At 41.6% G+C, this 72,089-nt stretch overlaps 1 protein-coding gene across 1 annotated transcript; it reads left to right on the top strand.

Moving 5' to 3' along the window:
- The first annotated feature begins 25,912 nt into the window (after positions 1–25,912).
- Positions 25,913–59,366, top strand: PTH2R (parathyroid hormone 2 receptor). Its single transcript, XM_026088043.1, has 13 exons — positions 25,913–25,981; positions 32,906–33,008; positions 36,544–36,654; positions 36,740–36,861; positions 37,569–37,666; positions 41,370–41,556; positions 42,454–42,607; positions 46,493–46,553; positions 53,235–53,301; positions 54,645–54,739; positions 56,412–56,550; positions 58,126–58,167; positions 58,989–59,366. Exons 1-13 carry the CDS (start codon positions 25,913–25,915, stop codon positions 59,364–59,366), a joined length of 1,626 nt encoding a protein of 541 aa, XP_025943828.1.
- Positions 59,367–72,089: the final 12,723 nt, after the last annotated feature.

The following is a 72,089-nucleotide window of genomic DNA, read 5'->3' as shown; positions in this document are numbered from 1 at the left end:
CAAAGCTGCTGCTCTTCCTATCCCCCTCGTCCCCTCTGCCTTCTCCCCCCTCTTCTCTCCTCCCCACTTTGGAAAGAGAGCCCTTCTCAGACAAGCTCTCTCACTTTTTGGAACAGGACCCCAGGCAGCCCCATGAGTCTTCTTTGAAACAACATCAGTGGGGAGACAGGACCCTCCTTTGCTCTACTGTCTCCCAAGCAGCTGAGCTGACAGTAGAGGGCCAGGGCCTTCTGGCAGCACATGGTGTGTCACAGTGGGGATGCTATGCCAGCTGAGATCTCTCAGGTGATCAAAGTAGGTGATAGTGAACAGGCCAAAGCAGTAATTTTGGAGTAATTTTTGGAGAAAGGCTGTTCTTAGTAGGTTCTTGAAAGCATGGAGGAGTTCTTGTCCAGGCAAAAAGTGTCTCAGCAAAGCAGTCAGATCAATGAAAACCTTCAAAGATGTTCTGCAGTGAGGTACACCAGCATGGTGACTATTCAAAGAGAAAATTCATAACGTTTTAATCCTGTGAGGGGAAAATCAGTTCTCTCATTGTAAGCTGCATTGCTGCCTCTAATTACCTGCCGCAAACTCTTTTTCTTGTTCAAAGTTTCAACGGAAAGATCATTTATACTTGTGGCTGACAGTCTGGTGGGAACAAAGGCAGCCATATCCCTCTCTCCTCATTCAAATGCTTATTTTGCCTGAGCTGTACAAAAACAGGCTGATGTCCAGTAGAAGGGTAGTTTTCTGCAGAGTATTTACTAATAGCTGTGCTCCTATTCACTGACAAATAACGTACAATGCTTGGTATGAAACAATGTTATCATGATTTACAGCACTTACAGTTCAAAATATATATACCTGAAAAAAGGTAAACATTGTCTGAACATTTTTTATTCAAAGTAATAATAACATTTTGACAAGCCAGAGCAGGCATGTTGTTTGTTTTACTTGTTTTCTATCTGTGTGCAAGCATACTGCACCCGGCTGATTTCTGTGAGACTCTTGCTCACAGATCCTACTTCCTCTGTACTTCAAGGCATGCAGGAGAAGCTTTTCACAGCACCCAACTGTAGGTACCTACCTAACAGGCTGAGATGGTCCTACATCCCGTCTATGGCCTGTGGGGGGAGAGAGGTTTCTGGAGAAGGCAGTTCTGGGTAGGGACATAATTTAGCTCCTCTGAACTGCCTTTTCTAGCAGTAGCTCCCCATTGACATTAGAGAGGGTGTCAGTAGAGAGGCTGGCTAGCTTAGCAAGTGAGGTGGGCACCTGAAGGTCATGTGAGTGAGTATTCCTTTTTTCCTCCCTTTTTTTGCTCTTTGTAAAGTAATGTGTACTGCATCAACCTCTCACTGCTCCAAAGAACTTAAGACTTATAAGCCTCTGATTTTTTTCATACCTTGTTTTATCTGTTCTTGAATGCTGTCCCAGGATGCATGTGGTGTCTATTCTTTCTGACTACATTGTCTGCAGGTAGACCACCATGATTAAGGTTGTGGACACCATGATGATTTGCTCCTCGTAAGCTGTGACTAACTTTTCTCTCCATCCTTCTTTCTGTAACTTTCCTGTTTCTCTGCTTTTCAGAGAGCTCCTTGTGTTGTCAAGTACAGACAGTAGCATTAATATGTATGCCAATATGTCATTTGAAAATTGACAGGAGAAACAACTGACTATATTATAAGCAGGATATTATACGAACATCGGTACTGGTCTCTGAGTAGTGGGAGAGAACAGAATCTCCAGGGAAGTTAACCATTGGAAGCCGTAGCACAGAAACATAAACCACGGTTGTCTACTAACCTGTGTACCATGTTGGATCATGGTCTCTTATGCCTCTTTTATTCCTGAGTTGCAGTCAGATTTTGTTTTTGTCCATCCCGGTTGTAGGAGAGGAAAATAAATTTCATTTTTATCCTGGTCAGTCTGGCATATCTTTAGCATAATGGAAAATACTGCTGTAGCTCATTCTCCCCGACACGAGAGCCTGTGCTGTTCTGGCCTCACCATACGTGTGTGAAATGCATGGAAGAGATGCTTGGATGCTGGGAATCTTTAAAACCTGCAGAAACAAAATTGTTTGAAATTGTTCTGTCAACAGTTACAAATCCATTAATGCTGCCTTAATTCTGAGGTGCAAAGACAAATTTTTGTGGTATCTCTGTTTTTATTTTTACCGGCTGTAAGTGCACATCTGAAAAGCTTTGGATGGAGGCGGAAGTGTGTGGGTGTGCAGAGGGAGCAGAAATGTAACATTGATTGAATACCCTCATCTGTGAGGAACAAAAACCTGATTCTTATCTCCCCAGTACCCTGTGGCTAGTGAGCTACTGCCTCTCCTTCAGTGATGCTCTGCTACATCCACTTCTGGAAGGATCGATACTTTTGTATAGCACAACTAGTAACACAAGCCTGTCAGGAGTAGCTGACACTATTGACCCCAGTGAAACAAGTGCCTTGCAACAAATTTCTCCATTCAGTCAGCTGGTCAGCCCGGCTGAGTGTTGTCCACGCTGACCCAGGCAAATGGAAATTGCATGTGCTTTCAGCCTCGCAGGAGTGCTCAGCAATTTGCAGGATTATTCTCTAGGATGGGGTAAACAAACTTCTTACAGCTTTCTCCTGTCAAGATGACTTGATTTTTTCCCTCTTTCTCTTTGTGTCCAAGCTGGTTTCAGCATCTCCTTCTTCAGAATGAATGTCTGGCATTTCAAATGTATGCTTAAAGTAATCAATACATTACCAATGGCTGGAGAATCCCCAGGGAAAATTGGCTGCAGGAGTCAGAACTTAACTTCAACCCTGTTCTCAGAATCAGAGTTGAAAAGACAGTGATGGGAAAGAGCAGGGTTAGGGTTTGGGGTGGTGGTGGTGTTCCCTTCCCCGCCATCCAAGATACGTAGTTGTATTGCAGTGTGCCAGTTTGGGTGAAATTGCTACAGGAAAAAGCCAAGCATTCTGGTTCAACTGTCTTAATTCAATTCAGTAATATCAATATAAAACATCCACAGTGCAAAATGTAACCTTGGTCTTCAGTCTGAAATACAGTGCACATTTTATATCTGAACAGCATTATCTGTTGGAAATATCTGAATGGTTAAGCAGCACTGTAATGAAAGAGTTTCACCCAATGACAAAATATACTGTTGAATGGAAATGAATTGAATTGGAACATCACCCAAATGGTAATGTCAACATTGGTGATTTCATGAGGAACAAACACGTAGAAAACTGCTGTTGTCTTACCTGTATGTTTCTCTGATGTGCATTGAGATGGGCAGCAAATCATGGTCTGATGGTCAATTTTGTACAAAATCAAGTGGCTGTGGGATTCTGCCAGCCTGTGCCTCCGGGCCCGCAGCAGCTCGCCAGGTCTAGGGATTGCTGTCATCTTGCCTGTATGGGAGAAGTGTCTCTGCATGGGCTTTCCAGACGCAGTCCATTCGCAGGCAGGAGTGGTACATTGCACTAGATGTCTGATCCAAGGCAATGGGAACTCTCCTACTGCACCCCAACCTCTTATGGCTGCAGTTTTGCCTTCTCTGGATTACCTTTGATTTGGTTTTGGGATGGATCTTTTTGACTGTTCAACAGCTTCTTTCCTAAAGAAGAAAAAAATGTCATGTCCATTTTCCTACACCTAATTAGCTCTTGCATCTCACTTTCTCTTCCCTCTTCTTAAATCAGCTTTACCTAGCCTGTTTTCTCTTGGGCTTCCTGGAATGACATAAGCCTCTCCAGAACCAAACAAATAACTCCTCCAAAGCTCCAGTTTGAAACTGTCCTCCTTGTATTATTATCCCAGTGCCGTATTCTTTTGTTTTGAAACTGGTTTCTAGGATGTGTATATGGCATCATTGTTTTCTTCTGGACAAATACCAGCACTGAAAGCAAAGCATTAGAAGTCTCGCTCATACCTCTAGTCCTAGAAAATCTAAGTAATGTTTCAGGTACTGCAGGGCTGAGCTATTTATTCATTTATAGATATTCCCATGGGACTATTTAAGGCAAACTTTGCAATGCAGACAAATTGATTCTTAATAACATTTCTCATTAATTCCTTTATGGAATACTTCTTTTTTCATTGTAAAATAATATTCATGAATATATTTTTTTCCTTCTCCTCTGGTTCAGCCTATGAAGTCCAACAACTTTGTAATGTATTAAGGGAGCAGGTTCTATTTTTAGTAATGTAAATATCTTATTACCCATTGACACTGCATTCTCCACTCTCTTACTTGCTAATTATTTGGCATGAAGCTTTTGGTGATGACAAAGTGTGTTAAAGGTCAGTTTGATGACTCATCCACTGAAGAGCCAATTCATCACTGAGATTTAACAAGACAGATTATTGCATGTTAATGAAATACTATTTTCTTTTTAAAACTTATACCAACATTTAGGCACATATAACAAAAAAAGCATGCAGTTGCATATGTTTAAAAGAAAAAAAAACTTGTGGTAAAAACCTTTGTGGTATCAGCAGTTGCTTTCTTATTATTAAATAAGAAAAGAAAGAAGTGGCTTTCCTTTTAACTAACATGCTTGTTTCAAATTCTTACTAGAATAACACAAAAGCCTAGTGTAGAAGCCTTCAAATTAAACATTTTGTTTTCCAAGAAACAAGAGAGGGCTTGGGGAACTGCAGAAAGACACAGCCTGGGTCTCTTTGTTGATTCTGCCCCTTACGTTTCTAAACCTGTATAATCTCAGGGCTGTCTGTCTTCCATCTCCAAACAGCCTCTGACCAAAGTGGCCAAGAGCTCTGGAAGACATGCTGACCACCACCATACTTGGTGGCGGAGGAGACATTTCTCTAGTTAAGAGCTTGGTTCCTCTTGATGCCACAGTTCAGCCCCAGTAGGCCATCTTAAGGACTATTTAAGAGCTTGCTCCTAGCCCCTGTTTTCTAACTAACCTTCCTAAGCATCTTTGGTTGTTTTGAAATGGGAGAGTGAAAAGATAGAGATCTACAGTGCCAAAAGAGCCTGGTGGGAAGAGGAGCCGTTGTGCTGAAGTGTCCTTTCTCACTGAAGCTGATTGAACATGCCGAGAGAGTCCACTTTCAAAATAGTGATATCCAGCACCAATTTGAGTAGTTGCAGTGTTTTCCTAAGAGGACAGTTCTTCAAAGTCTGATGCTGAGTGAGCTGTTAACCCCCTCCTGCAAGGCAGGGTTCCCAGAATTGCACTATGCCTCTGGGGTAGTGTAATCAAAGAAGCAGTGCTTCCTCCCCAGGCTGCGTGAGTCAACTCCTTCCCAGGGCTCAAAGCTTGGCCCTAGACCTTTTATTTATTTGCAGCGCTGAAGCTGTGTGAGTCATGCACCTTCTTAAAGAGATTTTTGAGCCTGTATTGTTTCTCTGCTCCATTTGCTAATACACATAGTGAGCTATTTCTAAATACATCTGAAATCAAACCATCAGTGTTACACTCAGTTCTAGTAAAGCTAATATTGTTTAAAGCAGTCACTAAGAGAATAATTACACCTCCAGCTGAGAGTAAACCTTTATTTCTTTATGCAACCTCTCAAGTATGGGCTTGGCTAAAATCCAGGAAAGAATATAACATATACATCTAGCTTGAAGAATTCACTTAACTTTCCTTGTCTTTGAGGCTGATAAACTCAATCACATGCTTAGTATTAAGGAGGCGTTAAAGAGTTCTGCTCAGCTGGGGTTAGTATTACCTAGGTAAGCATAGCCTCCTTGCCTGAAGGGCAGGCAGCAGGATTTTGACTTGAAACAGCAGGTTTAATGGTAACTAAGCAACATAGATAAAATTAGGTTGATAGGAACTAGCCTGACTTCCATTTACTGGATCTTGACTAACTTTGTGATGTTTGAAGAGCGAAGTATTTGTTTGATCTCTGAACGCAACACAGTCCTGGGGTCTTAAGCCCCTTCCCATCCTCTGCATTAGAGAGAAGTTTTTCCTTACCTCTAGCTAGTGATGTGTGGTTGCAGTGATCAATGCCTTTGATTTCTGAGGCTTGGTTCAGTGCAAGTTGCTGTATTAAATAGTGGCTGTGTTCACCTTAAAGATGGCGTCATCCCATCCTTTTAACAAAGCTGCCCCTGTATTCTCTGTTCATTATAGTGGTTGCAAGTACCATGCTGGGTACAGCTGGCAAAGACTATGACCCTTCTCTGCTGAAGGGGACAAATTGGAGACTTCATAATATATGTCTGGAACATCCTTATTTTCCTCCCATTTGGGTGACAGTGTTACAATAACAGCTCCAGCTAAGTACAGCCTCATGCAGTTATTCACTATCTCTAGTATTATTCTGCCGTTTTTTCTGATGGTGCATGGCTCAACAACATGTTTATACATATAAATAAACCTAGATCTCATTACTTATGAGCTTAAATACTTTGTTGAGGACAACTTATTTCAGTTTTTTGAAGTTAGCTTAACTTATCGTGAAATTCTGTTTCCATTAATTCATAACTTTTGTGTTCCTACTTTTACTTCTTTATGTATTCTTTAAAATGCTGGTAGTATACTTGTGAGCTAAGTGTTCACATTTCTATGACTAGGTTTAAAGTTAAAAAAAAAAAAAACCAACAAAGTAACATAACAGCTGGTTTGCTAGGTTCTGATTATTGAGAAGAAAAAAGTGTCTGCATCGCAGCCTGAAACCACTTTGTGGCAGGATCACTGAAACTGCCTCCATGCAAATGAAGCGGTACAGAAACACATTTTGAATCACTTTGCTTGCAATTCCAGCAGAGGTGTTACATACACCTTTATGCATGGAACTAAAATGACTATAATTACTATAATTCAACCTGATCCCCCAATGAAAAATAATGATGGGATTTGAACAACATTTGAGCCAGCTGATCTATGGCAGCACATAACTCAAGGCCACAGCTGGTATAAGTAAATGGGTTGGATGACATCCTAAAAGATAAACTGGCTTCTCCAGTTTCAGAGGAAACATAAAATTATAGGCAAAGATGAAGATAACAAGAACACCTAAATTAGAGTCTAGTCAGTTTGGATTCAATGGCTACGCTGCAAGCTGTTTTTATTTTCTGTGCACTATCATGTTTAGGAAACATCACAAGTGAAAACAGTTGTCTCAGCCTACAAACTTCATCCCATTTTTATAATTTCCATTTGATGTTCACCTGTTCTGTGCCATGTATGTTTCTCTGTAGCTTATATCTTGGGTTCCTTTATCATTTATTTTGTATTTCTGTCATTTGTCACTTGGCAGAGGACTGTAGGACTATCAAGAGTCCTCAGCCTTGATAATCTTCCTTTCAAATAGAGCCAGCTGGCTAGCGGCTATCTGAGGGGATTAGGTGAGGCTTTTTGTTTTGTTTTTTGTCATTTCAAACACAACAGAACCAGAGCTGGAGTTGCACAGATCCATGTACTGATGCAGTGTCCTCCGGAGGTTCCATCTTCTGAGTGCCACTATCATAAGAAGTCACTAAAAAAAGCCAGTTGTTGTAAATTTGCTAGTTAAGGAACTGTATTGTATACAATACAGAAATCTGTGCAAGGGAATGGCTTTGTCCTTGCAACCCACAGAGTTTGAGAGGTGAATTGCTGGATCAGAATTTTACTTGCCTTTACACCAATAAGACATGTAAGAGGTAATAAATTCTCACTGTATTTGATCCAATTCCCTATTCTGTTACATTATAAAATATCTTACGTTGTTCAAATGTTCATATTCTTCTTTAGCCAAACACAGCTAAATATGAACTAAACTTTCCTGATGCTTATGAAAATGTACTTTATGATTCTACATTGCTGATAGAGCGTCCCAGGTCAGAAGGGCAGCACTACGCTTTTCTTCAACCTTACATGCATAGTTGTACTACGGAGATTTGAGAAAAATCTGAACCACTATATACCCTAAAACAGGTATTTAGAGACTATGTAAGGAGAGCAGAATGAGATGGCAATACACAATACCTGGGCATCCATAGCATAGGCCTTCTGCACCCCAGTTCTTCCTGGTATGTGCATATTTCAAAGCTTGATAAAGAGAGAAATAGGTTCAAATCAAGGCTCAAGAGTAGAAAAATAAAGATGAAAAAATTAACAAAACTATTAAGTAAAATGAAAATGGAAGTATCCCACATATACATTGAACTGATATTTTTATGGTAATACTGATTCCACATTAAACACATTTTAATGTATTGCTTTGTATATGTTATTTAAATGTGTGTATGTTGTATGTATGGTTTTAAATTATTATTGGACATTTATTAACTGATTAACTAATAGATGATCATGTTCTGTGGATGCATTTGCTGAGAATTGCAGCAATTCTTTGGGTATTAATGTGAACTAACAGAAACACCACATCTTGTTAAGCAACTAAAAATGCCATCCTTTTATAGGTGAGAAGTTTAGATATGTTATTAAACCATTGTGCTGATCTTTTGGAAATACTGTAGGTATTACTGCTTGCTAATACAGAGATCTGAATGCAGGTGCACACGTTGGTTTGAATATTTTGTGCTTCCTCCTGACTTAGAACCAAAGACAGTAAGCTGATAAATCACACCGCTGCTAACTTGCAGTACCGTGTGCTAACCATTCCTCGTGAGATTAAAGTGAGGCAGATGCTTTGCTAAATTGGCGGCAGAGTTCTTACCACCTTTTAGGACTATGCTTTTCTTTGAAACTCTGGCTATAATTTTGTAGGTGCTTTAATTGTTGATTTCATGGTGGCCACACCACAATTTTTCCAGTATTCATTATCTATTTGTGCTGTCTTTTTCACTTGGAGAGAGCTGCCTTCTGTCATTCCTGGTTTATCTTTGGAATTACCAAATGAACCCTCATTTCCTGACTTCAGGATACTCTACGTGTCCCTTAGCCAGGTGTTCAACTAAACAGTGAAAATTCATACCTGACTGAGCTCTGCCTGTTTCCGTGGGATGAAAATCATTGCTGAATTTGGTCCACTTCCTGTCTGAAGGATATACAGCCTAATTTACAACAGCACAGTAGTACCAGTATTGACTGCAAGTTTCTTAGAGACACTGCCTTTTGCCGACTATTTGTTTTTTAAATTCATTGCTATAGATTTAGGCTTCTGTTCAACACAACATGTTCCAAAGCCCAAATGAGTGCATTCCATATCAACAGCATTAGAGATATAAACTGTTGGTGCCATCTCAAGTTCATGCAAAGAGTTAAAGGAGGAGATTCTTTAAGAGGCTAAATTCTTTAAAATGCCCTTCATCAAAGGAAGCTTGGACACATCAGATATTTTAAATTTTTTTTTTTTGTGTTCTTTTTCTGTATGTATATGGAACTCTGAGAGGCATCTTAAAATACATGTATTTAAAAAGAGATGTTGCTGAACTGGACATCCCATTTTCACACAGGATGTACCAATGTGGGCTGTTCTTATTTATCAAGTAGTCTGGCAAGTGTTAGGCTGCACTTATGATATAATGTAAAAATAAATAAATACAAAATCATCAGGTGTTTTTTCCCAGGATCCTGGCAGCCACTAGGTTATAAACATCTGCATTGGAAACACATTAATCATAGTGCGGGTTTTTTTTATCACAAGTGGCTTTGCACATGAAGATACAAAGGGGACATAACTCAAGCATTCAAAACAGCTTTTCAGATTTCAGGAACATGAAATAATCAAAAGCTTAAGCCAATTTAGGTACTTACATCTAATAAGTGATTAAACTCTCTCTGGGAAATTGTTCCACTGACACTGATGGCAAAATTCCTGCTTCATCTTTATGCAGAAGCCAGACTCTTTTCACATGAGCATCATCTGCAAAATGTGCTAAAACCAAAACAACTTTACAGACTACAGGTAGAAATGGATTTAACATTAGAAAACTTCTGTTCTCAGTGAAGTTTCCAATAAAATTATTAATACATTTTGAAAGGCAAACAAACATTTACGTCCTTTGCTGGTTAAGTCCTGCTGTGAGCAAGCAGGGCTCAGAGGCGGTGTTTATGCAGATACAGACTCAGGCTCTTGTTCTGTTCCTGTTCTCCTCTTGAGCTAAGAAATCCCAGCATGCACTTACTTGAACGATCATTTCTCTGATTTGTACTTTTCATTTCAGAAATATTCCTACAAAACTAATTAAATTCCAGCACATGCTTCTAAAACAGACCTATTTAGTATGAGTAAGACCTTCTTAGAGGCTTTTATAAATATTTTTCTAGATGATTAATCTAAAAGTTTGCTCTGGGATAATTCACATACCCAACAATGAGTTTAATATGATTTTATTTTCTGTAAAATTGTGGCAATTTTCATGGCATGTCAAGGCATTTTCTGCTGCTCAGCTTACTGGTTCTTTCCTGTTTCTATTAACTTGTGCTTAATAGCCAGTTTAGAAAAGAATATTTTGTCAAGAGAAAATATTTATTGATTAACACAAAATCTGAAGTTCTTATGAAAAAGAAGTGTAAATGGTGTTTGCTTTTTTGTTTTGTAATAATATTTATTTACAATACTCTGCAGAATTCCTTAGCGAGCTACAGTTACTAAACAATGACAGACTGCTAAAGCATATGAATATTAGCATCAAAATTTTATAACCTATATTAAGACAAAGGATTGGAATTTGATTTTTCTCTCTTCATAAATCTCCAGCTCTGACAATCATGATTATTTGAAAATCTCATTTTTCAAGGGTCTTTCTCTGCTTTAGTACGTTTCTAGTCCCTAGAGTTATGGAAAGAAGTTACTGCTTATGTTTCAGCCCTGTCGTGGTAATTGGAATTATTTGTCAAACAATCTGCCAGTGTTTTGTTTTTATGGATTTTAAGTAGCCAGCTGTAGTGACTGAATGCAGAAATTTTAATAGACTGTATTTAAAAACATACACACACACAAATCCCAGTGAAATCACAAGGAAATATTTGTTTGTATTTGCTAGTGCTGAGAGTTCAATTTATTCCATAATTGACATGCATGTTTTAATCAGATAGTCCGGTGTTTGTAGCTACACGGAAGTAATTAAGCTTCAGGGGGAATTAGCAACCAGTTAGGAGGCTATAGTGGCCCAAGGGGTTGCAAAAGGTCATTAACTGTAAGTGAAACTTCGGGCAACTCCTTGTTTCTCCAATCATGTCTGCTAAACCTATGGCTATTTTTACTGTAGATGTTGCTCAGATTGGTAGGTGAGGTAAGACAAGGCAGTCAGATTGTGTCCCTCTGTCCCTCTCTCTTCTTCAGCTTTAGTATTACAGTCTGGAAATTAGTGTCTGTTCTTTGAAAGGTTTCAGGTCTGATCCTTACTGGAGCAGTACAAAGCAAATGGAAATTCTTCTTTGCATACAGATTTTTTTGTTATATTTCCTTGTCAACTGTGCTGGAAAAAACGCAGAAAGCGCACAATAAAAGATGCTCTCAGCCACAGACTTACATTATCAACAATCCAGACATTTAAAGAAATAGAGGGCAAAAACTGTGTCAGGAGGCTTAGGTTAGAGTCATAACGCCACTTACTTCTAGATTCCTCGTCCCCTGAGATGAATACATAGACGTGTAGGGTAGGATTCTCGTAGACACGTAGGGTGAAAGGCCAGAGGCCTACTGTGACCCTACAAGAAAGCATGAAGGCAGGAACCAGTCTCAGCATCTCAGAAGTCTAACACCACACTCCAGAGGCTGTGGGGCAAATATACTTCCCCTTCCTTACCCTCAGTTTAAGCTGTTCAGGAAAACAGCTTGAGAGGGGACATGCAGGGAAATGGAAGGTGGGAAGGCCTTGGGCAACAGCATCCTGGTGCGGGCAGCCTCTGTCTGGGTTGTGATGAGGCAGCAACTGACTGACTCCAGCCTGAGAAGCTGTTTGAGAAGCAAATTGGGGGAAGAGACCTTCAAAGAAGTTAGGTGTTATTAGGGAGTGGTCTGTGAAGCAATGGAACAAGCCATTTGGGAACACTGTTGAATCCCTGGTACTGGATGTTTTTTAAAACAGGTTAGACCAGCCATCCTTGGATGGGAGTGTCTGTGGATAGCTGGTCCTGATCTGAGGAAAAGTATGGACTAGATGGATCTCCTGATAGTCCTGTCAGCCTGTTCTCCATGATCCTACAAACACGAGTTGTATGTTTAGGAAGCCCCTATAAACCATGGTCGAAGCCAACAGAAGAGAGGATTGAGTGGTCATAAGGACTGCAATTTGCAGGAAAGCCTTCAGCCTGAAAATAGCAAAGCAATGGTTGAGTTAAGAAGAAATTATATATTAAAAAAAAAAATACAAAGCCAAAGCTATCATTACAAATCCTATTTTATATTTGCTCCCTGCTTTTTGTTGGGAGAAGGTTTTGCTGTTCAGAAATATTATCAGTCTATGACTGCCTCCAGTACTGTCTTGGGTATTCCTAAGGTCTCTCACAATACTTAACTACAATGCTTTTGTTCATTAATTCGGAGGAGTAAAATGTTGTTTTATGGAAGTCTGCAACATTTTTCCCCACTTGTACCTTCTGCTCCACAGGGGACATCTGTTAAATAAAGCCAAGCTCAGGGACCAAAGCTGTGTCGGGCTCTGTACAAATGTACTAGCCATTCCACTGAAGTGCTGCCTGGCTCCAGCCAGATCTGCCTGCACCTCTTGTAGAGTGTGGCACAGCTCCTCCATGCCTGCCACTTAAGGGAACAGGAATTAAGGGACTCAGCACTTTTTTAAAATGCCACCCCTCATTTAAAGAATAATGTCAACAGACAACCATCTTTAAACTCACCCTGAGAACCTGCAAGACTTTTTTGGGTGTCCTCGTCCTGCAAACTGTTCTGGGTTGATGAACACATGCAAAGCCCCAGTGTGAGGCAAAGCTGAGTGCCTTCAAAGAGGCTTTGAGGGCATTTAGGGCTCTTCTTACAAATGAAATCTCAATCCATATTTGGGGTCCAACCCAGCAAGGTAGGAAGTATTAGACACCTTTGTAGAGCAGGGGAATGGAAACCTTTTTTTCTGCCCGTGCAAAGAAAACATTGGAGGTGTGATGGGAGGAGATACACAGTTAAACAGCACCCAGGTCAAATTTAGGAGTACTGATTAGCCATTAATTTTAATAATCAAACTTGTAGTAATAAAGAGTTTTGGAACGATGAGCTAAAGGATAGGGGCAAGATGAGCATCAGTGGATGAAATGTAACTTTACCTCTAGCGGTATCATTCAACTTTCCAGTATTATTTTGTGCTGTGAACATACAGTGATGTTCATAATAGCCTCAGACTGTGTAAGTTCCTAGAAAAACATTAATATGGCAACAACAGAACTCTGAGGACTAATGAAACTGATGGAATTCAGTGGGTCCTGGGCTGGACTCATATGGAGTATTTGGGATATAAATTAGCAGGCATCATAAAAAAATACTTCTTTTCCTCATCTGCATTCATATTAGCTCTAAAAATGGTAATGCCATTGAGAAGATGATAAAGGCTGTGTGAGAATATCCTATTTTGCTATGGCAGTAAGGCATTCAGGTCTGAATACATCTGCGGGAGGTTTATCCAGGTTACCTGTACAGGCATCGGAGCTAGCTCCATCCAGAACCATCTCAGCTCCATGCACAGCTCTGCATGGATATGGCTCAGTTGCTCCCAAGCCCTGCTCAGGTGTACCCAAAATTAGTTTGAAGGGGTGCAGCTCCTAGGTGAATAAATCCTGTCAGACCCAAGCAAGGTACAGACAGAATAACCCTAGCAGGTCTGCACTGTGCACTCAGAAATGAGAGTACGTAAGTCTGACTTTGAGCCAGAGCTAAAAAGTCTGGTGGGACCTTTAGGCACAAATGCAGAGAGTCAGCTCAGGTTCTGCGCTAATAAACCCTTACAGAGCCCACAGCAGGGAGAGTGGGTCGCTACAGAGACATTTGTCTGGCTTTAATGGAGATAGCTCTGGTTTGACTAGCCTCATTAGTGACTGAGCACTGGCCTTCTAGATTTGGGCTGGTCATATGCATAATCACTTGAGTAACATTCCATCATATTTTCAAATTTCTATGTTTATGTCTGAGAGTTTGCCCTTTGTCGGAGATATCCCAGCCTACCATTATCTCAGAAAATAGAAAGATGACTGATAAAGCCATTGTGCCATATGCTTGGTTCTTCTTTGGCCATAAGGGCATACTGCTGAAAATTCAGCAAACAGATCTCTAGTAAAAAGGAGAAACTTTAAAAAATTAATTACCAACATTGGCAGACTTAGTTTAATTCTGTTATTTTCCTGTAATCCATAATGACACAGGCATTATTTTTTGTGGTTTCTTCTCTTTCTAAATTTAAATTGGAGACTATAGGTTGAACTGTTAAAATTTCTCCCATTGAAAGACATTTCTGCAGGTTACTGAGTGAAAAGAGCCTTTCTTGCAGAGCCAGTGGATGCCACCAATACATTACCACAAGCTTCTGACTTTCAGCCCAATCCAGCTTTCACTACAGTGTCATTATATATCCTTGCAAAATTTCTCCTCAGAAGGGCGCTGTGACCCATGCAGTCAAGAGAACTGCAAAAGCCCTGCAACACCATCAACACTGCTGTTCCCAGGAGAGAAAACACAAATGTGAGGGGTTAGTTAACACATTAGGCTCTGCCCAGAGCTGAGCTGGGGAGAGCCATCCCAGGGACCATGCACTGGGGATGGCTGAGTTACCGTCACCTTTCCACAACTGAAGCAAGCTGCAGTACATCTGTTTAACTCCTTTCCAGTGACAGTACCTTGTTTGTGACTTACCTAAGTCCTCAGAGTTGTACTGGACTGTGATCTAACTCGTGCACAGGGGAAAATGTGCTCCACCAGGGTGTAAGGACATTCTGTATCTTCACTGTTGACACTTCACTGCTAAAACACCTGGTAAACAAACCTTTTAAAGGTCATTTTACTGTGGAAAATTCAGTGAGCAGCCATTTTAAGAACAGAAGAAACTAAAAAATTAACGTTGGCAGAATTGGTTTATTTTAATTCTTGACTGTTATTTTCCTATAAAACATAATAGCACTGGATTTATTTTTAATGGTTCCTTTTCTTTCCCTATTGTACTTATCCCTGCACTTTGTACTGCTTTGGGGCTCGCTCAACTGAAAGGCATTCACTACAGTGGCATTTTTAACAGAATTACAATGTACATTAAGGATTTATTTTTCAACCAGCACTGTAACTTATATCAAGCATAACACTTGCATCTACCTCTCTGACCAATTACATTCATTTACCATGTGACAGTATTTGCAATATTTTATTTGCGCTCCACCAAAAAATTTAAAAGACTGCCCACAGTTCAGAAAAGCACATAATCAATGCAGACTATAATTTTGAGTCATTTACTCCTTTTTAGGGTGTTTTTAATACAGTACATACCATTATCTGCAGTCTTCACTGTTTACTTGAAGATATTTCCATAAAAAAACTATCTTTCCTCCCAGCTTTTTCCAAAATGCCCTTTATGTTGCATTTTATAGCACTGTATTTACTGCATTCTAATATAGTTAATTTCTATTCAACAAGCTGAATAGCAAACACTGTTAAAGTGGGAAAATCAGTGGTAGATTTGGGAAGTGGCACAAACACCAAAACACCAGCATTGTAGGAGCTGTGAACCAAGTCTTCAGTATGTGTCAATCATCATAGTACATGTTCATGGCATTAAAAAGGCAATCAGTGTTTCTACATGTAAATATGAAAAAATCCAAAAATTCATGAATAAGTAAAGTAAGTGGGTGACAGCTAATAAACTTGTGACACTTTATCCTGCTGTTTCAGTTTGTGCTTTTGACCACCAAAGCAATGCTATTCCTCAGACAAAACTGGGATACTGTAAAAAGGAAGATTATCTGAAAGAGGAAGACCTCACTGCTGGTAGCTCTGGAGAGCCTTTTCAGTGAACAGTCTGAAAGCCTGGGATCGAGCCAAGTGCTCTCCTATCACCAACTGATACTTTCTGTTCAGTTCCAGAGCTTCACCAGTTTACATCTGGATCTTCCAAGCTTCACACTCTCATTTTTCTCACCTGGAAATGAAATAATCTCTTGGCAAGACTGTTCCAGACATTTTAAATAATATGGCAGCACTATACAACAAGCTGGGAAAGACAGAAAAACATTGTAGTCAGCTGAAATGGAGAGAGTATCTTTAGGAGGAAGAGAATATGATTTAGTAGAAAAGGAATATAATTGCAGTAGTTAAAACTTGGCTAGAACAGATGTCATCCTTACTCTTCGCAAACTCTCCATGGATTTGTATTGGTCCCTGAAAGTCACTGGGACCTCAGTTTTATGTCTCATCTGACATATGGCACTTCTGCCAACTCAGTATCTCATAATTACAGTACACGTCTCAATATATTAAATCCAGTGGCAGTTTGTTCTCAACATGTCTGTGATCTACAACCTGTGACAGCACATTAGCTAATGCTAACTTAGAGTGATTTTTTTTTCATATCGATGGGGGGAGCACAGCTTTACCCACATGCAAGACAATGGCAGAGATTTTCAGGGTTGCTGTAGGTAAAATATTTTAAGTGTTTTACCAATACCCACAAATAAACTTTTTATTTTAATAAGTATACTTAGTTTTAATGTGAACAGCAGTTATATTTGATATAATTTTGGGAAAGAATTGTCTCAAATAAATTTGTTGCAAAAATATAGAGAAAAAAGCAGTGAGTACCAAAAGCCAATAGCGCTATACTTTTTCACAAGGTCTGATTTAAATTTTAGAAGTTTGTAAGGAAAAAGAAAAAGAAGTCAAGGATAACAGAGATTTCATTTACAAAAGAAACAAAAATTTTAGCTAGTTCCAGCCACATGGAATGATTTGTATATGCCAGGTCTCCTCTGCAGGATGAGATCTCTGGATTTGACTGAACTGATGTCTCATAACCACCTGGACCACAACACAGGAAACTTTCATATCTTTTGCCTTGGTGAGCAGAAGTTAAAGGAACCAATTACTCTGTCTTCTAACTGTGATTTCAAGATTTTTTAGCTATCAGTGAATTTTGCATGTTGAAATGTGTTTTATTTACAAATGAAACTGTGTATCCCACTCCTCAGGGAAACTGGAACAGTGCGTCTTACCATTACCCTGATTGGAATTCAAGGTCAGGTACAACATAACAATTCCTTTTGAACTCTGTCACCCAGAGTTCAGACACTTACAGAAGACAGATCGTTAACTCATTTGCAGCAGGACCATGGGGAGATAGCTGTCTGAGATATCTTACACTTGTTTTTTGTAGGAGCTCAGCTGTGATGACCTCTCAGGACTGTGGCTTTCATTTGGGTTTTGCAAGCAGGAAAAAGCCAGAAATGACGATCTGAGCAGAAAGTTTAGATTCTGCTCTGAATTACAATGGTGCAAAGCAAGATTAGCTTTACAGAGCACATCTGGGCAGAAAGCCTTGAAATACAAAGGAGCTTGCTGGGCTGAGGGCCCGGCCCTAGGTCTCCCCAGCACTGGATCAGCTCCTTGCTCACAAAGCTGGATAAAGGAGGTTGTATTATGTTGCCATGTAATTCTGCTGCTCCTTGCAGCAATGTCCCTTATGGACACTGTCCAGTCTAGATGTGTTTGGAGTAGCCTTGGCCAGTGAACCCTGAGAGAGAGGACTCAGCCTCTGGGAAAGAGATCTCAATTTTTCCTTTGGGTTGTGCCATCACCAAACCACCTCCTGCGCCTGGGTTGTAGAGAGATACGAGAGGAAGGGGAGCCTCAGGCTCTGGGAAGACCTGTTCCCTCTGCCTGGCCCTAGAAGTTTCCAAGGATTAACAGCAATCCTATCTAGCCCAGCAGGAGCAGAGAAAGTTTTAAGTATGAAACTGAGTTTGAAGAAAATTGGTTTGCTTGTTTTCAATATGTGTGAAGGATTTTTCTTGCCCTCACCATTTCTGAGGCTCTGTTAAAGTATGGATGATAAGGAGATGGATTGTGGTGGTCCAGCTCAGAGGCAGGCCCAAGCTAAAGAGGGCACCGTGACATTCTTGTGCAAAATGGGGATATTGTGTGATTATTACTGTCCTTTCAGATCTCCATCAGGGCCAAAGCCTTGCCTGCCCCTCAGGTCATGTTAGTATATATAAAGAGCCTTACCAAACACAAATACACACAAATACAGTGGGGATGGTAAGCACTGCTGCTCTGGCTCAGATTGTCCTATCTAGGCTAGTTTGCGATCTTATTTTCAGTGCTGGGCTGAAGATAATCTTCAGTTCCCAGGCTGAGGGCAGTGCTCTATCCCTGTCCCTGCACTGGGGCAGCCCTGCCCCAACTGCTTAGAGTCCAGATTTGCACGCTGGATGGACAGCAGGAGAGGAAAGCACAAGTGCAAAAGGGTCATATAGCCATACGGTGGCACAGAGCTGAGCTGAGCAGTCTGGCTGGTTTTTGCACTGTCTGGCAAATACCAGCAACTTCAGATGGAGTGAGAGCCCCCCTTCTCACCTGCCAGATAAGGGGTATTTCATTATCGACCTCTGTTCCTCCATCTAACACAGATCTAATCTGTTTAGAAAGCCCATTAAACCCTTGGCTTTTCTGATACCCCATGGTAACAAGTGCTCAGGCTTGCTATTCATGCGTGTTGCTCTGTTTCTTGAGGATACATGCACAGACATTGCACTCCCATGTGTATCTGATCTCCTATCAGGCCATCTTGCTTCCTCAGTGTAAATGAAGTTAAGCTGTGAATTATGATTTTAATTAATTTTTACACTGACATATCCCAGATTCAGATCCATATTCCACGCATAGCTAGAGCAATAGGTTTATCTGAGGTTAATTATGTTTTAAAAATACTATAGCTGCACCTAACAAAAGTTGAATTTTCTCTACATTCAAAGGAGACAAGCGTTTTTGGCAGGAATTCTGCATAATTTGGTCTTTAGGCAAGAGTAAATCAATGCATCATTCATTTGCTGGAGGAAGCTCTGTATCAGTAGCAAACAATAATATGATATTCTGCTGCACTGTGTATTGTTACTGGCATTTATGAGCTTGTTGGCTATTACCTCTAGAAGTCAGCATTGTTCACTCAGATTTGTATATAGCATATTAGAAAAATCAGTTAATTTTTTGTGCACATCTGCAGGGGATCAGCATATGTGAATCAAGTATTCTAGCCCTGCTGTAAATGTAGCTAAGTAATCAGTCTAAGGGAAATCAATAATCCAGATCCCATCTGTTAGTCTATATAAAAACATACATATACACTTGAAATGGTTAGCGTGTTGGTGACAAAAAAAAATCTTTTTTTGTTTCTTTAAATTTAAAGAAAGCTTAAAACTACTGGTGCACATCATGTGAATTCCATTCCCTGAACTGCACAGTGCTTTCAATTCCACCAGCATAAAAGAAGAAGGCACTCAGCATCATGCAGAATATGGTTCCAAATGCTGCATGGGCAAACAGAAAGGAATGAACCCTAGTTTATATCATTCAAACTCAGGTGAAGTGTGTTCCAGAAATAAGATTTCAAAGTTAAGGCAAGAAAGAGAAAAATAGATTTTGGCTATATGACCTTCTTTCTTGTCCTTTCCAAGCTTTATGCAGACACTATCTACTAAGAATCCCTTTTGATGCCGAATACATTTGCAGAGCTCCTAGATCAAGCCTCGGCAAGCAAACTGCATGCTTTAAGATAATGTACTAGAATAATTATCTAAGGAGACTGTGTACTGTTAGGTTAATTCAGAAAACTGACAGTGTAATTTTAGCTAAGATATAATACTATCAAACAGCTATCTGACACAGTTGTGTAACTGCTGGCATTGTATACACTGTTCAGTTACCAGGACATGGGAAATGGAAAATTAATCCATATAATCTGTTCATGTCATTCCATACTCAACAAACTAAAGAAGCCTTTTTTTTTTTTAATAGATCTGTGCTTACAATCTATCTATGAGCTCTGATTAGAGTTTTTCCTACAACTGCCACCTTTATAGGGCTTCTCTCATGCTGCTTCTTCCCTTTTGTGCGTTTGTACATTTGAAGCCTTTCCTTTGGATAAGGCATTTATAACTGTCACTAGTAGGATTTATCTCCTCTACCTCACTGCCTGTTTTTATGAAACTTACAGAAATTTGATATTTGTTTGTTAAAATTGCTTGAAACTGGCCAACTGGTTCAAATGTTATTGGAGAGAGGGAGTGGAGAGTAGGAGGGATAGGCAGACAAACAGCCATATGAGGCAGGCAGACGTGCATGCACACGTGCGTGCGGTGTGTACACATCAGCCTTGTTTTTCAGGAAGCCAGTACAGGAAAACATTACTCAGGTTGTGATCTCCCTGCAGTTTCAGACCCCACACCCTAATGTCAAGCAATTACATTAAGATAGCCCCTATTATTCAACAAATCAACTCTTCCACTGTATTCAGTCAAATCTGATATTACTGAAACGTTTTGCAGCTTCTTTTCAACTTTCCATCTTGCTTCCTACCCCTATGAAGCTGTCATGGCTGCAGTAGCTAGAACTGGATCTCATTAGTTTTACTTTGCTGTCAAGAGCACTGCCCAATGAGCATGGGCAGTTGCACTGCCTCACGCCCACGGATATCAATAAAAATAGCAACAGGCTTGCAGTGACCTGTGCCAGTTGATAATCTGTTTAGTGTGTAGCTAATTTACACCATTAGAACTAGCGTACCGAGTCACACTGGTGATACACCTAGGCTAGTAATGTTTCTGGTGGCATTTAGCTGCAGATGTTTAGGAAAAGAGGATATATGTATTATATACAGAGCATGTAGGCAATGATCCTTCCCCTAACTCATCTCCCGAGCTGTCAACTATTAACGACCTTCATGAGCCGAACCACTGAGTTTAGCAGTCACCAGTGGATCTATCTTTTGTGAATTGGTCTATTCCCTTTTTGAGCCCCCTTGCATTTTCTGTGTCCACAATGAATTCCACTGTAATGGTTACACAGGAGAAGCTTCCTTCTGCTTGTTTTTAGCTTGCTGTTTTACAGTTTCAGTGGGGCCACTGTTTCGTGCTGGGTGAATAGAGAAGAATTCCTCATTTGTTTTCTTTGTACCATTCAAGGTACTTCTAGCCTGTCTCCCTTAGGAGCTGGAGAGTTTAATTCCTGCTCACCTGGAAGCCACTCCATACCTCTACTCCTGCTATTTGTCCAACCTGTATTTTTTCTAGTTCTGCTGTAACATTTTCTAAAAGGACAACCAAGCTTAACACAGTAGCCAATATGTGGGAGCACCACAGATGTACACAGTAGCATAATGGTAGTTTTTATTTAGTTCATCTTTTCTGTCTTTGATCTAAATCCAGCAAACCCACCAAGTATTTAAGAAACCTCTTCCACTGCAAAAGTGTTCTTCAGTGGCACATCCTGTGAGTTAACTCTACCCATTTGGCATCTGTGCGCAAGAATGAGCATCCTATCATCTTCACAGGAAGTTTTCAGGTAAATGTCTGCATCCCTGTTGCCCCAGCGAAACAGACTGGACTCAGTCATTCTTTTGGCAATATGCAAGATAGAACAGATTCCAGCTCCCCTGGTCATCCTTGGGCTACAGGAGGAAGGAAATAGCAAAAAAACCAGGCTTTCATCATTGTAGTCAGCAGATCTATCTGCATCCACAGAGGGAGCAAATTTACCTTGCAGGAAAGTACCACTTTACACAGGTCTCACTGCATAGACTATCCTTTCATGACAGGTCTAAACAAAATTAGCTTCCTCAAAAGCGGCCCAGTTAGAATTGGTGACAGATCATTCCACAGAGTATTGGTACCCAGACCATACCTAGGTAAACCAGGTCCCTCTTTGCTGCCCATCAACACATTTCTTTGTTTCTCTTTCCTCTGGGAAGAATCATTGTTACTGATGAACAAAAAAGCGCAATAATAGAGAGTCTGAGAATTTCTAAAGAATGGCACCTTCGAACTGAAGGTTCACTACTTCACTCTGCTGTTCACTTTATTCCCTAAACAAAATTCCTTCTTGATCAGACAATTTTGGTTTTGGAAAATGAGCTCTGGCTCAGCCTTCTGCTGACTTCATTGTATTTGAGAAATATGTTAAAAATCTGTGAAATATAACAGATACTCTGTTAAAAATGAATTGTCTCAAGAGTTATTGCAAGAGATGGACCTGAGGAGAATGGTAACAAAACCCAAAGGAAGAGAAATGCTGTGGAATGGGCACATAAAAATGGTTAGAAAGTGGTGACTTATAATGACCAGACCAAAAAACCAGTTGTGATTAGTTAGGATAACTATATTTCCCTGTGGAAAGACAGGGGCAATCTCAAGTACTGTGCAGAACAAACACATAGATCTGGGTCTCAAGAGGAGAGAAAGGTATCTGCACATGAGGGGCTGCCTGCAGCAATGCAGGGCGAAACGAGCTAGAGATTATTGCCCTCCCATTGCAAATTAACAGCAATGCTGAATGGAGGCATGGCATTGTCAGTCTGCCCGATAGCAGCTTTTTTCACTCATTCTGCATGGGTACAAGCCGCTGTAAATAAGAATACAAGATGTAGGATGAGAAGGATACAAGCCTAAAATTAATGTCGGTGAATTATAGGAACATCACAACTGAGGCACTCAGCTGTTCAGCTTCAGGAAAAAAGGTACTCTTTCTCCTCACCTATTTTGTCTTGGTGCTGGTGGAGGAATTCCTTCAATTGAGACTGCTATCACAAATGAGAGTTTGGAAACAATTTCCCGTGTAATGCAAAACAGACTAAGTGGCAAGATCTTTTTGCTATTTTATGAATGCAGATTCAACGTACAATTTGGCTGTCAATCTTGTCTCAATATAAACCTCCCCTTTACACTTGCATACACAAATAAACCTGCTTTTGCAGGTGCACCAAACCTGAAGAGATTTTCATAAGTGACATTTTTAAGCTGGTAGTCCCTGCAACTCCTTGCTAAATCAAGAAGAAAGAACTATTTGCACTTTTAGAAATATGCTTGGTTGTATAAAATATGAAACTGAACAATGTGTGTGAGGAGAAATTTGCTTGAATTGTGATGAACCATCTCTTTAAAGGAGCAGGGAGGAAGAAAGTGCATGCTGCTTTGTGTCTTATGGGCGGCCTGTTCCCCCCAATATAACTTGTTGGGGCTAGATCCACAAAGATGTGGAACAACTGCTGGAAACCAACTCTTCCCACAGGGCTGAAGAGGCATGCACCTACTCACTGTCACACCAAGCAGAAGCACAGTCAGAGCATGGTTGCTTGACCCACAGAGGAAACATTTCAGGAGAGAGATTGAGGCAGCTACTAGTCACATGAACTTCTAGCGTTGCACCCGCGTCATGCCACAGCGTCCTCCCTGTCGCTGCTTCCTCCTGTGGCTGGGTTTGTGTGGAGCCTGAGGGGCTAAACCCGCTGGGGAGCGCGTACCACATGGGAACCCACCAGGGCCAAAGCCCCTCTGTGGGTCTAGCTGCTGGGAGCTGCAGGAGCTCGAAGGTAGGCCTGCGCCCCAGAGCCCAAAGAAAATCAACAAGTCCATGCGAGAACCCAAAACCTCTAGGCAGGACCTGCCATTTTCACTCTGCAGGTGACTCCAGGTAAGGAGGATTTCACCGCTGGGGGCTTACTTACAGGCACCTCAGTCTTTTGGTAAATTTCCACCAAAGTCAGTCTGCTTCCCATTAATCAAATGGGAGTAATGCCAAAGTATGTATTGCAGGATTGCGTCTTTTGGGACTTCTCATGGTGATTTCCCCTAAAGGTAATTAATTACTTGCTGTGTTTAGCTTGGATACAAAAACAATCTTACTGCAGGGTTTTGATGTCTTTATGAAGAAAACTGACTCTAATCAGCTTATAATGCCAAAGACAGAAGCCAGCTTCTATTTTATTTTGAAATAATTATATAGGACATTTATCAGCTCTGTTTGGAAGAAAGGCTTATCAGCATGTTTTGTAAAACAGTAATAAAAATTAATTTAAGGATAACATTGTTTCTAAATCCCCCACAGAATGCCTGAGTTCCTTGATGTGTAATTGAATGAGCGTTTGTACTAATACAAGTCAGATCATGTGGACTAAAAGGGTTTGCTATGGTGTCAGGAAGTCACACTCTCTGATGACAACATTCACTTACTTGTCACTGAAAATAATAAATGGGAAGTCCTATTGTCCATAAAAACAGGCATGAGTCCATTAAGGAAAAAAAGGAATGGGATCTATCTGATAGATCGCAGGCTCAGGCCCAAGAAATCTACAGCCCACTAGATGGTTAGAAACAGAGGACAAAAGATTATAGCAAATGTTTTCTACCTTTTGTTTCAGTTTGGAAACTTCAAAAGCATCCATGCCCTTGTCGAACAGCTCTACAGATAGCCACAGAGGTGAAGAGTGTGAAGGGGGAGCAGAAATCCTTGAGTTTATCTTTAAAATCTCTCTCTTGTGTTCCACTTTTTTCAGGTTCCAAAGTGAACATTTCTTAGAGTCCAACCAGTCCTGGACACCAGCGGTAACTGGAAGCCACTGATGCCTCGCAACTCATGTGGCTGTGAGTGAGTGAGCGCTACACATGGAGAAGCGTCTGGATTAGGAGAGTGGATTCCTGCCTGCCTCGGGCCAAAGCGCAGGCAAGGCAGGGGAACCTCTGGAGCTCTGGCGCAGAGGGCACGGTGTGGTGTTTGCAGCCCTGCTGGTGCAATGGAGCTTCTTCTGTGGTCAGAGCTCACATGCTGTCTGCGGTGCTCCCTTTACGCTGTGTTCACTTTTGTTTTATTACATACAATGCCCAGAAATGGAACTGCGGTTAGATACTCTTAAACAATTTTTCACTGCAGTCCAAGCGAGTGACATTGATGAAAGAGTCTGAATAAAGTGCACTGTGAACTGATCCCAAGAACATTTGGATTTAACTGGCTAACTACTGTATGCAGAGTGATGTCTTCTCCTTTTCCTACTTACAGAAACAGAATAGATGACGAAATACTTCCTATGTCCTCCTTTATCTAATTAGTTGATAAACTTAGAGGCCTTCAAATATTAGATCCAAGAACTCCAGATGCTTTTATTAGAGCATTAGCTATCAAAACACAGGGTAGAAACCCAATGTACAGACTCTCTACAGACAAATGTTTCCTGAGTCTTTTCAAGTAATGCTATTATTTAGCAGCTTTGCCACACTTCAGCCTATGATGTATTTGTAATACCATTGCTACTGGATGCTTGCACAAAGGTTTCTATATGATGGATGGAAAGTGCCATTCGGTTTCATTTCTTAATCTCGGACGTCTCATAGTCTTTCATGAGATCCTCCTTCACAAGCACAAGAAGCTGGTGACTCTTCTTTTGCTTCTGCTCTCCTTCCCTTACTTTTTATTGTTTGGTTCTTTTACTTGAGATTTAATACGTCCTTTCCCTGAATAAGCATTTAGGCAAAATTGTTGGGATTCACATGGATGTTACTGTAAATATTTGCTGCTCCAGAAAGCAAGGAGGACAGTGAGGAAAACTGAGTATGAATTGGCAATCAAGCAATTAAAATCAGTGACTGAGTTACACTGGCTCAGGACCAGGGCCTACTCCCATCAGAGGGGAAAACAAGGCAAGCAGCACCAGAAGTTGCACTGCTGTCTGGGGAGGCAACTGGGAGGCAGCGACTTGGCCAGGGCAAAATCCCACCTCCAAACCCAAAGCGTGGCCAGGCCAGCGCATGGCGGGGCAGAGCCGCTCTGCAGCCCGGGAGCGGCTCGGGCCTCACAGCAGCACAGATAAAACCAGGGGAAGGCAGCCCTACGGGTGGGTGGTCTTGTTGCCGCGCCGGCGGCCAGTCGGTCGGGCTGTTAGGGAGACCGTTAGTCCGTTAACGGTCAAGACGAGCGCGCGGGAGCAGCGCGCATGCGCGCGCGGTGGGCGCCGGCGGTTGGGGCTGCTCGCGCGCCTCGGCGGGCGGCGCGGGCCAAGTTGCGGGCGGGCTGCGGCGGGGAGAGCGGCCGGCGGGCGGCATGGCTGCGCGGGGGCCGCGCGCCCTGGGCTGGCTGGCGCTGAGCGGGTGCCTGCTGGCCGTGGCGCAGGTAGGAGGGCGGGCAGCGCGAGGGGAGCCGCGCGAGGGGAGCCGCGCGAGGGGAGCCGCGCGAGGGGAGCCGCGCGAGGGGAGCCGCCGCGGCCGTTGCCCCGGCCGGCGCTCGTGTGGCGGCGCGGGGACGGACCGTTGCCTTCGGGCGGGTTTTCTGTGCGTGCGCCTGGAGCCGGCGGTGGTTTCCGTGCTGAAGTAAAGCGTGGCTGGGGCGGTCTGCCTGCTCTCAGCCCCGTGCCTTTTAAGAAGGCTTTAAAGACTTGCTTTACTTTCTTGGAGACCGCGCTGCGGCGCTGGGGGAGAGCCTGGCGGCCCCCCTTCGGGGCTTTCCTCCCTGGCTGCGCTGTGCTGCGCTGCTTATTTTGCGCACTCGGATTTGCTTTGCCCTGAAGTGGGGGAAACTTGCAGTGGTTAAGGACAGTCGGTGAAGTTGGGATTTTTTCAGGGCAAGTGCTTGGGACTTGTTCTGAAACTTAAAAATCCAGCTCTGTTCTCACCAGGTCTACTCTGAAGTGACTTCCTCGTACAGACTTCAGGTGCAAAATAAGGTAGGTCTGATGAGCTTCATTTCACGGAGTCTCCCTTGCTCGGTGGTCCCGGTCCCTCCCTGCTCGTCTCTGCTGGGCACGGGCTCTCGGGCTGGGTGCCTGGGGGCCGCTGAGCACTCAGTGTGCTTGGCCCCAAGATGCACGTTATGCTTGTGGGGCAGCATATGGATTTACTTACTGCTCAATAGCCCTGCCTGTAGCAGAGTTTCTGTAGCGCTGTTCTTCATTCAAATCAGGATTAAGCCTGCCTTTTTGAAGAACGGGCTAGACTTTGGTACAAGCACAGAACCAAATAGCCTTCAGAGCTGGACAGGATCAGGCACCTTCTTGGAAATCCACTAGGAACCTTTCAGAATTGGCATCAGGGAGCACCTGTTTGCTCCAAAGTGTAAAACACTCTCAATTTGAGCAGAGACGATAAACGGTGCTTCCTGAAAAAACAAACAGCATAGCAAAGGCAAGATGAGGGATGTACTTTGTTGCTGGTTGCGCAGTGTTTCAAAAAGAGGAGAGCTAGTCTGGCTATCAGGGTAGTGTCCTAAAACCTCCAGAACTCTTCTGAGTGTAAATGCACAAAAGCTAGAGGACACTAGTGCATTAGCAATGGGTTCCTGAGAAGTACCTCGTACAAGGTTACACAGGATTCCAGCCCACCTAATGGGTTTTGGACTTCTTTGAATATAGGGGCCGGAAATGGGGGAATGTATTTCTCTGAGTTTGAAGTGTGATGGATGTGCAGTGCTCATGTTAGTCCATGAGCAAAAAAGACCAGTTATTGCATTCTGTCTTAGGTCTTCAGGCACACAAGGTGAAAAACTGGTAATTTGATCTTTCAGTGATTATTTTTCATTGCATGATTCTACAAGGAAAGGTTACTTTCTTTCTGCCTCCTTCAGGTTGGAGAGGGGCAAAGGCAATGTCTACTTTTATACTGATTTTTCTGGAGTAAAATTAGTTCTCAGTATGCTTTTGGGTCAGAAAAGGCATTTTCTGCTTCAGGAAGGATCTGTCTTAGCAAAGCGGAAGCACAATTGATGGCCTTGACTGTTTGCTAGAGAAGATAGGTTATTAGAAAACTGCAGTTTAACAAGTACCAACCATACCTCAATTAGGATATGCTGATTACTGTCACTAACACTCCTAGCCTGTGGCAAATGTGAGGTGGAATGCACTAGTCTGGGTCTAATTCACTGACATTTAAGTTACTGTGTCTTACCTCATGCTTGCTGCTGTCTTCAGACAGTGCAGCTTGTCTGCTGGCTAGTGGCTTGTTAAAACATAATGATCCGATCACATATCGGACTTGCAGCCCTGTGCTTAAGAAAACAGCATCTCTTTCAGTCACTGTTTGCTTTTGAAAAGTGTACTCCAGGAATGACAGTGATGTTGCTATCCCAATTTAGACCTGTCTCCAGAGATCCCAGTCGGAACAGGACACCATTCTGCTAAGCAGTGAACAGCCAGCATGGCCCCGGAGACAATCTTTGTCTATAGACAAAATGAACAATGCAAAAGTTTGTCCAGCTCATAGGCGAGGCGGGTGGGAGTGACTGAAGAGCACATATTTTGCTGGTGTCAGCGACCACTCCCCATAAAAGGCTTCCTATCCCAAGCTACAAGGAGATGTGTTGAGGATGCTCAAGGTATGTGGTAGAGTTCAGTGCTGAGCCTTGATCTTAAGACACCATGCGACTCAGCTATGAAAGACTTTCTCTAGGCAGAGTGTCACCATGTATTAATGCATGCTAATGGCATGCTACTGTGTTTAAAAACAAACAAACAAAGAGCCAGGAAAAATGTGTTAAAATAACACTAAGTGGGTAAAAGGGACCTAGGAACTTAAATATGATCAGGTAATAGAACTGAAATTTGTCTTACCAAAGAGTAATACACTTCTAGTTCTGCATGTGTGTTCTACTCATTTCATGGTAAAAATAGATTTCCCTGATCACAGAACATGTATTTTGAAGGCAATGTATGCATATTCTCCATGTTTGCTGGTTGTGTAGAAAAAGTCCTATGTAACTCTTCTGTCCCAAACCTATCTGTTCAGTGCTGGGCTAAACCATTTTTTGCAGCCACCAAGAAAATACAGTGGCAACTGAGTTGCTTTCCCTTTGTGTAATAGCTTTGACCAGGGTGCTTGCTTGTCTTCCACCTTGGTAATCAGATGGTTTTGTAAGTATTGCCTTTTGTCGTGTTACCTAGCATCGTTAACTTACTATCTTTACTGAAGCCAGCAGATGAGACTCATTGAATGAAAAGCAAATCCTGCTTAAGATCCACCATATCCTTCCCTAGCATTTTTAAGGTTAAAGTCCTCTTTGAACTGAAGCAGCAGCATGGAGCTTTCAGTGGGGCCTCTTTTTTGTTCTTAATAAACACAGGTGGTGTGTGGTTAGCCAGCCTTATTCTGCAGAAGTCCTTGTTGCTAACTGTTAGCAGGTAATGTGTTACTCCCTAGGAGAAAAAAACCCCCAAGCCCTCCAAATTCTCTGTAAATCTTTGCTCCTGGTGAGCTCAGCAGCAAGATGATAATAGTTTAACACCAGTGCTGGCTTGGCAGCTGTGGCCAGGGGGCCTCATCCCTTCTCTGTCCACCTCCTTAAAGAGATTTGGAAATGTCTGCCACCTTTTCCTGTGTTCATGAGTCTGGTGCCTGGACTGACTGACTAATGCTCTAAATTCTTACCTGATCCTAAGAAAAAATAAGCCTGGCTTCTGGCTTATTGCAGTACAGACCATTGGACACCTTCTTTCTGTCTCTAATTGGTTACTAAGTAAGTGCACTTAAAAGAAATGGCTGCAAGTACCATAGTGGAGTGAGGAAAACAGTGCTATTCCAGATAAATGAAGCCCTATATTTGCCTTAGCTTTCTTTCTTTTCATATGGCTTCCTCTCTTTGGCTCCATGCATTCTTCCTTACTAAAACAGGCCAGGAGTACTCATGCAGCCCTTCAGCTGAAGGGATGTCTGCTCTGCATGGGAGAAGCAGTTGAACATGAGACACTTTCTTGTTAGCGTGCAGTTACAGTTGTGACTGAGATTGATCTGTGAATGACAACTGGACAGTCATTGCAGATGAATGAAATACCTTTAAGGTGGAGTTGTGGAGGCTTAGAATAGAAATGATCCATAAAATACTTTGTTCTTATGATGATATGGTTGCTGAGCAACTTATCTCTTAGTGAGCCAGCTAGTCTTTTTTTGTTTGTTTGCTTTAAGAAAAGTAAAAGCTGGGCCTGATGTTGATTTTGCAGTGATAAGATAACATTTTATTCTTCTATATACATTTCTAAAGTTACCTTCCACTGGAAATCATGATTATGGCAAAAACCAGTGAAACTATGCTAATAACCTGGTTCATCTTGCCATTGAGGAAAACACACTGTAAATGTGGGAACCTTAATCAGTGCTATTGATGATATAAGCCAGTGTCATTCCTTGGAGTTGTTTTAATTCAGAGTGATAGGTCATTATCTAATGACCTTCTGAAGAGGTTTAATAAGCTTTTGCTTCCTTAAGCAGCTGTTGTCTTGTGTGTCTATTTCCTAATAACTTTTGAACCTGTCAGCCAAATCATGTTTGGCAGGACGGTTTCTGCATGAAGCTTGTGTGGATTTTGTGACAACAAGCAGCTGGAGCAAGGAGAGGAGAGCCTGCCGTTTCCCCCCCCATTCCCCCTTTTGGACAGCACTCTGTCAGTCTGCAAACTTCGGAAGAGATGCCTGGCTGTATAGGAGAAGGTGGAGCTTGCATCATTGAGATGCTAAAATCACAGAATGGTTGAGGCTGGAAGGGACCTTTGGAGATCATCTAGTCCAACCCACCTGCTTAAGCAGGGTCACCTAGAGCATGTTGCCCAGGACCCTATCTGGATGGCTTTTGAGTATTTCCAGGGATGGAGATTCCACAGTCTCTCTGGGCAACCCGCTCCAGTGCTCAGTCATCCTCACAGTTTTAAAAAAAGAAAAAAAAGCTTTTTTTATATTCAGTTGGAATTTCCCGTGTTTCAGTTTGTGCCCATTGCCTCTTGTTCTGTCACTGGGCACCACTGAAAGGACTGCGTCTGTCTTCATTGCACCCTCCCTTCAGATATTTATACGCATTGATAAAATCCTCTGAGCTTCTTTTCTTCAGGCTGAGCAGTCTCAGCTCTTCTCAGCCTTTCCTCATGTGATAGACATTCCAGCCCCTTAATCATTTTAGTAGCCCTTCATTGGACTTGCTCCAGCAGGTCCATCTCTCTTATACTAGGAAGCCCAGAACTGGACACAGCTCTCCAAGTGTGGCCTCATCAGCGATGAGTAAAGGAGAAGGATCAGCTCCCTTGACCTGCTGGCAACACTCTCGCTAATGCAGCCCAGGATACTGTTGGCCTTCTTGCTGTAAGGGCACATTGCTGGCCCATGTTCAGCTTGTCCACGAGGACCTCCAAGTCCTTCTCTGCAAAGCTGCTTTCCAGCAGGTGAGTCCCTGGCCTGTTCTGGTGTGTGGGGTTATTCCTCCCCAGTGGCAGGACTTTGCACTTTCCTTTGAACTTCATGAGGTTCCTCTCTGCCCATTTCTCCAGCCTGTTGAGGTCCCTCTGAATGGCAGCACAGCCCTCTGGGGTATCAGACACTCCTTCCAATTTTGTATCATCAGTAACCTTGCTGAGGGTGCACTCTGCCCCATCATCCAGATCATTAGTAAGTTGAACAGAATCATTAGGTGAACTAACAACATGATACAAACCTCTAGGAGACGAGAATTCAATAGTTCTTGGTTCATGGAACTAGTTTCTTCAAGCCATAGTCATTACAGACCTGAGATCATAGCATAATTTCAGGGGTTTTTCCACATGTAATAAGTTGTCCTTGCTAGATGACACCAATATTTTAAACTCAAATTCACCTGAACAGACCTTGTGGCTTTGGAGGGCTTGATTCATATGGTGTTGAGGCATTATCAGGTGTTTGGGGGAGTTTGCTGTGGGAAGAACTCATGTTTTGACTCGCTTTTCACAAGTCTATTCATGTAACCTGTCCTCTAACTATAGAGACAGTCTCCAGTACTGCTTAGAGATGGCATTGCTGTGCAAGTGTATAAATAAAGAGATTACCAAGATGTGCCCTTTTATTTCTTGGAACCTAGCCATTGATTTTCTTAACAAAGGACAGTGTTCTCAAGCTCCCCATGGTGCTACATACAAAGAGTAATCCACTTCACTTGCCTATGGGTTCCTCTAGGTAATTAGTAGGGATTAACTGGGGAAAATACAGTCCACTATCAGGTTTCAGAGAAACTCTGCAGGATTATGCTCATTGGAGCCACTTCTCTCTGATCACTTTTTTGGTTGTTTTACTTCCCAACATTCAGTTGCTTTTTTCCTTTCCTTAATTGTTTCCAGAATATTTTTATCTTAGAGTGACTCCTTTGCAGTACTGAACTGGGTGTATTTTCCTTTGAGGTTATCCTGTTGAAATAAAACTGCTGAAAGCTCTGCCTTTACCTCACCTTTATGCAATGGACAGTTTGAGTTGTTCAGTTGTATATTGTGTGCATTCAAAGCAGTCCAAATTGATCCAGTTATCCAGAAGGAGGGGAGACTTTTGCCATGCTCAGGTTGAGTGTAGTCTTTAGAGACTGCAGGGCCTGGCAGGCCAGAGCAAGAGAGCAGAGGCTGAGATGCCGCACAGGGAAGCGACGAGCAGCCAGGCAGGTGTCAGAGGCCACACGGAGGGCTGCCAAAGGTATGGAATGGCTTCTGTAAGAAAAAGGGGTTAGGGAAGAATTACTGTGTAAAGAAACAGTTTGGAACAGGGCATTGTAAAAGTCTGCAAAATCATGAGTGGCAAGGAGCAGGTGAATGGATGTGCAGACTGTACACCTTCTCATCTGACACAAGAATCGGGCTGTTTACTGAAGCTAATGGGGCCGGGTTCAAAAGCAGCATTTCTGCTGTTCCTGAAGCATCCACTTCTGGTCATTGATAGAAACAGGACACAGTTAAATGGAGCTTGATCTGAGCCATGTTTCTGTTACCTTAAGAACATCCCAGCAAGCAGAGGGGGTCTGGGAAGAGTTTGCCACTGCTCAAAGTCACTGAGTTGGGAGGAACCATATGGGGAAGCAGCAGCCTGTCTGTGTGAAGTCAGAATGGTCAGGAGGACAGTTGGGTATAAACCCTTTTCTCTTCCTGTGTTGGCTGACCTTGTCACTTTGCACTTTTATTCTTAACTTTTTTTTTTTAATTACCCTAGTGTGTATTCTAATAACATCTGGTTTTCTTGAATTTAAATTCTGTCCTTTTGGGGAAAGTCTTAACACAAATATCTCAAGACTGTAATCAAGTCATAACCTGTTTTCTGTGGGCTTTCCCCTTCATCAGGTTGATTCTGATGACATCATTACCATGGAGGAGCAGATTTATCTTCTCTTGGAAGCCAAAGTTCAGTGTGAACTGAATATTACCACCCAGCTGCAGGAGGGAGGTAAGATGCCAGATTAAGTGACTTCTAATTCTTATTCTTTCCCCTAAGAATTTTAAGATATCAAATCCTTCAAATATATCAGCTAACACAAAGGGTAAAGGAACTGACAATGGAAAGCCCTAGCTTTCTGTATTCAGCACTTGCTTAGGGACTTTATTATTGCATGTGTGTGAATGCAAATAAGAATGTTTTTCTTCTCATATCTTGAAAAGAAGAGATGGTTCTTCAGCCTGTGCTTCTGTGATCAAACTATGCAATCTCTTTAGCTTAGTGGTGTGGTTATTGCTTGAATTCTTTGATGCACCAGAGGTGTGTCCTTGCTGTCGTATGCCTGTTTTTCATGCAGCTGTAGAAGACCTAAAATTCTTTGGCATGTTTTTTTTTTTGGGTTGCTGTTATGAGGGTGTGTGCTTAAATCCTGGGAGTTTTTAGTCTGTGTCTGAAGTAGAAAAAGAAACCTAAAATGTCCCTGGAAAATTCATTAAAAACTTAATTTTCCCTGGCTTTACTACAGCTGTTCAAAAGGATACAATTCAGCTAGTTATGGACACTCTGGAACTGTAACATATAGGGACTAGAAAGAAGTAGAGTTTTCTCCTGCTCCCTGACAAGTAGGGCAGGGCAGCTCAAGTATTTCTCACCTACTGTTGTCTACCCCGTTCTGCATTTGTAGGTTTCTGTCTTGGCTCAGTTGTTCATACAACAGCTGCTCAAGTCACCAGTTTACAGCCCAGGATGGCCCATGGAAGGCCCATGTCAGGTGCCACGTTAGCAGCTAAGACACAGGCAGCTGAGATGTCCTTGTAGATGGTACAGGGAACCTCTGAGACACTGGCAGCACGGCCCAAACTGATCTCACTGCTCCTGCTGTTAGACACTAATGCTTTTTGAACACCTTAATTTAAAGCTGGTTCTCAGATGTCTGTACAGCACAACTACCATACCCTTTGCTGAAGGAATGAGGGGACTGAATATTTGACAGAGTTTTCCATTATCCAAAATGTCAATTGCTGAGGGTAGTTGTTATATGACAGCACTTATATAGTGTTCTTTCCTCTCTTTGTCAGTTGCTCGATGACTTCATTTCACAAGTTCTCCCAGTCTTTCCAGTTTCTTGGTTTGTGTAGGAATTGAGTTACCAAGTTTCTTGTGTGTACCCCCCCTGCCCCCAATCACTCAAATTACCTTACTATAATGCTGTTGATTTCACCAGCCAAAATACGGACTAAAGAAATGATTTCCTTGCATGTATTGTTCTGCAATCTTGCACTGGCAAGAAAGTTGCATGTCAGTGTTTTGTACAAGCCCAGTGTCTTACAGTGTATAACCCCACTTACATGCTTGAGCAATTTTCAAAATACTGAGAAACATTTGGAATTTACTAGAACAGAGATTCATGCTGAAGACTTGAGATATAGAGCAAAAGGATTTGGGGGAGAGAATAAAGTATATTTAGTCTTGCTGATATTCATTTGGTTTCAGTTAATTAAGAAAACATGATTGCCAGAGGTAACAATATGTATGTTAATAAAGTTTAGTACTAACCACAGTAAATCTGCAATAAATCATACTGCCCATGTCAACCACAATGACATCACTAGTAACACTAGCAGTATTTCAGAACTTTTTTTTTGGCCTTTTTTCTGAAGGATGCATGACCAGGAAGACAGCTATATTCGTGTTCCACTTTTACTATCTCTGAATGATACTTCTTAAAAAAAGGCAAACTGTTAGTCTTTGTCCTGGCATGTGGGAAACATTAGGAGAGGAAATATTAATGGTATTAATTTAGAGGAGATTAGCAAATCATTAGCCAATTTGTCATGCACAGAAGGTCACTTGACTTTTTTGGTTGTGCCAAATAATTAATCTAAACAGCTCATGTATGAAACAACTGTGATAAATGAACTACTTATTGAAACCTGTGCCTGCTGAGGGAATTACAGGTAAAAATGATATGAAAAAATCAAACTACTTATGCATGAGCATGGCAGTGCGCAAACTTGTTTGCCAAATGACAGCACAACAGAGATAATGAACCAGAATTTCACTTTTAAGTGCTAACCTGGATCAAGGATGTGTTTCTGTAAGTCCTTTCTTAGGAAAAAAATTAACTGCCTAAGTGCTATCCTAGTTAGTGGTGTGTGTGTGTGTGTGTGTGTGTGTGTGTACACACACTTTTTAAGGTGGTATACTTTTGGAGACATCCTTTTCAGGACAGTTGTTTCCTCAAACTTGCATTGGTAACTATCCCTCCAGCTCTTCTTTGTACGTAAATATTTCTAAGTCTTGCTTTCTTCTTGTATTTTTTGTAGTAGTGACTGTCTGTAGGACCTGAAATACAAGACATTCCAGCAGATTTTCTCTCTATTACATGAAAAACACAAGAATGCTGAAGTAACTTCTGATTACACTCAAGTGTATTTCATTCATAAAATAGCTTCCTTTATCCACCCAGAAAAGTCCTCTGACCTATGTTAAAAGAACGGGTTGTTTATCTGACAAGAATATGAAGCTTGTGTCTCTCAATTTTTAGAGAACTTGGGTATTCAGGGTCAAGTGTGGTTTCATTTTTCTATGATGGATGGCTCAGCATCGACAGCATAAAGACAAAACACCACCATGCAAATGAATGTAATTTTTTCATGTCAGATCAAATTAAAGATGCCTGTTTTACTCATTGACTTAGTGAGAATATCTAAATAGATTAAGGAGAGCAAGAGAAAAAGGTGTCTTTATGGGGCAGAGAAAAACATAATTCTGTGGTGGGAGAAGTCAAACCTGGATGATGTCACACTTGCCAGGAAATGGATTAAAAGAAGGAAGCACAGTAAAGTTGAACGCGCAGATTAGTTGCAGCAAGAGTAGAGGCCTACAGAAAACTGGCAGTTCACTTGCTCTGCAGTGTTTCCTTTGTTAGCGCTCCCCTGTATAGCACAGTCTTGACAAACGCTATGCTGATGACACCAACTAGGAGTCGTGGAATCACTGATGTTGGAAGGGACCTCTGGAGAGCTGAGCCTCTAGTCCAAACTCTCTGCTCAAAGCAGGGTCACCTAGAGCAGGTTGCTCAGGGCTGCGTCTATTTGGGTTTTTGAGTCTACAACGATGGAGACTCCACAACCTCTCTGGGTAACCTCTTCCAGTGTTTGTCACCTTCACAGTAAAAAAGTTTCTTACGTTTAAAGGGAACTTCTGTATTTCTGTTTGTGCCCATTGCCTCTTCTGCTTTCACCAGATACCACAGAAGAATCTGGCTCTGTCTTCTTTACTCCCCCATCAGGTATTTATGTACAATGATAAGATTCCCTGTCCCATGCCCTGAGCCTTCTCTTCTTGAGTCTAAATGATCCTGGCTCTCTCAGCCTCTCCTTGTATGTCAGATACATCACTTAATCATCTTAGTGGCCCTAAGCTGAAATATTTTGTGTCTTAAATAACAAATTTGAACTGAGCATAAGTGCATGGTAAAGCAAGATGCATCAAAGGCTTGTGTCTTACACACTCTTATTGTCTGTTTCTGCCCTTTTGTCAGAAGGAGACTGCTTTCCAGAATGGGATGGCCTCATCTGTTGGCCAAGAGGATCTGTGGGAAAAATGTTAGCTGTTCCATGCCCTCCTTATGTATATGATTTCAATCACAAAGGTACAGCTCCTGTAATTCTGGACTTCATAAGCAGAGTGAAGAACCTAACTGAACTAACAAAGCTTTGGGATTTTTTTCCTTTCAGGAGTGGCTTTCAGACACTGTAGCCTCAATGGAACATGGGATTTTGTGCAGAGCTTAAACAGAACATGGGCCAATTATTCTGAATGCCTTCACTTCTTACAGCCAGAAATCAGCTCAAGAAAGGTATTGAATTTTCTCAGGTACTGATAAAGCTACAGAGTTTAGATAGAAAGAACAGACATCATATTGTGTACAGTTCCTATTTTTTTTGCGTCTTTCCATATGCTGTTAGTGTGACTGACTTTATTGCATAAGTGAATGTGTTGATGGGAAAACAGTGGTTTTTCCAAAGTCACAAACCGTTGAAGAGACTTTGCTAACATAATGTAGAAGTGAGGGAAGCAGGGGGTACAATGAGCTTAAAGATAAACCTTATTCACTTTGAAATGCTTCTCACTACCATAAAATGGATTTTAAACACAAACACTAGCATTCACTGAAAAATCTTCAGTTTCTGTGGCTGTCAGCAAAAAAATCTCTCTTGTAAGTGCAATGTAAAGCCTTCAAAGGCTTCTTCCCTGATGGCTCACAGCACCAGAGGGCCAACTTAAAAAATAATCCTATGATATTTTCTTGAAGGCAAAATCTTTTTTGATCTAATTTGGCCAGTATGAGGTACCCTGATTTGTGAATTCTGCATGCTTTGGACTAGCAATTCTGCATAGCTTTCTATTGTGTAAGGCTACTGTAAAGGGAGTTAAAGCAGATGTATAACCTGCCAAATAAAATGTGTTTTAAGAGCTCCTTGCTTTTTAAAGGAATCTGGTTTGGTAGAGACCATGTGACTTCTGGTGCAGCACTTGTGGAAATGGTCCTGTTTTCTTTTCCAGAAGGAATTCTTTGATCGCCTCTATGTAATGTATACTGTGGGATACTCCATTTCCTTCACTTCACTGGCAGTGGCTATTTTCATCATTGGCTACTTCAGGTAGGTGAGTCAGTTCCAGCTGTAGAGTTCCATTTCTCCTTTTCCTTTGTAAAAGAAGGACACATTCTTTCCTATGGGAGTTAAATGCTTGATCCTTTTTATGTCTGAGATGCCAATAGGATACTCTGTATATGGAGTAGTATGTGTATGGAGTAGTTCACTGCAGACACTATTTTTTCTTTCTTGAAATACTGTTATAAAAGAATATATTTGGTCTGTTCAATCTGCCAGTAGCAAGGATTTGTTACTTTTCAGAACTGTGGATGGTGAGAGAAATGAGCTGGATGTTTTTCCAAGTTTATTGGTGTATTTCACAAAAACGTAATTTTAATATGGCAGTATGGACTTGTCCACTGAAGTTACTGCATCCTATTGTGAAGAGGGAGGCATTCAGTATTAGATAATTTGTTATTTGGGTGTTTGGTTGTTTTGTTTTGTTTTTTTTGAATGGGGTAAAAGAAAAACCCATAAAGCAGAAACTGTGTGAACAACATCCCAGATTCATGAGACTAATCTTCTTGACTTAGAGACAGATAACACTGAAAACTTCTGCTCTTCAGTAGCTGCATTGTGAATATCCCCACTTGCAGAAGGTGAAATTATAAACACTTCCTTGTATTTTCAAACTTGGAAATGTCAGCAGTCAGGCTGTAATAAATCCATTTTTCAGAGGCTGTCAAAATCAGGCTGGTGGATATAAATGTTTTGCAGTCATGTTACACTAGCAGATAAATGGTGAGGGAGCTGAGGCACTAGAGCTAATAAAGTTACATCTGTCTCCTTGGCTAGGCCCAAATGGCTATAAGCTGTGTTCTGCACGCTCTGCAGTGGAGGTGATCCGCAACCACTCTGAAGCTGTTGAGACCTGTTTGTATAATACTGAGTCTGAGCTGAAGCATCTTGCTGCTCATCGGTGCCCTGTTAGCACAACTGCGTGGCTTCCTGACTGCTGCCGGGGCCTACCTGCATCTGCATGTCATTGGTACAGCATTCTTAGGTGCCAGAATACCTCACTGAGTGGCATACAGGACCTTGTTTTGGGTGTGTGGATTCCCTCTGCGATGTTTGGGGAAAATTAAGTGGCTCAGAATGAGTCTTGAACAGTTAGCGCTCTGAAAAGGTGATGCATAAAGTTAACATGTATGTTCTGAGGTCTGAAATCCTACTTTCCAGGAACCATCATGTTGGACAGAGAGAAGCATCTTTGTTCTTTTTGCATTGCCATCTCTGAAACTTCTCCGGAGCATACTGTGCTGTGGAGAATTGAATTGGGTTCAAACTTGTGCTGAAGACAGTGCCCAGACTCCCCCTCCTCTTGGTGAACTTGCACAATGCAGAAAAATTCATGGGTGCTGGTCCGGAGCAAGAACAAATCTGTTTCTGGGCATGTTCCCTAGGAAACTGGGCAGAAAGGAACAAGCTCTGTTTATGCTTAGAACTGATAAGATACAAGCTAATCTCTGCTGAAAACTTGTGGGATCAGGTGTAGTGCAATGCTAATACAGAGTCTTAGGCCTTTTAGTCGTCTTGGGGTGCTGGTTGACTTGATTCAAGCTTCCGCAGAGTGCACTGTACTGATTTTTATCCTCATTAGCCTAAAGCTCAGGCCCTTTTTGGAGGGGTGTGCATGGGAAATTTTCAGATCCTAGCCTCTGTTTCAAAGGCTATTTATTTTACTCTGAATGCTCAATGGATAAAATGAGGCAATTGTGGATGAGCGCAAAAAAAAATCTGCTTCAAGGCAGCTGGGGAACTCTCTTCAAAGTACAGGTCTTAGGCAACTGCTGAGGGATTAACTGCCTGAGTTTTGCCTACATCTGACTTTAGGTGCTTCAGTGGGCTTCAGGCAGAGGAGATCCCAGCCACCAATCCAATCCAGAAAGTCTCAAAACCCCTAAGACTTGCTGGGAAAGAGTCTTCTCTGAGGGACTGTAATCACAAACCAGAAAATCTGTTAAGACAGAGCAAGGTGGACTGAAATCCAGAGCAAATGAAAACATCTGGCAGATCCTATTACTTCCCTGTACAATGAGCAGAAGTGAGTCTTTTCCAGAGCAGAGTGGTTCCCCAGTCAGTGGAAAGAACTGAGCCTAAAACAGGTAGCATGCGTGTCCTGTTCTGCAGGTTAGAGGTGTCTGTCTCTGCTGACTGAATATGGAGCTGTGGCAGGTATGTTAGGTAAACTGGATGCCTTCCACCCAGGCCATGGACCTAAATTTTGGTGAAGCTGTCTAAGCTAGCACCTTGATCCAGAAGCACGCTTGATCCTTGAATTAAAGAGAACAGCCTTCATTTATAGGAGTGGGGCAGAGGAATGATGGTAGCAAAAGTGTCAGCCAGCCGATTATATAAACAGGGCTTCTTGAGTGCTGCTGCTTGCCTTGTGCTGTTTTGTGATGGCTTCCTGTAGATGCATCGGAAGCAGTAGATTTGAATGCGGCTGTGCATTCATTCAGGGGAAGCTCATCCACAAGAACAGATAGTTTCCACTCTAATGAGAAGCTGCATCAGGGTGCTTTTATATCCTCACTGTCAGGTCATTCTCAGTCTCCCAAAGGACCATCGTTACTGGTATTGACTCTTTAGGAAGCTTAAATGAGTTGGTCTTGTTAGATGGACCCTAATAGTCATGAATTCTTGGCAATTTTCACTAATTGAGAATGAATCTTGTTTTGTTGATCTTCTGGTTACAGTAAAGCTCTACTTCCTTGCTTTAAACTTTCAGATCACCTAACCCTTGGCATCAGAAAAGCCAGTGAGAATGACACAGGAGATGTAACATATTCACTTGAAATGTGAGCAAATGAGGGGTTTTGGAGGAACAGCAGGGAATTAGGCACCAATTTTCCTTTCCAGTTGAATGGAGCATGCAGATTCCGTAGCTTCCAGGCCAAAATACAATTTTATATCTGAAATAGTCAGTAGAAAAAGTCTCAGAATGGGAAACTTAATATCTTGGCATTTAGATCCAAATCTGTGACAGTGCAGCTGTTTGCCTTTGAAAGGGAGGCTAAAGTTTTGGGGTGAGGAACAGCAGGAGGTGAGTGGGAAGTTGTTTTCCATGCTCAGTTTTACAACCTCCTGGTAAAGTATGCAGACATGACAATCTGAAGCTTGTTTTTGCAAGCTCCCCTACTGAAAAGTTAACGAATGCCTTGTGGTCTTTGAGGTATTCTGAGTACTTGCCCAGAAGAACTTAGAAGATGCATAGTTTTTGCTCTAATAGTTTTACTCTTAAAAGAGGAAACAGCTACACTTGCATGGTCCCTGTGTGGGCTGTGAGCTCTGGCATTCAGTACAAAGCAGTTGGAGTTGTTGGTTAATCTTGCCCTTGCTGAACTCCGTGGCAATCTTGTTAGACAAATCTTGCTCTGCAGATCACCTTTGCACTTCAAACAGCTGCTGCTTTCTGCCTTAACAGAATTCTGATAAAAATGGGGAGGTTATTTACAGAGAGATCGGCAAAACAGAGCTGACTCTAAATCACTTTAGCCAAAGCCATCAGCATGATAGCCCACAATTACAAGAGACTGCAAATCAGCCTTGCTGGAGGACCCTCTTTATTTTGCCATTTAAATCTCATTTTTCTTGTTGGAATTTTATCAAGAATTCCTCAATTCCAGGTTTTGCAAGTGTCCTTGGAAGTATTTGTTCCTTCTTTTTAATAGTTTTTTTTTTTTTTAAACAGACTTTCTTTCCACAGGCGGCTGCACTGCACCAGGAATTACATCCACATGCACTTGTTTGTCTCCTTCATGCTAAGAGCTGTCAGCATCTTTATCAAGGACAAAGTAGTGCATGCTCACCTAGGGATCAAAGAGCTGGACTCCCTACTGGCAAATGATCTCCGAAGCATTACAATAGCTCCTTCTGTGGACAAGTCAAGATATGTAAGCAGTATTTATCATTGGTGTTAATGAGCATGTTAGCTAAGTTGTTTGTATGTTAAGCTGTACTGCTTTGAAAAGTGGATGGAAATGAGTAAGGGAAATTAGATCAGGCTTTCAGGCAGTGTAAATCCATAGTGGAGAACTTGGTCTGTTTGGAAATGAGATGAAGATTCTGTGAAGCATCTATATCAGGTGGGCTCTGAAGTCCCACTTTTGAAAATGAGGCAAGGGCTTTAAGCTGTAAGAGTTGGGTTCCTAAAGCTATCATGCATTTTCCAAGGGTTTTGGATAATGAAGGCAAGAACCAGTGCCTAGTGAGATGTTTTTTCAAAAGCATATAGATGACGGAATTGAATCAGTCTGGTACTTCTGAAAATTCCCTTAGATTTCCTTGCTTCCATCTAAATATCAAGATTGAAAAAGTGGGACTTGGCTTGTGTTGCTTAGGAACTATACTTGAAAATTGCCCCCCCCCCCCAAATGTCACTGCTTCCCAGCCTATGCTTGTCAACGATGGATTTGTAGTACTGAGGATGAGACAGTCTCTGTATTGCTTATTTGTGAGTTGCCCTCCTGATGTGACCACCTGTGCTCAAGTGAAACCTGGTGTTGCAGCAGCAGGTTGCTGGAGGCTGCACTGGCACAGTAGTTGTGAGGCTCTGGGCAAAGCTTGTGTAGAACCCCCCTGCACAATGCCTTTTAGGGCTGAGCGGCTGCGTCTTTGCAGGCTTTCATTTGGTCCTCCACTTCTCCTGAAGATATAAGAATAGTAATACATGGGAGCTTGGTTCCTTTAAATGCTACTGTACATAAGACATGACAGTCTCAAAGCACTGGTGGTACAAAGACAGGTTGCTGTATTCTGTCTTGCTAACTCATTATAGTTTTGCTTGACAGGTTGGGTGCAAGATTGCTGTAGTGACGTTCATTTACTTCTTGGCCACCAACTACTACTGGATCCTGGTGGAAGGCCTCTACTTACACAGCCTAATCTTTGTTGCTTTCTTTTCGGATAGCAAGTACCTCTGGGGCTTTACCTTGATAGGCTGGGGTAAGGCACCTGGGTTTCTCTTATGCCTTTTTTGAGGCAGAGATGGCTTTGGGAATGCACCCTCTCTGGGTTTCAGTGCATGAAACTTTAAAGCATGGCTGACTGGGTTACATTATCGTCTCTGTCACTGGTTTCCTGCATGGCCTTCTGCATGTCAGCTAGCTTCTCTGACCCACCCTGTGAAATGGTGAGAGTCCTACATCTTGAATTTGTGGGATGTTGAGATCAGAAGCAAATCCTTCTCAACCATAGCACAGGGTAAGAATATACTTTGGGAACTCTGTAAGTTAAACTAAGAACATGTGCTCTTAAGTGACTGGAAATGTCCTGTGCTCAGTCCTCTACAATTGCTCCGTTGGTGATGCATGTCTCCTTAGATCACTTTGTGTCCTATTTTTGCCTCACCGTTGACACTTCATACCTTGTTTTACGTGATTTCGAAACAAGATGCTGTAAATAGAGGCTTCCTTATAACAAGTACCTCTGGGAAAATATCTGCATCAATAGGTGCATATGCATATACTGCAGTCCATAGTCCTCTTTCAGGGAATTGTAGCCTGCCTTTGAAGGCTGGTGGATGTAGTAATTGATTAGTCCTTTCTCTTACAAACTGACAGAATCCCATTTGTTTTTAAAGGTTTGGTCACTTCAGTTAATTCATGCTTGAGCAGGCTTTTTAACATGTTCTTCTAGCCATCATATTGTGATCTTGCTTATAATTCATGATCTCTGTGTTCAAATTATAGAAATGCTTGATTTGTACCTTCATGGAGGAAAAAGGGAATGTTTCTGGTTTTGATAGTTTGTACTCAGTCATGGCTCTACATAACATTCATTTACTCTTCCTGGTTTAGAAGGGAAAAAAAAATTTTTTTTTTCAAGTTGGATGCTTTTTTAGGAAAAACTCTAAGACAGTGTCTAAATGGAGTTTGCTTGATATTTCTTGCATTGAAAATGAGTAGAAAAGTAAGTTTTCCATGCTGTAAGAAATTCTGATGCTTCAAACCTTGATTTTTGTTTTTTGTTGTTTTTTGTTTGAGGTGGCAGTCTTTGTTGTTGCAAGAATCTTTCTTGCTTTTTGATCAAAATATTGGTATTACTGAACCAAGAGATCTGAATTGATCTGAAACATCTGCTTTGGAATAACTTATTCTTTTAAGCTGCATCTTTCTCTACTTCGGCATTGCTTCAAAGAAACAGGAGTTCAAGTAACTCGGGTATTTTTCGTTATGGACCAAATAGTCTAATCAGATGACTTTTTTTCATCATGTGATCATCCACAGGCATGTGACTATCTCAGCATGGGCTGTGATTCTCCAGAAGAGAGAGACTGCTTCTCTGTGGGAAATAAAGTGGATAGGTGGACCTCAGGCCTGTTGAGCGATGAGTAAAGGAAGAAGTGTATTCCTGTCAAATAGTTGCAATGAGATAAATACCCAGATCATTAAGGAGCTAGTGTTTGTGTGAAGATTCAGAGCATGCTTTTTGTCCTGTTTATGGGTGTTTACCTCTAAAAGATCAGTTATTTAAGTCAGCCTTTGAGGGTGAAATCAAAGCAACAGAGGTTTTTATTTGACTTTCACATCACTGTTTGCTGGATTTTTAACTGGGACCCATAGTTCTCTTTCCTTAGGCAAGAGCAACAGCTAGTGAGCAGCTGGAATTAAAGAGTAATTTCTGTGTGTGGTGATCTCCAAAGTGGTGTGCATGCAGGTCGTGTTTGTGTTGTCCTGTAGCATCCCTGTATAGCACAGTGAAGGCTAATTGAGAATGCACAGCTGATGTAAGGGCTTTGGAGGCTCTGGACACCCTGTTTGCAAGCGTAACTGAGTACGAGCCCAGCGAATCCCAGGAGTCTGATTTGCAGTGCCTGTGCAGAGCAACTGCATTGCATGTGAATAACACTTTTGGCTCCATCATTGGACCTAATGCCCGGTAGTTGTGGGGCCACTCCAAGCTCTATGGACCCGACTTTCAGGGAAGGCTTGTAGAGTGACATGCTTCTCGAGCATCCTCAGGAAGGTGCCTGCTGTCCTGTGACCAATGAGATCAGTGAAGTTTTTTCTGGCTGTCCTCCCCTTCCCTTTCTCATAGGTGTGAACAGATTGCTTCACTTGCTGATCATTCTCAGTAGTTCCTTGATAAGCCACCTGTGGTGAATTCAGCTGGCAAATGTTTTGTTCTGTTAAATAGTCATGTGTGACAGACAGGAGCAATGTTTCTGGTCTCAGTGTTGCAGCATCCCCAGGAAAATGAAGGATTCTTCTCTTATCCTTCATTCTCTAGTGCCCATCTCTACTCAGTTCCTTTCTACCCTCCTGGCATTTTCTATTTGCAGTCTACTACTTCACTGATTTTGAAGGTATTGCTTGGGATGAATGAATCTGGGAGCATTTGTTCCAAGGACAAACATTCAGGCATCACTAGAAATCAGAAAGTATCTTCCTTCTCTGCCACTGCAAAAGGTTCAACAGGACTCAGTGTGACCAAGTGGGGCTTATGATATATCTAGCCTCTACAGAGGAGATAGTTTCTAAGAATGTGCAGGCTTTCAATGAGACTAGAAAGCATATTTCTTGGAATAGTGAAGCTGTTGTAGAGATAAGCTTTGTCCTTTTAAAGCTTAGATTTTTTTTTTTCTTTTAAAAAATGCTGAAGAACTCAGTGTGGTACAGTACCATATTGCTGCAAATAATTCCTATACCTCCGTATATGGATTCAAGTGCAGTCACATAACTGATGCCATTTCCATTAACTCAAGGGAGGAAGTAATTTTCATTAGAACTCCAATTTCCATTGCAACTCTACTCTAGCTACATCTGTGCAAATGTATTACTCTCCTGAACCTTTCTCATTAATCAGAGTTTTCCTACATATTGCATCTCAGAAATCAGAGCTTTTTGAGCTGATAAGATTATGAAACAGAAGTATTCTCCAAACTGCTGTATTTCCCTGGCCAGTGTTCATTTTAAATGTTAGTGTTCAGTTTTCAGAGACATTGCTTCTCACTGTGGCCCATATGATCCATCCATGTACAGTTAGCTAGCATGTGGTTCCATTCCTCTCACTCATGCTATTAACACATGAAGTAAAGGTTGGAGTTTTATGCTAAATGTGTACAAGCCTTGCTCTGACTAAAGAGCTCCTCTGCCAGTGGGAGGGGTAAATGCAAGTTTCTATGAAAACTGGAAAGTTAGGTGGCTTTGCATCTCTCACTGACGTAACAAATATTCTTCCTTCTTTCAGAGACGTTGCAGCTGAAATTTTTTGTATTCATTTTGCTGAAGTCAACAGCAAAAATTGCCATTAAATTTAATGGGAGCATCATGGGGTGTTATATTTGTCCCTGACTGTTGTTAACCTTGGTTTAAGTGGGTCTTTGTTCTTTCAGAACCAAATTGACATGACCAGTTTACCTTGCATACTGGCAAAGAGCTGGGAAGCTTTGTGATTTCTGTGTTGGGCTGGGCGGGCTAAAACCACAGAAGCATTTTCTTTAATGTGATTAAACAGTGAAATTGGAGTCTGAGAGCTGATAAGAATGAGTATGCTCACCAGCATCACTGATTTTTTTTTTTTTTTTTTTTTTTTCCCCCTCTAGGTAAGATTTGTTCCATGGAAATTTGTGTGCTCAAATTTTCAGAAGTAGCTATACTTTAGGACTGAACCTGGGTTGATCTAGTTTTTAAATGCTGTTTTTTAATCTTCCTGTTGAATATTGCATTTGGCTTACCGATAATAACTTTATTTCCTGACGGTGTGAACTTTTGTTGAAATAGTTGCTGTCCATTAAGACAGGCACAAAGTTTCTTTTCTGTCTGCTTAGTTGTCACCCTGCAGGTGACCCTGTTCTAACAGCTATCCATTGACTCTCTTGTGTCACAGGATTTCCAGCTGTCTTTGTTGTAGCCTGGGCAGTGGCTCGTGCAACAGTAGCAGATGCAAGGTAAGCAAAAAAAGGATGAAGGAGATTTGGTCTGCTGTTGCTAGCAGCAGTTGGACTTGTTTCCATCTTTCAATTTCTGCGTACTTTGTCTAGCACCTGCTCTCATTCATACTTACCAAAATTGTTACCTTAATCCAAAAGGTGTAACTTGTTCTATTGTCTTAGTGATGGAAACCTGAATGGAAAATAAAAAATAACAGGTGTCTTTGAATAATTCAGTTGTGTTTATTGCAGGGAAGCATGGTTTAAGATGGTCACTATTTTCTTTAATATCCAGTTGGAAAGTTAACTTCAATGGTTATATGGCTGAAGAAAAGATAATCCCAGAAGGATAGGTGGTCAGAAACCTGCCCCTAAGTAAACTACTGTTTGGCCCCTTTGTACCTGAACTGGTGCCCAGTATGCATGGCCTTCACCAACATCAACTCTGTCCCTAGGAAGCCTTTCATAGTGACAGACTATACTTCCAGCCCTGGAGTATAGCCTGCATGTGAACAGATCTAGTGTGCTGCAGGATGTGATTATGGATCCTGAAACCCACCTCATTCGCTTACGCCAAGGTTGTGTTTTTGATGTTTATCAAAGGTTGTGACAGCTTCCATTAGTTGCTCTGGCTGTATGTTGGTGTCAGTAAATTCATGGTACCAGCCTTCAAGCAGTGCTAGATTTGCTAAGATTTGCTTCACTGTAATTTTGTGGAACTTAAGTGCTTTAATGATTTTCTTGTAACTGTTTTGGACAATGAACTGAACTGTCTTTTCTGTTTAAGAATCACTTCTACATACCTTTGATTCCAAGGATACAAAAGTATCCCTGTGGGATGTCTGAAATGAGAAGGGGAGAGGGAGGCACTAGAAGGGAGAGGCAGAAACTTGAATAGGGCATGGGATGTTGAAGCAGTTCAGGCGTTTGCTTTCTTGCTCTGTGGAACAGCAGGCTGGAACCAAAGATAATGCTTCTTTGAGAAGTTTTCAGGTTAACAGGATTGTGTTGAAGTCTTTAAAGGGGGGAATTCCAAAACTAACAGGCGTTTTCTGTGGCTGTAAATCAATCCTGCGACTAGCCATCATGACCAGCATTTTTCGAACTGCTATCCGTTCCCGGCCCTAATGTTTGAGGGAGGTTTCGAAGCTTTCCCTCACCCCTCCTTCTTTTGTTCTAGACTTAGTGTGCCTTATGGCTCAAACATCGTACGTACCGGGACTTGAAAACTAAACATTTGCCCGCAGCATAGTCATCTGTCCGCCTTGTTTTTTTTCTCTTGACTTGTCTTTAATGTTAGAATTGCTAAATAATCATTAGACTATCAAGGCAGCTGTTTTTCAGATGCAGTGAATACTGCAAGGATTTACAAGGTATGATATTATACCATTCCCTGCTTTAACATGCAAGAAATGATTCTTTCCTTTTCTCCTGCATATAAGTGTCTAAGGCTGCTTTTCGTGGGATGCCATTACTAACAAAAGTTTTCAGGCAATAGCAGTGGTTCAATGCAGTTTATTACCAGGTATCAATTTTACAGTTCATAGGTGCATGCTGAGGACCCAGCGCTGGATGTGTTTCCTTACTTCTAAGAGTCTTGCAATGAAGTGTACTTGGACAAATATATGAGTGTTGTGACTCCAAAGGACTTTGAATTACTGGAGTATGTCCAGATAATTGTCTAAAAATGTTGGCTAAGGGTCTTGGCTCATCTTTCTGCTGCTCTGGCCAAGGAATCTGTAGGTGGTTCTGTCAAACTCTGGAGTAAAGGCAGACCCTGCAAAATGCCAACCACTGTTCCTGGGAGGATCTGCAGCACTGTGATTAGGAAGGTGAGAAAGGGATGCTTTCCTTCCCCAGCTGTAGGAATGCAGCTGAAATGCTCAGCTCTGTGGGCAGTAGGGAGGGTCTCCTGGAGAGGATTCAGAGCACTGACTCTTCTGCAAAGTGCTCCAGAGAAGATATTTTTCTCCTTTTGACCATTGGTTATGCAGGGAGTCTGTGGAAATGGCTGTCCTTATCTAAGCAGTGGGCATGGATACTGTCTGCTCTGAGCAGCCTGTTATGCCTCCCTGTTTATTCCAGTGCCTTCAAAAAAGGCAGACTCTAATACTGCATTTTCCTCTCCTCTTCTTCTCTAGCCTCCTGGCCAATGAAATTGGCACCCTTATCCCAACTTTACCAGTTCTCAGGCTTTAGGAGCAGGCTGTGCTTAGGAAAGCACCACACTAGGGCTATAATGAGAGGAAGAGTGCTCATGTAAGCCTTTCTTGCCTTATTGGGGTGGGGTGTGTAAAAAGGACTCAATACTGAGCTCCTTTGCAAGGGAGGATTGGGGCAGTTGTTACGTGGTGTGGTTGTTATACTGTCCATGGAGAAAAGGTTGCATCTTACCACTGTGTTTCTAGCCACTCAGCTACCTGGTCAGAGGGGTAGGAAGAAGGACTGCTTTTCTAGTCAGTGCCTGCAAGAGTCCTGAGATCAGGACAAATGGGTCTTTGAAAACTTAATGTGTAGAAGAGGAGCCCTGTGTTGCTCTAGCTAACCCCTGTCTTGGAGGCATGTCAGATTATGACAATGTCATCATATGAAGGAACCTTGACAGGTGACAAAACCCTAGCTTCACCACAGCGTATGCAAGCAAGAGTAAAATAAGCTGTTCTGTGAACAGTGGGGACAAACCTGCTTTGGCTGTGCCTCTGGCTTGAACTGTGTGCTGATAATCTAATGAGGACTGAGCTAACATCACCCCTCTCCCTAAGCATAGTTGCTCTGAGGGTCTCTTTTGTCTAGCAGCCTGCCTTCAGAAAACATGAAGAAAACATAGCATCCTGGAGCCTTTTACCCTCCCGTTTTGGCTTCGCTAGAACTGGCCAAAGAATTAGAGGTTATTAGTGGAGATTGTGAGAAACACGGGTACAGTTTGATCACATCAGTCTTGTTTTTTAAACAATTAATGCTTTAAAAAGTCTTGGAACTCTCGGATCTTTTTGATGCTTTGTAGTGAGAGCTGTTGCACTTGACAACTGTAGTAACAAGGCTGTAAAATATGAGGAGGCAAGTGAAAAATCTGATGGACCAAGGAAAGGCAGAGACATCTCTTAGGAGAAATAAAGAACATCTGCTGCTTTTATGTTCTGACCTGTATGAAGCTTTGAAGTAAATCTCATGTAATGAAAAGTACCTGTTAACTTTTACAGGATGCAGTAATAGAAACTTACCTTCACTCTTCGCTCATATTTGGGTGTCAGTCACCGTTTTGATGTGACATTGGTGAAAGCAATGCCTTTAAAAATGCCATCTTGAGTCACATCCAGATGTCAGAGGGAGAACTCTAACAATGCCAAAGGCCTGAGTCTGCAGCCCTAGTTAGGGATAGATTTGTGCTTCTAGACAAGCATATATGTATTACCCAGCTGATGAAGGTACATCTAACTTTCACAGAGCTGTGTAATCCTGTGTGGAAAGGCAATGCTTTGAGTTCAAGATCTCTTCCCTCTAGCAAAACACCAGCAAAATGCATCTAATATGTCCTTGCAGAATCTGTGTCTTGCCATGCTGCTTTCTAGAGTTAATGTGGGAGCATCTCACCTTTTATCAAAATTGGGATTACAGTTAAAAACTTGGCTATCTCTATTTCCAAAAATGTCAATATGTAACACAACTGAAAATAAAGAATACTTGACAGTGCAGATGCTGTCTACTTTGATTGTTAAAAAAAGACCATAAACCAAGGCACCAGCTTTTCTGTAAACTCACTTGGCTAGGAGCAAGGGTCACTGATAAGTGAAATATAAGGGACTTTATATTGCCCTTTGATAGGGAGCTGTGGGTGAGTTAGCACAGATGCTTTATACTGTTTGCATGTTGCAGAGGCTTTTTTTTCCCTCAAGACTTGCTAGACCTAGTTTGAGTTGATTATCTTTTTACCCATTTTCTTCCTTGTGCTCAGATGTTGGATAACAGTTGGTAAGTGTTGCAACATAATTGGGCAAATATTGGAAAAATGTTACCATTTTCAGGCATACTGCCATGGCTTGTAGTTTTAATAGAGAGGAATTGATCCTGATTTTGTGATGTTGGTGTATATACAGAATCACTCCACTAAAAAGTACATCTCTATGTCCATCTCAATGTAGCATGAGACAGTTGAAATTTTTAATGCACAGGATATGCTTCCCCTTTCCAGCTGATAAATTATCCCAGGATGTTTTCCACCTGGCAAGATTGGACCCAGTATAAGACAGAGTCTGTGGTGAGATGATTTAGATAACAGTGCTGCTGTGTTCCACTGGGCCCTACATCAACTGCTTTGTCAATAAGAAGTACTGAATCATGACTAAGATTTTTGGGCACAAAGCCTGAAGTTTAAAGAGCTATGTTAAGTAAGGTCAGACAGAGCGATCTACAGCACTATAGCACATACTTCTTAACTTGCTACAGTCATAACAAAGAAAGCAGCCTTTTTTTATGATAGCTAGGACACTAAGAAAAGTCAATTGCAACTGTTAGTTTTGTTGCATAAATCAGTTCATATGCTCAGATAACTTTGCATGCACAATCTGTGGACATTTTACAAGTTGGACAACAGAGTGTGGCTATTTCAGAGAATCCAAGTGTGAGGTCGGCAATCCTGGAGATGGGAAGTTGTCAGTTAAGTATGTGGTTCATGGACTGAAAGGCTTAAAGGCCTCTTTTGCTGGAGCAATGTCTGTTAATTCTTATAGAAAATAACTGCTCCAAAAAGGTGGTTTTCTGCTAAGACTTAGAGGAAGTCAGAAGAGCGTTCCCCCTGGCAGTTACAGAGTAGTCAGCTGTCAACTTGAGCCTGGATGGATGTCACCCACTTCTGCATGTTGCTCATTCAATTGCAGTCAAAAACAAACAACTTTGAGGGGCAGCAAGCCATCAAACTTCCTGCTCAATAAATGACTCTGCTCTCTAGGGAATCCAGCCTGGCTCCTTTAAAGAGAATTGCATCCTCTTGAAATAATGTGGAAATGCAGATGCATTTAAGGAAAGAACACCGATGTTTAAAGCCTCATTTTTAGAGGTGAAGTTTTAAATATGGAATCCCTTTTGGAGGCACAAGGGTGCATGTTTTGATTTTGTTTTGTTGCCCCCCCCCCCATGCACACTTTAAGAGCTGATGGCTAAAACATGAGCTCATTCTCAGCCTGACTTTTTCTTTAAGTCGGGAGACAGACGCCAGATGAAGATGCATTTTTCCACTGTTGAGCATAGTTCCCCGCAGAAGTCCCCTGCTGTTTGATACTTTCCAGGGATGACTTGGCAGCCTCCCTGCTGAGGCTCAAAGCTGTGATCTTATCAGCACAAGCTGCTGTGAAGCATTTACCATCTTTTCCCATTGAAAAGGAGCTAAGGAAATACTCCAGTCTCTACTAGTTTTTAATGTCCAATTTTCTTTCAGTGCTGCATCTTTTTGTGCAATACAGGTTCATAGGAAAGCAACATCTTATGCAATAGTTTGAAACATGATGCCCTGTAGTAATCCACTGGTACCTTAATGTTTTTTGCCATGTGCATGAGTACATGTCGCTGTCTTGCTAGTGACAGCAAAAAAACCTCCAAGGCTGGATGGAGAGGGCAGAGGTGCAGGGGAAAAAAATGGAGGATTGTCTCTTAGGGATGTAGCATGAGAAAACAATCCTGATGCTGAATGTACTCTTCAACCCTGAAGAGCTGTGTTGCAGGAGCAGAGCCAATAGGGTATCCTCACTTGTTTAAAGGAGTTTGGTCTGAGCAAAGTTTSCCACTGTTGCCCTTGAATACAGTGATGTTTAGCAGCAAATGTTCATTAAGTTGGAGCTTAGGCCTATCTTACGGCATGTATTCAACTGTACAGCAGTATGACAAGCAAGTGCATAGCAAATAGTCATGTCATGCCTCTTGTCAAAATGTTTGCTGATTCAGGTCTCACATTTGTGTTTAAAGTGGTTACGGAGAAAATCTGTGCTCAAAAAGTCTTTTCTCAGTGAACTGTGCAGCAAATAAGGGTTGTGTCATTTGAGTTTGTCTTTTTGGGGAATGTTAAAGAGACAAACTCTTATTTCCTCATTGTTTATCAGAAACTGTCAAAACTAGGCATGGTTGCTAATACAATATTTCTCCTTTTCCCTCTGTTTCTTTTAATTACCAACTTAATAGTTTTTTTTTTTTTTCCTCCCAGTGGCTTGTGGTTGAAGACTGACTCAGAGAGTGTGTTTTCCTAAGGTGTTTTTTTGGTTTTTTTTTTGTTTGTTTTTACTGTTTTAAAAATAACCTTTACATTTGTCTGCAGACAGTGGAGAGCTAAGTTTTCCAGTGGGGCTCGATTCTGTTGGGGGATAAAGCTTTAATGCCCAGTGTGCAGATAGATTACTTTTGCTTTAGGAATATTTAAGAATGCCAGCAAGAGATGACACCAGCAAAAAGGAACTGCCTGTCTCAGTGCAAGACATCTGGGTTTTTTTGTTGTTGTTTGTTTGTTTGTTTGTTTGTTTTTTCAAAGATGATAGCATAGACTTTGCTAATACTGAAAGAACTTATTCTTCCTGAGATTTTTGGCTAACCAAACTGGGAAGCACACTATTTCCCATGATTTTCCTGATGAACAAGGCCTGTTCTTGGCCAAGCTTTAAAATAATAATTTGCTTATTTATGTTGTCAGTAACTTTTAGGTTTCTTTTGCAATTGTAGGTGCTGGGAGCTTAGTGCTGGAGAGATCAAATGGATTTATCAAGCACCAATTTTAGCAGCTATTGGGGTAGGTTTTATACATGTCTCGGTGTTTTTTTGAAGTTTCTTGACTTTGCTAAGGGAAAATTGTGGGAGATGAGTTTTGTAAGGAAATGATGGGACCATATTCTGAAGTACCTGAAGAGGCACACTTAGAAATAAGGCGATGTCTTTTGTTGCATCCAAATTATGGAATAGCCTGCCCACATTCTTTATCAGTTCGTTGCACCCAGGTTACAGAATAGGTCACTTGAATTCCCAGTGTTTTTTTGCTCGTAGCAAGATTTTGAGTATAAAAAAGAATGCACCATGTTTGTAAAGCTGAGAATTAGTTTAAGTGAAGTCTTAACAGTCTAACCAAAGATTTATTATTAGCCCTATTCCAATGATCTTTTGGTTCAAATTCTGTACAACTTAAACCTTCTAGTATCTACTCCTCTTTCTGGTCTGAAGCTCACCTTGCTGTGGTTGATAGCTTCAGTGTGTGTTTTTATGCATGTGCACGTGTGGGTGTGGAGGGTGCTTATGGTGAGTCATCAGCATCCTGAGTCCTTTGCCAGAAGGAGTATGGTGATGATTTCTTCCTTTTAACTGTAGGATCTGCTTGGGGTCATTTTTAGCTGTTTGCTAATACACTGTTCACTTGGCTCTTTCTTCATTGATCTGCAAGTCCACATTATATCCAAATTCGTTTAGTATGTTGTGGTTTGTTCTTGTGGTGTATGTTGGATGCTCTTACCACAACAACGTTCTCACTAGAGATAGATGAGTTGATTACTAGAGTGTGATGTGACACAGTGAGGTGGGGTAGTGCTTTGAAATGCACGTACTGAATTTGTATGGTATATTAATGCAGAATTACATGTTAAAGGAGTTCTGCAGGTAGGATCCAAATGCTGTCTTCTTGCTACAGTAGACATGAAACAAACCTTTCTAGTCTATTGTATTCCTCTTCGTTTTTGCATCTGTTTACCACTGCAGAAATACTTATATCAGAATGAATTGTTAAGGACTATGCTATGGCTATAGTCAGGAAAAAAAAAAAAAACCCTCCCCCTCCACACAGTTAAAATTTCCTTTTCAGAATAGCCTAGTGCAGGGATTTTAGGAATTTTATTGATCAGAGCTCACCTTGTATATGAACATGAAGGCAGGCCTTATTTATTAGTCATTTCTGGCTGTTTGAGAGGAAAGGCATAAGTCTGAAGAAACAATACAGCACAGGAATGGCCTCTTTTAGCTGGTAAGTGCCTGTTCTTTGAGTTTGCTGTTCTGCAAAATCTCTTCTGTATACTGAAGTTTGCAAAAATACTGTCAAGATTGCTAAATGTGTTTTGTTTCTTCTCTTTGCAATTTTTCTTTGTTTTATAGCTGAACTTCATTTTATTTCTGAATACTGTACGGGTTCTGGCAACTAAAATTTGGGAGACGCATGCTGTTGGCTATGACACAAGAAAGCAGTACAGGTACATCCTCTGGACAGGATTTTAAAGACTAGGTCTCTAGTAGTTCTGGGTAAAAACTTCTTCAATACAGGATGAGTCATGCAGAAGCCTTCATAAAGGGTGAATCAGCTTCATGGTCTAAATACAGTTTCTGAGGAACTTCAGGGTTAACTAGTCTCTGTGCTGTAAGATCTAAAGTGCAAAATCTTAACCTCTTTGCTGTAGAGGATGTGGTATTTCTTGCACTCGTCCTGTTCTACCAGCTGCTAGAACTTTGGGTATTTCTAAAGCTAAACTAAACCAATTTTAGGACTATAACCACAGACAAAAACTCTTGTATGATTCTTGCAGAAATGTGCTTTCAGCAATTTATTCTTCCCTGATGAAAGCTATCAGCATCTCTCTGGATACAAGTCATTATGTAAAGCTTACCTCTTTCAGATACCCAATAGGAGTGATATGTCCTACCAATAAATACATGTTTTGATGTATATATTGAGGGAAATGACATGGTGGTCCTTCAGTTGAGATACTGATATTTCGCTTTTTGATTCTTCTGACACCAAATTTGCAACTGTTTCAACGAAGTTCTTATCAGAATTTAAGAATGTATTTTAATAGAATGCTGGAAGAAAACTCTGTATTGAGGAATAGAGTAAATAGGTGGGGAACCACGTTCACAAGCTATTATGTGTTAGGCAAGGAAGTTTGCCAGCCGCAGGAGGGACTAGACACTACTGTTTTGAAGGGATAGCGGTAGGCATGTTTCACTGAGAGGTTTTGAGATCTCGAAGAATCTGGTCTCTGCTGTATCCCAAACCATCTTTGGTATGCAGTGTGGTCATACTCCACAATATAACTTTCTTTGCAAAGTGGTTGCCTTTTGCATTCTTTATAATCTCTCTGCTAATTTTTAAAACCCCTCTGAAGAGGCTGTTCTTCAAGTTATATCCAGAACATGTCTGCACATAGTCTTCACCTTACTTGGGAGACAAATGTAGATGGTTTGTGCTTTTAACTTCAAGAATTTCAAAGCCTCTTCCTCATTGAAATTCTTATGCTCTTCAGTTGATTTCATTTACTGCTTCCCTGCTGACGTTTTTCCCTCTGGAAACTGAAACCCTTAGTTACAGGTTGGTATGTTTATCTTCCATTTAATTTGAACAGAATCAACTCACGGTCCATTGATTCAAGGTTATTTTCTGTGATAGGCTGTCTATCAGTATTCTCATTATTTATTAAAACTCATGTTCTGTTTCCTCTAGCTAAATCCTCCTGAAGCTCATGAGCTTTTAGACCTTTCAAAACAAGTAAAGAGAACTATTGATCTTTGACGATAAAGTGTAGATGTCCCCACAGATCTAACTTACTAGTGATGCATTTGTCTGCTTCTGCACAAGAATCTTTAACTTCTAAATAGTTACTTAAGGATTACCAGCTAATGTAGATGGAGCTTGAGCTGAGGTATGTTTAGAGAACAGAAACAAATCTAAATCTTCATGCTTTGTTTTAGATGTGTTGTCTCATTACAAAAATACTTTTTGCATTGGGAAAATGACTTGTTGCAAGTACTCTAAGAGGTCAGTATGCTGAGAGTGGAGGGGGATAGGAAGAGACTTAGCTTAAATACGTGGTTTCCTGGGGACAACCCCTCCTTAAGCATATAAAAAAGGAACTCTTATCTTTCTTGCAGGAAGCTAGCAAAATCCACCTTGGTTCTCATCCTGGTCTTCGGCGTACACTATATTGTCTTTGTGTGCCTACCACATACATTCACTGGGCTTGCTTGGGAGATCCGCATGCACTGTGAGCTCTTCTTCAACTCCTTCCAGGTATGCAAGGCAGCAGTGGACTATGTTATCCACCAGGTATTTTCTATTCTGCTCTGGGCCCTGCTCCTCTGCAAGAATTCACAGCCCTCTGTGCTATAGTGCTTCTGTCAGCAGTGTATTGTCACCTGTTCTTCTCGAACCTAGGAGCAGCAAGAAACTGGTTATTTTATCTTTGCTCAAGGTGGAAGAGGAACATGCTGTCTTTGTAGGCAGTTTGCCACAAACAGAATTATGGCTTTGTTACTGTGTGTATTTTCTTTAGGGACACAATTAGCATGTGGTGATACCATGTTAGTATGCTGGCCTCATTTAATGAGCTGTACTTTGCAAATTCCCTGATTTGAATCTCTTCTTAGAAACATGCATTATTATTTTTATTGTGTCTCTAACCCATGCAAGTCTGGTGTAGATGCAGGGGGACACTTGACCCACATTGTTCACTCTGCTTTGTGCAGCAGATTGGACCAAGTTATAACATTTGCAATCAGATATATTGAGTCTCACTCCCTTGTATGTTCTTTTAAAGTCCTGATAGTACACAAATTCAATACCACATCTGTGGGTTGGTTTGTTTGTTTTTTTTTAACAAAAGGCATGCATTAAGATGGGAGTCTCCTCATTTGCCCCTGAGAATTTCACTTACAGCAAGTAAATGATATTTATGAACGGGTTTAAGTATTGAACATCTGAATTTGTATTCTTCTCTGGTGAGGGTCTTTCTTTATTCCTTGAGGAGATGATGGCTCCTGGCTATGGTTAGGGAATATGAACATTTCTGAAGTATTTTTACACAGTTGAAGAATGTTAAAATGTAGCAGTTAGCTATCCTTACTGATTAAGTTTCAAGTCTATAAATTGTTAGAATTCTTTAAGGGTGAAGGAAGGGTAAGCACATCTCTGGAAGGACCTGCAGGGAGAAAGTGGGTGCATCAGGAGAAGCTTATCCTCGGTGCCTGTTGTCTGGGAGAGACAAAGAGGACAGCGGGCAGTGCCTGCAGGCTGGTTCCCTGTAGGGTATAAGCATTCGGTACTTTTTAGATGAAAGAATCATAGGCCCCTATGAGAAATGGGAAGCCCTTGCAAGGGTCTCACTTTAGACTGTGCCCTTGCTCAGTCCTTCCCTCCTGCTACCTGCTCAGAAAGCTCTAGTCATTGTCACTTTCTGCAAGTGGTTGTTCCTAGGAGCCATGTCTCTCTATTAGCTGTAATGGGGGTTGGCAGTTTTGCAATGGTAGTGTTACAGACTGTTTTGCCCTCTCATGAGTGTAGGTATGTCATTAGATGCTCAGTAAGAGCAGGGTAGTGCTGCCAGTCAGCAAAGGGAGTGCTGCTGACCTCTGGCTCAGGAGGGCCGGGGAGCTGGAACATGGTGAGGTGAGGGTCAGCTGCTGCCTCTCCAAGTAGCACACTTACCAGCTTCTGGTCCTGCTGACCCTGGTGTTCTAACATACTTCTCTAGGTGCAAGTAAAATAACAGATTTAAAGCCTTAAAGGAATTTGCAGATAAAACTAGGAGGTTTAAACTTGACAAACCTTTGCATGTGACAGTTACATCTTCTCCTTTATTATCCTCAGGGTTTCTTCGTTTCTATCATCTACTGTTACTGCAATGGGGAGGTAAGTTTTGAACACAGAATTATTGGAGTGGACCTCAAAACCTAGAGCACTGAGTAACAGAGAAGCTGTTCTAAGAAAATAAAGGGAAATGTGTGCAAGGTCCCTTTCACTGCCAGAAGCTATACCTGGCACGGGAGCAGCCCCAGCCAGAATGAGGAATTTATGACTGCCCAGTCCTACTTTGGTATCACCTGTGTTCCAGAATGTGACTAGTAGATTGAGAGATGTGGAGGCATACAGCTCACTTAACCTTTTTGTAAAATCTCTGCTTGGTTACAGAACAGCTACATCAGTTTGTACCTGAAACTTGCATCAGGAATAGAATAACTGTGGTGCAAATAATGTTTTCTTTTGTATTTTGAACACTGTTGAAATAGCATCGTGAGAAAATGGATAAAAAAGCAGGAAACCAAAAAAAAAAAAAAAAAAAAAAAAAAACCCACCTTCCAGTTATCACTGTACAGAGCGACATGACACAGGGAAGAATGTCTGATCTGTCATGGGAGCGTTAACAATTGAGGGAGAGATTCTCCTTATTTGCTCCAGAACAGATTGCAGCAGTGCCAAATGAGGTACCATATGACAAACTAAAGGGACTTAGATCCAGCCAATAAGTGATGACATGTCATTGGGCTTTAGGGTCTTGTAAATGATTTTGTGACTAACAATACTTTGTTAAAGAACTGATGGGATGTTTTTGTAGGCTGGGGGTCACTCATGCAAGGGCAGGGGGGGTTCAGGTTGATGTTCTGTAGGGAATGTTGTTCAAAGCTTCTGCCTGTCTTACCTGTACTTTTAGATCTGACTTTTTCCCCTGGTAGGTTCAGACTGAGATCAAGAAGACTTGGACAAGGTGGAATCTGGCTGTTGACTGGAAGAAGACAGCACCATGTGGCAATTACAGATACGGCTCTGTTCACACCCACCTGACCCATAGCACCAGCAGCCAGTCACAGATGGTGGCCAGCTCCCGTTTGCTTATTTCTAGCAAAGCCTCCAGAAATACCAGTAGGCAAAATGAGCCACATGTGAATTTGCCTGGGTATGTTAGAAGCAACTCTGAGCAAGACTGTGTTCAGCATTGGGTTCAAAAGGAAGGTGGAGAGAAAGAGCTGGATGATGCCTCTCTGAAGGAGACTCTTATGCTTCAGAATATCACTACGGAGGGGAGCAGAGGAGAAATGGAGGAAGGGCTGTGAATGCTCATGGCTGTTCATGGGTATGACTGACATAGCACAGGGTGAATCATCTCATTGCATGGGATAAAAAGTACCAGTCTGCTTTCTTGAGCTGACTCTGTTGCCAATGGTGCTCAGTTTACAGGAACTTCAGTTCTACACACTGCTCTTGACTAAGCAGAATGGTTTCTAAATTGCAAGTGTTGAAACCACAAAATGAATTCTTCTCTCCAGGCTTTGTATACGATAACACCAATTATTTTGACATTGGCATGTTCTTTATAGACCTACAATGCTTGTGTTTTACTTCAGTGTTGGATAACAGAGACATCTTCTGACACTTTTAGTAAATGTTTTGGGGTCAAGGAACAGTGACTCCTGCATTCCTTTTAGAGGAGGAGCAGGACAGACACTGTGGCGTGAATATAACCAAAGGGATTGTTTGGAATTTGGGCTGTCCTCCCAGGGATGCACATTTTCCATCCATTTCTTGTGAATTCTGATCTCAAGCTTGGAATCACTGGATTTGTTCCAACTAAGAATTGTTTGGCCAATGCTGCTGTTTAAGTTCTGTAGCTCTCTCTTCATGAAAATGCCAGTAGGTGTTTATTGCACAAAACACCAAGCTATGAGGCTGGTCTCAGCAGGCTTCTCTTGACAGTGGCAGGAAGGAGGGTTCACAGTGGATTGAGGCCTGGAGCTGAGCTGCCTCCTGGAGGAGTGTAGCCCTCTACATTGGCTACGGAAGTAGCTTACACAAACAAGCCTCCTATGGTAGGTGGTGTAAATACTCCCTGCATCCAAGGTGCTAAGTGCCCTGAATTTTCTTAGCACACAATCCCAAGTGTAGTCAGTGAATTCTGTAGTGAATTGGGAACATGTGGGAATGCTAGAGAAATGTAGAGACCTTCCATGACCTCCAGCAGTGCTTTTTAAGGACTCACTTCAAGTAAAGTCTGCTTATGCTGTAGTGAAGAAATACCTCCTACCACAGGCTGCCATCTGAAAGGTCTCTATGTTGGACAGCAAATGTTTGTGCCTAATAAATCAGTTATGTATTGGCCAAGGTTGTGATCTATGAGTTTCTGTTACATAGAGCTAGCACTGTTCCTCTGCCAAAAAACAGAACAGGGGATGATACCAAGGTCCTTGTCAGCTTCTTAACTGCTGTTGGCCAAGCCTGTGGACAGAGATAAAATTCATTCACTGGCACAGATGAACATCTGTGGGTTTGTAAGTGATGGAGTTCTCCATTGAGAGTTGGGTCTTCCAGGGATAACTCTGGATTTTTCCGGTTGCTTCCTTCTGGGTTACCTGTTCTGCCCAGCTTAGGTTGGTTGGTTGGTTTGTTTCAGCTTGCCCTCTAACAACCTGTGGCATCAGGTGGAAAAGTAGTACTTAAGTTGAGAGGTGATTTGATGCAAGCATAGAAACAAAGTGTGAGAATGTGGGAAAGCCATATGAGATGAGGCTCAGCAAGCCTAGCATACTGTTTTTGACAGTAGCCACTATTAGAGAGCAAGGGAAGGGCTATGAGAAACCCCAAGTTTGGAGTAATTCTTCCATTCCTACATCATCCCAGGTTTATGATGGATGATCTGTTTTGATCTGCTTGGAGCCAAACTGAAATGTTCAGTTGTCACTGGAGGATTTGTCCTCAGCAGGTTTGGTTGGTCCTCTTTTTGACCCCTTGATTTTAATCAGATGACTACAATCTCTTCACCTTCCATCCTGTTTTAAAGCCAGGACACCAGGGTAAGTGCATCTTGAAGAACTGGAACATCTGGAAGAGAGATGTAGTGAGATGGGGGAGAGTGACACCTGGCAAGATTCCCTGGAGTTGTTTTCACAGCCAAATATTCACAGAGGAGTTTTGAATCATAACAGTTGGAAATTGTCAGTGTGTTGTAAAATAACTACATCATTTTGCAAAGCTTGAAGGGGGGACAATGACTGTGGGGAAAGCTATTTGGACAATGGAATCCCCTGCTGATTTAAACCTAAAAATGGAGTTAAATATCTAAAGATGCTATGAATTTGGTGTATGTTGAAAACAATAGCATGAGCTACAGCTTGTTCCATCTCTTGAGGCATTAAAAAAACCCCAAACCTGTTGTTTTCAATATACTCTTCATTAATTGCTTTTTTAGTTTTCTCAAGGAAGTACTGTATTCTTGGCTTCCACAGTAATTATATTTCCTGTCTTGTTTCTGCACAGGAGACATAGCTTCACATCTCTATGAAGTGACATAGAGCTGATGTTGTCAAGTAGTAAATGACTTCAGGAGCCAATTACACTGATTCGCTTGCTGTCATTGACGTATTTTATTGAGAGGATTTGTTCACTCACACAAGATGTTGTGTCCTTTTTTTTGCTGTTTAGTTATATTCTGGCAAGGTACCTGCGCTTTCTGCCTCTGTGGGTCTACCAAATCTCTTTCCAGAGATCATGAACCATTCTTTTTTTTTTTTTTTCCCTATAGTGTTGAATCTCCTGTTGTCTAGAGAAAGAATGAGGTGTCATGACAAGAGATATGGAAGAACATTTGCATCAATTATAATGCTAACTAGCTCAAATCTTCGTAGAGGCATCTAAAAAGCACTGTATGTCAGGGGCAATACTTCTCTAACTTGCAGCAGAGAGTTTAAATGAACGCAGATTTACCAAAGAAAACTCTTCCATTTGTTACAAAATTTATTCTAGGTTTGAGATTTTGCAGTGTTTGATTTAGTGCTGAACATTAGATGTTCTGTAGAATACTGGAATTAGAGGATTTCAGTGACATCAGCAAGCTTTGGATCTGGCTCTTCTGCTGCCCCAGTGTTAAATGCACTTCATCCTGCACCTGCTTTCCACATTTTCCTTTTTTGCTGCTTTCCCTATTCTCAGCACACAATATTGATTGGTCAGTGTGTTCAAATGCTGCTCCTGTGTAGTGTGATGCATAGGATAATACCATCTTTCTCTCTTGGATATAATCATGTAGGAAGATGTGGCTTTCCTTAAACATCTGCAGTTTTGAATGTGAAAGGGGAAGAAATTCCGTCTCTGCTTGTGGTCAACAGAGCAAACAAAGTCTGAGCCTGAAATTTTGTGTTTGGGGGAGGAACGGGAAAACATCTGTACAGTGAACAAAGGTGTTCTGACCCCCAAAATTGTCATTAAGGGGTTTAGGTTTTGTTTTTATATAAACAAGCAAAAAATGCTTTGTGTTGCTCATGTATGTCCTCATGGAGAATGCCTCTTGCCCAGTTGTGGCTTGTTAGAACTCCCCTTGTGAGAAGTTTCAGTCAGCTCTGTGTAGCTGATTAAAAGATCCTCCCATTCATAATGAACTAATGTTGCATATCTTGTACCACAACTGTAGCCAACCTTTGCAGCATTTTTTCGTTTGCAGCATTTGACAAAGAACTTGGGTCTGGCACGTGCACAAAACTAGCTGGGCATTTTCATAAGGTTTTCAATGGAAAAAAATGGCTATTAATGAAGCCAAAGCTTTTCCTGGGAAGGATTTAGCTGAAATAAATACTAAGATACATTTTTTTCTACATTTACAAATGTGAAATTTTTCAAAATTAAAATATGTTCCTGATCTGAAATGACAGACTTGGAATGAAATCTAAGTTCTTTTTAAATTTCTTTTAAAAACCTCGAAATTATTGAAACAATGTTTTAACTCGAGCAAAAATTTTTCAGATTCTACAGAGTTCATGGACACTTCTGTGCATTTAGTTTTATTATCCTAGTTTGAGAGGAAACATTTTGACATGGCAAAAATCTCGGAACTCTGTAGCCTGATGTCCTGCTTAACTCTAGAATTGAGCTCTGAAAGAGTCAGCATATGTTAAGTCTCCAAAAGTGAGGTAAGACTTTAGAGATTGTTTTCATTAGTAAATCTTTACAATACTGTAGAGAGAGATCAGTGCTGTTAGTGCCTTTCAATAAAGTTAAGCACAAAGGGAAATGTACTGATTTAACCAAATACCTACCCTAATTAACAGACACCAACAAAACAAACTAGAGTTCATCTCCCATTCTGATACTCATAATTTTTCATCTAAAATAATCCAGAACCAATGTTAAATGTTGTATGTTCCTGTCAGGGTAAGTTAACAGCACCCATTATCATGTATGCAATTAATATGTACATATGTTTTTGTATATGCACAACTGCTAAAACAGGGKTGTGTGTGTATGGGGGGGGGGGGGGTTAAACAGTTCTTCAGACCCAAAGCTAAATAAGCTTTGGATAATGACATGAAATTGAGATCCAACAACACTCCCTTCCCCCACCCCCTGCATGGTTAATGGTAAGCCCAAGTTGTAAATCACCTTCATAATCTGATAGTGAGTTTATTTTGCTGTTACAGTCTTAAGAGCCTGTTAAAGCAAAGTATTTGTTCTGATTGTCTTGGAACAAAAGCTAGTCGCTCAACCAAGCCCATCTGATTCTTGCTGCTTTAGTTCACAGGATCTAATCGGGTAAAAGTTGGCAGGCTCTTTCTGCATCTCCCATTCTCAGCAGAAACGTCAGCTGACTTCTGATAACTGAAGGCTTCTGATTGCCTTTCCTCTGCGAGCAGCATCAGTCTCTATTTTTAAGAACTGATTTATGTAGTAGTTCAGCTTTGTCATTCCCTTTTTTAAAACTAAGCACACTTGCTTCTGAACTTCCTGGGAGAGATTAATATGGGACCTCTCAGTGCAGTTATCACGGTCTTGTAGTAATTTTTTTTTTCTAACCTGTGTTTTCTTAATATGAAGTTCCTGTCCATCTTACATATGAAGAAATTGACTTTTCCCTCTGGAAAAGACATCTCAAAAGCAACCAGCATGACACCAAAAGTTGTGACATGCTTTACCTGGGCCGTGATTAACTTTGTCCAATGACAATGTAGTATCAAGCTGTTACAGTGAGTGCTAGATGCAGCTTTCCTGTTTCTCCCACTAGCTTCAAACTGATTGAAGCTACTGTGTGCTTAGCTGATTTGGGAGACAGCCATACAAATGGCTTTGTAAAGATCCCCGCTTTTGTACCTTCTCTGTGGAACGTGTTGCGCTCTCTGCAGGTAAATTTTGTAGAGCTGGGGCTGTGCATCTGCATATTGAAGGCATATATAATGTTCTGGCTATTATGTACTTAGTCATCAGTACAAGCTGGTATGTGCTGCATTCTCAGCATTAGTTCCAAAAATTTAGTTGCTACGGGGCTCTCAAATGGCAATTTTCTTAGCTGGTTTCTGTGTAGCAAGAACCAGCACTAACCAGTTCCTTCATAGTATGTAGTTTTTTCAAATGACTTTGAAGTAAGCAATGGTTTTGTGTGTGTCCATTAATGCATCTGGGTGCCATGAATAATTTGATCTGTCCTTGAACAGTGAATAAGATATTGATTCTCAACCTATTTGGGTAACTGCCAACTCTCAGGTTACCCTCAAATTATGTTTTATTTGATTCTGCATATCAGCTACATATCACTTCCAGACTTCATAGATCACTAGTTGCCTGCAAACCACTATGTGGGAGCAACTGTACAGGCCTCCTGGTACTGGCCACTGTCAGTACATTGATGCTGGACCTTGGGGCCCTGGTTACCCAATGCCCTGTATTGCTGTGTTTAACCTGTCCCTGAACCACGTTTGCACAGAAAGCGTGTGCCTTGTGCATGCACTTGTGCCAATTATAATGATGTTTTCCACAGCAAGGGGTAGTTTGGGTGAAAGTTAAACATAGGAGATACTTCAGCTGTTGCAGTATAGGCAAGCAGGAGCTGTGGTGTGAGGAGCCCCAGGGAGAAAGAATAAAGCTTTGGTAGTGGAAAATTGTTGCAGTAAGTGCTATTAGGATGACAGAACTGGCTTAACGTGTAAATATACAAGCTGAGTTGCAAAATCTCTGCTTAGTGCCATTCTGAAGAAGCAATTGTCTAGGCTTAGCAATTACAGCCTAACCTTTTAAGTGCTGAGGATGACTTGTATCGGAAAACAGCAAGTGTATAAATAGAAGAAAAATGTGAGAGGAGTATAAAAGCTGATTCATGGTAATTACCGTATTGGGAAGTTATTCTTACAGGAGGGTGTGTTTTGACTGTCAGAAACAGAAGAATCCTGCCTTCAGCTCTGAGGATTTTGTGAGCTTCATCTATAAAGCTAACAAAGAGAAGGTGGGAGGAGGATGAACAAAATGCCACCACTGAGGTTTAAACAAAACCAAAAAACCCAAAACAGGTAAGAGTGACTGAAGCTGAAGTAGTAAATTGGAGGAAAGGGCAAGTTTAATGAAACGTGGGAAGACTGAGAGAAAGAGAGACATAAAGTAGTATACTGGAAGCTGTATAGGCCAAGATAATAGGGCCCGCCTTCTGTCCAAAAAAGAAATTCTGAAGCTAAACTTGAGCTTAGCCCATTGAACAAAGACGTATATGTGAAACTTGGAGCCATCTATGCCAAGCTCAAGTGGGGTGAGGCAGGAAGGGAAATACTAGCTTTAGTAAAGAACTGTGCATGTCTTCTAGCTCAAAAACTCCTCTTGGCAGTACTTACTGGCAGAAGCCCCATTTATGCAACCTGGCCTTCATGTTGCTTGTTTTCAAGTGTATTCATCCCAGTGTGTAAGTAGTCCTACTGCTGGAAGGCAGGTCAGCTAGGACAGGAGACAGTTGCTTTCCATAGGCCAAAGCTCAGGAGGCATGTTAGCACCATCACCCTGTTCAGAGATGCCTTTCCCAGCCAAAAGCAAATGATAATAACACTTCAGTGTCTGAATTTGAATGAAAAATGAGTGAAGTGGCAATTTCAGCCTGCCCTCAGACCAGGATCCTCACTAGCTATGCTGCAAACCTCTGCTGATGAATCTTTGAGGGCACTCGCCTGAGCGCAGGGTGGGGTACCTTGTGCATACCTGAGGACTTTGCTTATCGCTCATGTCCTCTTTTGCCTGAACTAGGTGGAGTGGGTACTGCTGGGACTGAAAAGACAGCACAATAGTCCAGACCTTGAGAAATTGTACTGAGCTCTGCTCTCCTCAAGCCCCTTGTCAACACGTGTAACCAGTAGACCAGTGCCTGAGAGCAGAGGTAAAGGAGCTCTGCCTACTTGTTCTCAGCCTGTTCTCTCTGTCATGGCAGATGTGAGCAGGTGGTCACATTCTGCTCTCAGGCCTGTGAAAGGCTAATATATTTATCAGAGATCTTTGCATTGTTCCCAATGCTATAATTAGTTTGTCTCACATTTGTATTAAATAAGGTTTAACCCCACAGCACATCTGTGGGGTAAGTCTTCTTTTAGAGATGGAAATCAGATGCAAAGTAAAGTGGTTTGTCCCACATAGCAGAGTCTGTGGCAGAATGAAGAAAGCACCATCCTTTGCTAAGGTGATAGTCTCCGTTTATACTGATGGAGGGAAAGGCATATTTTGGTGACTGTATTAATTACATAGCAATAACACACCAGGGATGCTGGTGGGATGAGGAGCAGCCATATCTGATGAAATAAAGCTGTTAATCCCAAGGGTTGAGTTAACACCTACATGAATAGGGAGATAGGGAGATGATGATACTGAGCTGATCTGTTTGGCTAGTTTGCTCCCAGCTGCAGTGCCTACCTGCAGGGAGGTGCAGAAGACTACCTTCCTTCCAGAGGAGCTCTAAGCCCTCCCAGCAGCTTTTGGTCTTCTCTCTCATCACAGCAGAAGCAGTTGGCTGGGTGTGGGAGGCAGGAGGAAGGCACTTGTTAGTCCACCCTAGAATAATGCAACAGATACTGCAGAGCTGAAAGTCTTCCTGCATGGAAAGGACTTTAGATGACTCCAGGACTTTGAGATCAGAAGATATCTGTAGGAGGCCTTCCTGCCTGCCTTCATCTCTGAGCAAAACAGTACTTGAAACTGCAGTAGGAAAAAAGAATGGAAAAGCAGATATGTGTGACAAACTGCATGGTGAGATTTCTAGGGAATGTTTGTTTAGCTGCAGCATATTTCTTATGTAGGCTGAGAAGCCAAGTGTATTTAGAAACACATTTTGGAGGGATACATGCAGATCAAGAAAAAGGAATCTGACTTGGAAACAAATGGAAAAAGTATGCTTTTGCAGTAATTTAACTGTTAGGCTTACTCAGAACCTCAAAAGTCTGATCTCCTTGGACATGAATGGGGCATTATGTGCCTTATGTTAGCTCTGAGGAACTGCATGTTGTTCAGTACCCCTTTGCTTTATATAACTTCTATCAAGAGTGGAAGTTGCCTGGTGTAAATCACCACAGCACACCTGACATATTCCAGTCTCTTCTTACTGTTATGAATAAATGTCAAATGGATTAGACACATTTTCTGAAGTGCTGAGTAACCTCAGAGTTAATGCAACTGCAAATTTGTAAGACAGAATAGCCAAATAAACTATAAGACTTCAGGAATGCAGATACTTGTGAAAGTAGTTATGGAACATAGAGGTGTCAGATGTAGGGTTCAAGGAACAGGTGCAATTAAAGTCACATTTCTCTTTAGCTATGCATGAAATCAGAAGGGATCCCTTCTTCCAGGTTTCTGCTTTGGAGAAAATTTTTTTTGATCTTTTCAGGGCCCAGAAGTTCACAGTTGATGCAGGACTGCTGAGGCCTTACAGTCTGGCAGGAAAACTCAAGCTATTGCCTTGGAGCCCAGCCATCTGAGATGTTGCTCTATCCTGTTGGGTAGGAGCTATGAATGACCACAGCCGTCTATGAGGAGCTCAAGGGAAGGAAATTAGTGCTGTTTCTTCTTGCTAGCTGTCAGAGGGAAAGGGTAGTCTAGAGCTGAGTTGTGCAGTTTTATGTGGTACCAAGAAAGGAGAAGGATGCCTTGGCTGCAATGGAGATGGCTTACAATGTTGTTCTAAATCCCTCATGTCAGAATGGAAGGGACTGAGGGCCAAATGGTCGAGCAGTGAGGTATGTGTTTAATGACTAAATGCTGAGAATGGGGTAAGGGAGGCTGCCAGCACTTTGAGTATCAGCCTACAAGAGTATACCATGCCTCAGCATGATCCTTTGCACCTGGTCTAGGCCATGACATTAGATACTTGATGTGTTGTCTGGGAAAAGTTAATGTAAGAAATGTATAATGTGCTGCTTGAGAAATAGCTTGTTGTAAGCAGGGAAGGTCCTGGATTGTACTAATGGCTCTCATTCAATCCCTGTGTATCTAGACACTTCATAAGTGGGGCAGAGGGTGGGTTTGGTCTTATATGCTGCTGTAAACTGTTCTCTACAAAAGGGTTGATCCAAATAAGCAATACAAAGTAGGAGGCAGTGGGACAAGTTGAAGCTGTTTTTGATATATCAGGAGGTGGGAGGGAGGGGACGTGAGCTTTCTGTTGTTACTTTACCCAGGTTAAAATGGGCTGGCCCTCTGAGAGAGCAGAGATTGTGGGGTCATGTTTAGTGGGAAAAGAGGCACAGTAGATTTGGTCCTAGAGTAAATAAGCACAGGGAGGCAGACAGGACTGAGCCATGGGTTGCAAGAGAGGATTTTTCCTGGCATGGTGAATGAATGCCTTCTATGTGCAGTGGCCTGATCTTGCTGTCCATCTAATGAAATGTTATCGAATAAACAGGCTGTTGCTTGTTAAATCCATGTCTCTCACCCTTAGTTCTATGGACTTTGCATGAGATCACTTAAGTGGTGCTAGTTTGAGCTGTCTCTGCTTGATTACAGCATGTTTTTATAAATGTTTTCCTGAAAAGTTTGGCTTTGCCTGGCTCTGACTTGACACTGCATGAAAACCCCATTTTCCTAGAGGAGGAGGATGCAGCCGGTGCCGATTCTGAATGTCTGCATTGCTAAAATCACCTTTATGAAGTGTATAGTAAGAGCAGAAGCAGGGTTCTTGCTTCCAATTTAAAGAAAATTAAAAAGATTATAGGTGAAATATATGGGCAAAGACAAAGGAACTGTAAAGTTTTTCTGCAAGGAAGCCTCTGTCATCTGCATTATAGCTTGTATGTGGGCGTGTTTGGGAGCAGAAGACATTCTCATTCTCTAGTGTTTTGTAAAACCCAGGAAATGCAACCAGCTCCAGAAATACAGAAGTACACAAGAATGCATTCCTTTTAAGGTAATTGCACCTGACAATTTTCCAGGGGTCCTTAACACCTAGTCCCCATACTACTGAGATATGATTCTAGGCAATGCTGGGAAATGCATTAATAGAACTGTAGAAATATTTCTGTTGTGTTCACTGTGCACTGTATAAGCACTAATCTAATTTTCTGCAATTAACTTGATTCTTCTCTTTTGAATATATTGCTAATTGTCTTGGCATATTTACAGAAAACAGTTTGTGCTTTCTGTTGGAAAACACTTCTTTTGCAATAGGCATCTACATGATATCCTGTCTTCATCAACAAATACAATTTTGAGATGCCCAAAGCCTGTTCATTTAGTGAGTTCTCAAGTTCAGTGGTCAACATAATCACAAAAGATGCTGGCTAACCCTGCATTAACTGCTGTGTGTTTAAGTGGGAAGTGCAGGAATAGGGGAGGCCTAAAGGAGTGAGAAATTACTAAGACCAGATCCATTTGGTATTAACTAGCCCTTAAGGAATTTAAAACATAATAGGAGAAAACAGACCGCTCATTATGCGTACTTTGCCATGTTAGGGCAGAAATGCTTAATACATCTGGTCTGTTGGATACTCAGGGCCCATTCAGACAGCTGTGTATACCAGGGGGGAGTCCTGGCAGAGCAGCCATATGACCCAAGTTATTGGTGTGATTCTGAGGTTAAAAGGACATCTGCCAGCACTGAGTGTATGAATAGGAGATTAGCAATTACAGAGATGGCTCTTTGTGTATTTGCTTATACTGGATATACTGTGTGAGATATTAATGTCTCTGTTTCTAAAAGGACACCCTAAATTTGAAACAGGGCTAGCTGAAATGATGAAATGATTTGAGAAGGGAAGAAGCTGCCTAACAGAGCTTGGAGAGTGCGATCTTTCACTGACCGAGAAGAACACCAAGGGGTGATCACACGACAATGCAGCAATACCCCCTTGAGTAGAGAGCTATGGTGCTCAAGGAGTCTTCGTTGTGGTGGAGACAGGTATGATACAAGAACTGAAGGCTGGAGGTTAAAGCTAGATGAGCTCAAACAAATTTGTCTCTGAACTCTCATGCCAAATAAAATGCCCAGAAGCCCCCAAGGGTGAATAGCTGATGAAACACATTACCACAGGGAGTGAGTGATTCTCCATCTCTTGACATTTGCTGATTCAGAGTGGGTGCCTTCCTGGAAATGTACTTTAGCCACCTCAAGTACACTTGATACAGGGTAGCTGAGTAGGATGAGTTATGTGGTCTTTGAGATAACGGATCTCATATTAACTCACTTATGGCACCTATCTAGTAACACCCCTGTGAATCTGATCACTTCATCAAGGCAAAGTGGTTGTGAACAACCTATAGGCAGAGATTAATTTGTTAACTTGTTAGCCAACAGCTGCAAATGCTCACTGTTTCTCAGAGCATGTCTCTGGGAACAATAATGGAGTAATTCAGGGGCCTAAGCATCAGTGTCTAAAACCTTCAAACTGGCACAAGGGTGTCCTGCTCTGCTTCCAGCTGCCACTTCAGTGGGTGCATTTCTCTCCCTAAGTCTTGTGTCCTATCTGCCAGCCCCTGTACATAAGTTTCAGAGACCCAGAGGCATCTACAGTGTCACTGAGCATCTGTGTTTAGGTACTTGAATTTTTCTGTGAATAACAGCAGACCATTATTTAGTAGTCCTTAGTAGTACAATTGATGAAAGGGTCACAATTCACACTTAGTTTTGCCAAGCTGAATACTCAGCAGCGGGCCAGTATCTACAGATAGTTAAGAATGAACATGATTGAACTGAAGTCATTAACAGCACATCTGTACTGCTTTGTCTTACAGTTAAGCAAAGTGCTTATAACATGAATGGTGGGGAAATTTTTCAAGATGAGCATAACTTACCTAACATGAAAAAATCATTGCTGTGTGTTGTCTTTGCAGTTCCAAGCATGTTTCTAGCTTTAACACAGTTATGTTCCAAACATAGCTGCATTTCTGTATTGCAGCCTAAATCATTGGTGAACTCACAGACTGTGAGAACTTGAGATCTGCTAGTACATAAGGCTAAAAAGGTTGTAATGATCGTGTGAAATCCATGATGTTTATATGATTCATGGTGGGTTGTGCAGACTTGTCAAGTGGCAATGAGAATGTAGTTCAGCTGTGTATTACATGCCTTTTTCTTGGTTTCTTTTCTCTGTCTAAAAATCTTGCCCTGCTTTTTCCCATTGCGGGGGATGTGTGGAGAAAAAGACAATAGTTACGGTGGAAACATTAGCAGTAGTTCAGGGTACAGTTCGTGGTTGTTTTTTTTTTTTTTTTTTTTTTAACAAAAGGTACAGCACTTGAATGGTGGAGAAAGGAGCAAGAGCAGATTGAAACAACCAGGGAACACAGAGGTGTCAGGGTCTCTAACAAAGAAGTGATGTTCATGGCTGAACATAACTGTAAATGACTCCACCACATCTCCAGTCTAGCAAACAGTCATGATTCTCACCAGCAATTTGTGCCTCTCTCTTGACTGACCGCTCTATGCAGAGGACAACAGCTGATCAGCTCGTGGCTGGTGGTTCTCAAACCCCAGGCACTGACAGTGATGATCCTGTGGGGAACGCTGTTCCAATGCATATCTTTCATTTTGCCTACTAAAAATAACTTTTTTAAGACTATGAAAG

The sequence above is a fragment of the Apteryx rowi genome, unplaced genomic scaffold (assembly GCF_003343035.1).
Source record: "Apteryx rowi isolate R43461 unplaced genomic scaffold, aptRow1 scaffold_12, whole genome shotgun sequence".
In the NCBI taxonomy this organism is placed as follows: domain Eukaryota; kingdom Metazoa; phylum Chordata; class Aves; order Apterygiformes; family Apterygidae; genus Apteryx; species Apteryx rowi.
This window is presented reverse-complemented; position numbering and strand designations above follow the sequence as displayed.

Excerpts from the sequence above, each read along its gene's own strand:
- PTH2R (XM_026088043.1), top strand. The coding sequence starts at position 25,913 with ATGGCTGCGCGGGGGCCGCGCGCCCTGGGCTGGCTGGCGCTGAGCGGG. Across the intron at positions 25,982-32,905 it reads GCCTGCTGGCCGTGGCGCAG|GTTGATTCTGATGACATCAT; the intron begins GTAGGAGGGCGG and ends CCCCTTCATCAG. Across the intron at positions 36,862-37,568 it reads CAGAAATCAGCTCAAGAAAG|AAGGAATTCTTTGATCGCCT; the intron begins GTATTGAATTTT and ends TTTCTTTTCCAG.